Below are 57,100 nucleotides of genomic sequence, written 5' to 3'. Positions count from 1 at the left end.
TGTGTACCTCCACTACCATCCCCCCGCACCCCTCCCCGCACCCTCCCCCCCCTCCCCGCCCCAACCAGCATACTAGCCCAGCCCTTAATCAACAGCACTCAAGATGCTAGGCAGGAGGAAAAGCCTGGGCGAACTGGTGACATGCTATGTTCTGTTTTGTTTTGTTTGTAAGAAACAAAAAAAGATATGTACGGAAAGAATATTGCTCTTCTTGATTAACCTTAACGACCTGTTGACCTGTGTGCTAGCTGGAGTGGACAACAAGTCCTAGCAGAACTCTCCAGGCTGGACTACATTTCCCGTGAGTCTCTCTGCTTCTGCGAAGCGGCAGCTGTAAAAGGTTGAGCTAGTACGACACCAATCCAGCTCAGCACAACCTGAGCCAGCTACTGCCTCCCGCTGTAGCTGAGAGATTAGTTTACTGCCGCTTGTCCCCTTACTCAGGCTCTCGGCTCCGGGGTCCCAAGTCCGGAGTGGGCCGCGGTGGAGTCGCAGCAGGCCCGGAGGGAGGGGGTCTGTATGGCCTCCCCGAGCCAGGAAATGGAGCTTGGAGAGTCTGGGAAGGTAGGACAGGAAAGGCACCGAGCCACTCTCCCTTCTGTTAAGCATCCCGATCTGGGCTAGCGGATGAGCTAGCCTTTCATGGAAGTGCTCACTCACCTTGCCTTGTCTGTGAGGCACACCTCCAGGTCTGAGCATCCCGCCCTTCCCCCTTTCGGGTCATCCACCCCCTCCCTGCTTGTGGTCTCTCTGCCCGTGGTCCAAGCATAGTGATGCCAAAGTGCTTCTGGTTTCCCTTCTTGTTGTTCTTCTTCTTCTTCTTTTTTTCTTTTAGTTTTGAAGAAGCCTTGCTTATTGCTTAAGCTTAGAGTCTGGAGACAAGATACCAGTGGGTGCCAAAGGGTGGGCAACTGACAAATGAGTCGCCTGGTGCTGCTTAATTCCTCCTTCCCAGGATAGGACTGAGAAGGGGAAAAAAGGCTTCTAGCATTTTTTTTTTTGCATACTTCTATTTCTGGCTTATCTACTTCATGAAAACAGTGGACATGGTTTAGAAATATACTCCATAAACTTGCTTCAAGACTTTGGGCAAGAAGAGGTTTTGAGCAAGAAGAGGCTTTGAGATGGCAAATGATATAAAAAGTGGTCCCGAAAAGAGGAGCAAAGCAAGCCTTGCTTGACAGGGTTGATAGCTTCTGAGCACACTGGCAGAGGCAGACAACCAACCTCTTAGGATTAAGATCTTTGATGGTGCGTTTTTTTTTTTTTTTTTTTTTTTTTTTTTTTTGTTTTTGTTTTTTTGTTTTTTGTATAGAGCCAGGAGTGCTGAGGTTCAGCCTTTCTTGAGGGTTTTTTGGGGGGAGGGGCATGGAAGAAATATTTTCTCAACAAACTTTTTCAAGTGCTATGAGATTTTTTATTTTCTCTCTAGCCTTTTGTCCTTCTCCAGCCCCTCAGGGTCCATTTAATAACCATTTCTACTATGAGATTTGCACTGAATAAAATGTTGAAATTACAACAGAGAACTCTCCTGTTACTCTTCCCACTTGAGTAACTTGGATGAGCTTGGAAAAGTTGGCCTAAAAAGAGGAAAGATGAGGAGTATGTCTGGTGCTGCGTTTTTTTATCTGGAAAGGTTTCTACCGTAGGAGAAAACAATTGTGTTGTTTGTTTTGTTGAAGCATCTCTTCCACCCTCAGTTTTCAGATCTAGCCATCTACAGAATGTCTGGGTGAAGGCAAGCTCAAATGGACCCGTAAGGAATGAAAGCTGTTTGGCCAGCCTGTACACACACACACACACACACACACACACACACAGAGAGAGAGAGAGAGAGAGAGAGACAGAGAGAGACAGAGAGAGAGAGAGAGAGAGGCTTAGATTGAATCTGAATTAAGATGAGGAAAGAGGCAGGGAGATTGAAATGAGTGATTTAAGGTTAATTTCCGACCTCTTCTGCTCAGTAGTAGTCTTCCTGAACCTTTAACGAGAAAAGAGAGGAATCAAAGGAATATCTTGGAGGAATCAAAGGAATTCAAAGGTCCAACCACTAATCAAAAAAAAAAAAATCTCAAATCTCAGAAATTTTCCCCTTGATTCTAGTCTGGGCTTGAGCATCTGAAACCTCAAAGCCCACCCCCAGTGACGCACTTCCTCTAACAAGGCCACGCCTTCTAACAGTGCTACTTTGTATGTTCCTCTAACAAGGCCACGCCTTCTAACAGTGCTACTTTATATGAATCTATGGGGATCATTCTGATTCAAACCACTGGAGAAAGGAACCTTGTGAAAGCTCCTGTCAGTAAAGATACAGCAAACCAGCACGAAGACAAAGGCCTGGGTGGAATATGAGTTCAGGCTGCGGCAAGGTAGGAAGAGGGATGGGTGGAGTAAGTAGAGAGAGAGAAGAGGGCTGAGAGGGTTTCGATGCTGACTAGAGGACCCTGTTAAAATAGAATATCCAGACATACTTTGCATCCTACATAGGTAAGGAATTTCTTTTCTTCAAGCAGATTTGAGGTTCTATACCACAGAAGCAGAAGGTGTTTGTCATACGTAGCTTAAATGAGGGTTGCCAGGTATTTGTGGATAACTCTGGCTGAAAGACACTTTGTTTCACATTCTGTCTCCTACTGGTTGAGCTGCTAAGGAGATAGGACCTTAGCCTTCATTATGGCACCTTCTAAACCCGGGGAAGCAGCAAGAAAAGGGAACCTTGTGTCCCTGGTCACAAGAGTTGAGTTTTTCATTTGCTGGGTGGTTTTGAGAGCTAGGGTCACTATGCATACTGGCTGACCTTGGTCTGGTCCTGCTGGTCAGGCCTGTTCTACTGTAACTTCTGGTCTCAGACTTTTTTTCTAAACTTACACCCACAGGAACAGACTGTGCTCTGGCCCCGCTGTGCAGCAGTCATGTGATCAGATTCATCCTTACACTTCTCCACACTAAACCCCTTGGCTGACTGCATGAGCCTCATTTCACTCTGGTGGCTTCCTTTCAGTAGCCTTTGGAAGACTCAATGCTCAAAGACACAGGTGCTTATTTTAAGTGACTGTTTTGCAGAGTCATCCCACGACTCTGTATTATTATGTTGTGTGCATGTATGTGGGTACATCAGAGAATAGCTTGCAGGAGTCAGTACTGTGTGGTTTCTGGAGACCTAATTTAGGTCATCAAGTTTTGCTGCAAGTGTCTTTACTGGCTGAGCCATTTTGCTGGCCCCTACGACTGCCTTTAAAACTGTTCAGTTTTTACATATTTGTAGACAAAACTTTGGTAAGTCATATATCCAATAATAGTAATTCTACTTCAGTGATGAGAATGATATAAAATATTTCCCTTCCTGGGGCTTGGAGAGTTGGTTCTGCAGTTAACGACACTTGTTGCTCCTGAGGATTCAAGTTCAGTTCCCGGCATCTATATGTGGTGGATCACAGCCATCTGTAACTCTAGTTCCAGGGGATCTGACACCCTCCTCTGGCTTTCCTAGGCACTAGGCATGCATGTTGTACACGTACATCTATGCAGGCAAAATACTCACACACAAATATTGTAAACAAAAATTTATTTATTTAATTTTTAGGATTCATTTGTTTAATGTATGGGAGTACACTGTAGCTGTCTTCAGACACACCAGAAGAGGGCATCGGATCCCATTACAGATGGTTGTGAGCCATTATGTGGTTGCTGGGAATTAAACTCAAGACTTCTGGAAGAGCAGTCAGTGCTCTCAACTGCTGAGCCATCTCTCCAGCCCACCAAAAATTATTTTTTAAAATGAAGAGCAATTGAGAAAGGCACCTGACATTGATTTCAGGACTACAAATTCACACACGCACAATGTAAAAATATAGATTTCCTAAGTCAGCTTCATAAAGAAGACACTGACTTAGTTTACTGGCTGGGACTTCCTCATGTTTTCCACTGTGATTTGCACCCATACAGCAAGAGAGATTGGTTGCAGGTTATATATCTATATATATATATATAGATATATAGATATATATAATGCTTCCTACCCCAACCCACACATTGCCTAATCCATACATACAGTAGGAGCTCTGACTGCCAGTGTGGAAGATATGTCTCATAGGAACGTGACACTTAGCAGGGCTTTTTTCCTTTCAGGTTCCTGAGACCTTTGATGGCATCACTGTACTTGCTGCAGGAAGAATGGATGCTTCTGAGTAAGCCACAGGACTTCCCTACTTCTGACAAGATGACAGCACCTCTAGGTATGGGTTCCAGTGTCTCTACTACCACTGCCGGTCCAGATCAGTGTCCCCTGCCTCATCTGAGCCAGGACATTCTGGAGAGGTTTTTGCAGTTCTTTGGCTTCTCTAGGTAACTTGGCCATCTGCTCAATCCCAGTTCTTTTCTTCTCTTTTTAAGTTGGCCAGGACAAAGAAGGAATGCCTGGCTGCCTAGTGCTTTGAGCTGTTTCCCTGTGCAGGGTGGGAAGCAGACTGTGGATCTGGGGAGCCCCAGGACCCTGGAGGGGTACAGTGATGGCTAGAGCATTGGCTTTGCAAACCTCATCTCTCTCCAGCTCTACACACTGACACTCAGATGCTTTCAACCTCTTAGGCCTTGATTTTCTTCCTGATTAATGAGATTAAACGAACCCAGAAACTTTGTGCAAATGTAGGTGTTTTCCATCTCTTCTGTTTTAATTTTTAGATATATTTTGCTCTGCTTTTGTGCTGCCTTTTGTGCCAAGGACATAAGTAATTGAGTTTAAAATGTATCCAATTCTGAAACAGCACTCATGGGTTTTGATTTTTAGAGCCTTTTCCATTAGGGTGCTCTACTAGTAAAGTGCAAATATTTAAAAATCTGAAAACTTCCAAAACCTAATAGTCCTATATAGCTCAGGTTGGCCTCAAATTCCCTAGATAGCCAAGAATGACCTTGAATTTCTGATTTTCTTGCATCTACCTCCTCAAGTACTGAGATTGAGCTCAAAGCCCTGTACTTTCTAGCCAAGCACTCTATCAGCTGAACTAGTCCCTAGTCCCCATGGCCCTGAACCTTTTGGATGAGGGTAATTACCTTGTGCTAGTTGAGTGCAGCTTAATGACTGTTGCTCATGCCTTTTTCATGAGTTGTAGATGGTTAGAAACTGCCAAGTGAGTGCTAGGAGCTGGATCAGGGTCCTTTGACTCAGCCAGTGATCTTAACTATCAAGCCCTCTCTCCAGCCCTGTGAACTGATTTAATGTCATTTTAGCTTTGCCTGTGCCCCTCCTTGGCTTTGCCTGCTCCTCATTCTCCTAGGGGTCTCACAGCAGAATTTCTAAACTACTAAGCTAGACCACTTGGTTCTCACTTTCCTACACCACCCACAGTCTCAACACTGAGGATGTCCCAGGCTGAACCCTTCCCTCTCAGTGTTGGGACTTGGAGCCAAGCCTTCATGGCATTTCTTGTGTTCCCAAGTCAGGACCAACTGCTGCCAGTCCTCAGCTACTCCGTGGTTTTGGGCAAGGGACCAAGCCGTGGCTAGGCAGCATCCAGGGCCAGAGGAGTCTTCTGAACCACCATCCTGGTGAGTGTGGTGTGTGCATAGAGACCACAGATACCTACTGACGGGGAGCAGGCAGGGAACACTAAAGGCCACGTTCCTGTCTGCCTGTTCTCCACCAAGCACAGGAGGGACACTGTCCTTCTCTCAGACGAGATGTTACCTTATCTGGATGATACTCTTGTCTGCCATTTTACTCTGCCCTCCCAAACCCTTCCTGTGGTTTTTGTCTTTTCGCATATGTTTTTTCTTCTACTGGAAATTCCAAGGAGGTGTCTTACCTCCTGCTTTATTTTCTGTACCCACAACAGTGCCTGGCACACAGTAGTAGTCAAACTGTCACTAAGTGAATGAAGAAATGGATGGTCAGTCGTTTGCTAAGGCCTAGGGTTGGCATCTGTGTTTTAGGAGATGACAGAGTTAACACAGTGCCTATTATGGGAACATAGGGAGTAGGGCCCATGCCCTGTGTTAGTCAGATCCACAGAGTTTGCTCTCTCTTTGTGGTTTCTTCAGATAGACCACAGGCATCTTTGGACTGCTGTGATTGCAAAGAAACACAGAAGCCCATTTGTCTTCCCTTGCCTGTCTCTTCATTTTGGTCGTAATGACTGTAAATAGCTTTGAGTTCAGTTTTGTAGACTGAACAAAAATACCGAGCCCTTGGCACTGACCACTGAAATTTAGGTTGGCGCTTAAGAAGTGGCATCAGGGAGTTACAATTGTGTATTCCATTTCCTGTGTAGAAGGAAAGTTCCTTTTTAGTTTGAAGAAGAAAAGTCTTCATGAGGGTGTGAAAGTTTTGAACTTTAAAGGTTAGAGTGTAATCGAGGCTAAGTCCTGAGCATCATTTGCATCACCAGATAGAACTGCAGTTGCCCCATTCATTTGCAGTGTGTAACCCCCTTTATCTATGATATCTCTCCATAGTTTCAGATAACTTTCACCTACGGTTAATATAATGCAGTAAGGCATTTTGAAGAATAAAAACTATTTCCATAACTTTAATTACAATATTGTTATGTTTTGCTATTGTTATTTGCTTACTATGTCTAATTTATACATGGAATGTTATCACTTTTATGTATAGATGGGGAAAATCCTCCATGACAGGCATCTGCCAGGGTCCTGGAACAGTCCCTGAAGACGAGGGAGACTGTTGTACTACAGTTTACCAAATGCTTTCCACCCAGGGTGTATGTAGGTGGCTGTCTTCCTTACAGTCCCTGAGCAGAATGCCGGGGCCTCTATGCCAGACCCAGCCCAGAGGGAAGTTTCTACAGAGTGACAGTGTGGTCCGGTTCTGCCGCTCTCTCTAACCCCTATGTTTCTGTGCCCTCAGAATTTTATTCTAAGTACGCTCTGAACCTAGGACAGGGCTACTGTCTGAGCTGGCCTTGAGCTCAGTGATGGCCTTTGAGCCAATGTATCTACCCTTTAATTTTTTTTTTGAAAGGAAACATTTTCCTAAAATGCACCTGTTTGATTTCTTTCTGGGTTAGGCAAGATGTGTATGAGGAGTCTGAGACAAGTGCAAGTTGAGGATTTGATTATAATATTATTATATTATATTAGAGTAATAGAGAGGAAGTGGTGTTATTTTAGACTGAGTGTGTCCTACCTTCTGTATACTTGATGGCTCTCAGACCATAGGATTTCTAATTTCATTTTTCCTCTTTCCTCAAAAGGAGAAACGCATGTGAACTATATGGAACAGACAGACATGCAGGGTCCCACCAGAGAGAAAGGACAGTACCTGCCACCTCAAAAGAAAGCTTGTGAGGTTCACTTCAGTACAGAGAGCAGCACAGCGGAGGAAGACTGGGCAGGAGGAAACAAGAAACCCCCAAAGCCCCGCTCTATCCAGAAGTCGTGGTTTACAAAGTTTCCATGGTTGATCATGAATGAGGAACAGACAGCTCTGTTTTGTGCTATCTGCCGAAAATACTCACCTGTCAGGGACAGAAGATCACGATTAATAGAAGGCTACATGGGACCATTCAAGGTGGAAACTCTCAAGTACCATTCTGTGTCAATGCCCTGGCCACCAAGGACCCCATCTGGGCAGCGCACCTTCAGAGTCTCAAGGAGAGGCCCGCAGATATCCTGGCCAGCTCTGAACACCTCCTCACTGTAGACAATCCCACATTCTACCTGCCAGGGCCTCTGGGAGATTTTGATGGCATAGATGAGCTCCTGTTTAGCCCAAGAGCTGAATCAGAGGACACTTCAGGGAATGGAGCCATCCCTGCACTGAATTTAGACTGCAAGTCAGATCTGAGGCAAAAAGAATCCGGCAATGACATCCTCAGTCCCTCACAGAGCAGTGTGTTATTTAAGGACAGTATTGATTTCTGCAGCCAGGTAACACGTCTATTGATTGTTGTGCGGTAGAGAGGGCACCATACTGAAAGTGACACAAAATGCAAGAGGGTGATGGAAAGGAGTGTAGTAGCAGTACTCAGCACTGACAGCCAGGGCCACCGAGCGCTCCTGCTATTACATAGTTTGATTGTTTATTTTATGTATATGAGTGTCTGCTTATGTCTGCCTCTGCATCACATGTGTGCAGTACCTGTAGAAGCCAGAAGAGGGTATCAGATGCCCTGGAACTAGAGTCATAAACATTAGGATCTGCCGTGTGTGTGTGTGTGTGTGTGTGTGTGTGTGTGTGTGTGTGTGTGTGTGTGTGTGTGTGTGCTGGGAACTGAACCAGGCAACATTAGGATCTGCCGTGTGTGTGTGTGTGTGTGTGTGTGTGTGTGTGTGTGTGTGTGTGTGCGTGCTGGGAACTGAACCAGGCTCCTCTGGAGGAGCAAGTGCTCCCAAGCAGGGAGTGTGTCTCCAGCCTCTGCTCACACTACTTTCACGCACTAGGTGTTGCTTTAAATGCTTTACAGGTATTAAGTCATTTAACTGGGACAACTGGATTTTTTGTTTTACAGACAGAAAAGCCCAATCCTAACTTTTCATAGAAGGAAAGGTGATCTTTATCCAAGACCTCAAAAAGCAGTCCACCATCATAAACTGAGCTTAGGCCATGCTTTGATATTCCATATCTTTAACTTTTCGTTTTTTCTTTTTTTTAAGACAGGATTTCTCAGTATAACTGCCTTGGCTCTCCAGGAACTTTCTCTGTAGACCAGGCTAGTCTCTAACTCACAGAGATCTACCTGCCTCTGCCTCCTGCATGTGGGGATTAAAGGTAGGCATCATCCACCTGGCTTATCGTTAACTTTTTAATATCACAGAGTTTTCACATTTGGTAATCTGGTAAATTCACCATGTTTGGAGAAAACTAGCTCAGGAAGAAGTGACTTCCTGGGGTCCAAAATCCACAAGCCCTTGTGGCCCCAGTGCGGGCCTCTGCTCAGAGCCCTGGCTCCAGCCCTGTACTTTCCTTCCATCTGGTGCAGGTCTGCTGGACCCCAGTGGATGATAATACTCCCTTTGCATTTATTTCACATTTACCTAATTTCCTGGAGAGTCGGTAGCTAAGGAAACTATTCTCTGGAATCTTAGAGTGACTCGAATTTTCTCCAGCTCTCAACTATTGCAAACAAGTAGGATTTAACAGTAAACCATTGATGCTTGGGGTGAATGGGTAGCTCAGCTGTTCCTCACAGATAGCATTGTAGGGAGCCTTCTATTGTGGTCGAGTTTTCCCAGAATCCAGTGGAAGAGCAAAGCTTCTCTTTATGTTCTTCTTGGTTTTCAGTGTCAGGAGGTAACAATGACAGGTCTGATCTTCAGAGCCTCAGGACTCTGGGAGTGTGGTGTGGGTAAAGCAGTTATAAGCATCTCTGGTTCCTTTATCTAATTGGGGTATCATGGAAACAGGCAGTCCCCTCTATGAGTGTAAGGTGACCTTGGGACTCTGGGTGGCAATGTACAATCAGATGCTGTTCTTCTGTGAGTTTTTCTCTTTCTTGATGATTCTTAGTCTGACTGAGCCAGTTTGGTTTAACTGCCATCTGGAGCTTGTAGATTTGATGACTTTCAGTAGGGAATTCGTTCCTGAGTCTCTTGGTGGGCTTTCCAGGAGAAAGTTGTCTTCAGCAGGCTGCAGACATGCCACGTGTCTCACTCTGACAGTGGGCTGAGTAATGCTTCTCTTTGTGACAGGAACCTCCTGACAAGGAGTGGCCGAAGGGTTCCCGGGTGTCCAGGGAGCTCCCTGCAACGTTTGAGGACTTGGCCGTGTATTTCACTTGGGAGGAGTGGAGCCTGCTAGACAAGCAGCAGAAGGAGCTCTACAGAGATGTGATGCAGATGAACTATGAGCTGCTGGCTTCCCTGGGTAAAGCTTTCCATGGGTTTTTGTACTCTACTGTCACTGGCTCAGGGACCTCGGGGCAGCTGTGGTCTTCTCCCATTTTTGCCTTTTCCTTTTGGGTAGAGAATGAGCTGCCTTTTGTTTCTCAGAACAGCGCCTGCTTTGGGTCACTATACTGTGTCACCTCTTCATTCATCTTACTCTCAGTGTGTCCCCTAGGCTTCTACTCCTACTTATTGACTATCAGCCATAGGCTGGGTGTTCAGGGCCTTTTAGGGCCCAATGGACTAGTGGCATCAGCAGGCCTTTGAGTGAGTTTCTTAAGAGCTCTGGAAGCGCCCTGGGGCAACTGGCTACTGACGTAGGACAAGTCTGGGTGTGGGAGAGAGGAGTCAGAGAAGTGTTACAAGGGACATAAATCCAGGTCCCCTGGGCGGAGGAAGGGCACCATGACAGGATGTGAATGGCATAAGCAGAGCCTGAAGACAAATGGGCCTCTCAGGGTTCCCACTCCGTCTCAATAGCCGGAGGCTCTTCTTCCATGCTTTCTTGCCAGCACCATGGCCTGGGCCTTGGAGAGTCATGAGGGTAGCAAAGCTATGCGGGCTTCTCCTGCATCTGTTTCTCCTTCTTCATGTTGCATCACTGTGGCAGACACCCCAGCTTGCCATGCAACATCAGGGGAGAGAGCTGTTATGTTCTAGAACTGGTGTTTCCTAATTTCACTGGTGTGCACTGCAGCAGGAGTTGCAGGCCAGGCCTCTGTGTACTCTCGGGATCTGCAACAGCACCTCTTATAACTTCTGCTGTGGAGTGACTTCCTGATTGACATGTCCCTTTGTCCGCAGCTATAATCTGGATTATTTTCTAACATTTTTCCCTTTTTTCTTTTTCTTTTTGTTAGTGTGTATGAGTGTTTTGTCTGCATGTGTATCTATGTATCATGTGTTTGCAGTGCTGGCGGAGACCAGAAGAGGGCGTCACATCCCCCGGAACTGGAGTTACAGATGGTTGTGAGTTGCCCTGTGAGTGCTGGGAATTAAACCTGGGTCCTCTGAAAGAACAGGCAGTGCTCTCAACCACTGAGCCATCTCTTTAGCTCTACTTTCTTCTTCCATATACTTGTTTTTATCATTATTCATAATTCCATAATTATTCTTATGTGTGTGTGTGGTACTGAAGTTTGAATCCAGGGTTTGTGTGTGCTAGGTTAATCCTCTACCATTGCTGCACACCCATCCGGTTGTTTGCAGTGCTTAGATGGCTCCCTGGACATTTCAGAGGTTACTTAAGTAATCATTCTCTCATGGTGACAGAGGACTTGTATTTGTCCCCTAGGTCTGGGTACCTGTGAATGTGACTTACTTTCAGAACATTAGTACCAGAACTATACAGCTAGGCAGCAAGATATTTTTGTTCCTTGTATTTTATCTCAAAGTGGTATGATCTATGTACATAGGAATGCTTCATAGTTCTCTTTTGGTAGTTTTTTTTTTTTTTTTTTTTTTCCCCTCAATTCTTATGTCTGGAAGTGGAGGCAGTGGCTTTTCTAAGGCCTGAATGTCTGCCAAGGACTGGTCCCATGTTGGAAACTTTGTGTATGTTTGATGTGATACTGAAACCAATTCTGCAAATAGGCAGTAATGTTTTCCATATGAGAACAGCCCCCAGATTGTAGGCATTTGTATGGTAAATGTCCAAGGTGAATCCTACTGTTCTGAACTGAGTGTATATTGGACTTGGGTAAGATCCTTACTTTGTATGTTTGTTACTATTTGGACTCCCTGTCTTTGAATGGACATGTTTGTGTTCATCATGTTAGTGTTAAAATGGTGGTGCCGTATAACATAAAGTCATTTAAAAGTTCAAGCAGTGTGATGTTCAGGTCTTTAAGTCTCCCCCCCCCCCCCCGCCCGCCCCCGCTTCAGCTAATGGATGGTCTGTCTCTTTCTCACTTTCCCTGTGAGTTACTGTTGATTCTGTCATCTTAGTAAGAAGTGTACAGACATTTGGGCCACACACTTCCTTTGTTCTCACTTTAGTTTATCCCCCCACCCCCACCCCCTGCTGTTTCTCAGCGTTTATAGTGGAAAAGACAATTACAGAGTTAACATGGGGAAATGTTATTTCAGAGTTTGTCATTCTTGAATGTGGCTTTTATCTTGGTTTATTGTATTAAGGATGGAACTGAAGTCCACACTCATTCTAGGTAGTTTCTTTACCACTGTGGTAGTTTGACTGAAAATGGCCCCCATGGGCTCATAGGGAGTAGAACTATTTATTAGGAGGTATGGCTTTGTTGGAGTGGGTGTGGCCTTGTTGGAGGAAGTGTGTCACTAGGTGTGGGCTTTGAGGTTTCAGATGCTCAAGCCAGGACCATCAACATTCTCTTCCTGCTGCCTGTGTGTTTGGGTGTAGAACTCTCAGCCACCTTTCTAGCACCATGTCTGTCTGTGTGCCACCGTGCTTCCCAACATGACAATATCTGAACTGTAAGCCAGCCCAAATTATAAGAGTTGCAGTGATATGATTCTCTTCACAGCTAGAAACCCTAACTTAGACAATCACTGTGTTAGGGTTACTATTGCTGTGAGTTGTCATAGTGAGGGTTACTGTGACAAAACACCATGACCAAAGCAACTTGGGGTTTATTTGGCTAACAGTTCCATATTACACTCCATCAAAGGAAGTCAGGACAGGAACCCAAACAGGGCAGGAACCTGAAGGAAAGAGCTAACGCAGAGGCAATGGAGAGGTGTTACTGGCTTGCTTTGCCTGTTTTCTTATAGAATCCTGGCTCATCAGCCCTGGGGTGGCGCCACCCACTGTAGGCTGGGCCCTCCCATCAAACATTAAGAAAAAGTGCCGATAGCTCAAGCTTTTGGAGGCCTCCTCTCAACTGAGGCTCCCTCTTCTCTGATGACTAGCTTGTATCAAGCTGACATAAGACTTTCCAGCACAACCACTGAGCTACATCTCCAGCCCTGGGCCTGTTTTCACACAGACATTTCAGGTTGGTGCGATCAGTTTAATATTGATTTCCATCTGTTTAGGTGTTGCATGACTCAGAGATTTTCAGCAGATACAGACTTCTAGTTATAACCACTCACTTGTCAGTCACGAGCACCTGGTGTTCTAACAGTGCTGAGCCTACACAGGATAGTCATTTCCTCATAGCGAGGGCTTGGTTCTGTCTGATCTTTCATGGCATTGGGATGGCACCCAGAGTCCGGCACACGCTGGGCAAGTGCTCTCCCTGAGTTGCACCACCACCGCTCAGTGTTAACTGTGCCTGTCCTGCTCTCAGTGTTTCTTGTCAGCCTTTCATGTTTTTGGATTCACTCACTTAGAACTGTCTGTTTCTCGCTTCACAAAATACCCGGCTGCTCCTTTATTTCCACGTTTTACATTCTGTTTTCACATTTTGATTGTGTTTGATGAGGTCTCTTGCTTCCTGCCAGAAAACATCTAGAAACCTAATTTACATTTAACTGGTAAAAAGCTAAAAGCTGTCACTGGGCGTGGTGGTGCATGCCTGTAATCCTGATCCCAGGATTCAGGAGGCCAAGGCAGAAGGATCAAGGGTTTGAGAAGCCAGCCTGAGAGTCTGTGAAAAAAGAAAGAAAAGGAAGAGAGGGAGAAGGAGGAGCAGAATAAAGTCAGTAACAGAAACATCCAGGCTGACCTAGGTTTTATTGGAGGGGGGGTCTGGTTCAGTTGTTTGAGACAGGGTCTCATGTATATTAGGCTGGCCTCAAACTTACTGTGTACTTGAAGATGGCTCTGGACTTCAATCCTCCTGCCTCATCTCCTAGGTGCTAAGTCCGTAGGCACGAACCACTGCAGCAGGCTTATTCTGTGCTAGGCATTTGTGATGGTTTGTATATGCTGGGCACAGGGAGTGGCACATTAGGAGGTGTAGTCTTGTTGGAATAGGTGTGTCACTTTGATGTGGGCTTTAATACCCTTGTCCTAGCTGCCTGGAAGCCATTCTTCTGCTAGCTTCCTTCAGAACAAGAGGTGGGACTCTCAGCTCCCCAGCTCCACATATACCTGGACACTGCCATGCTCCTGCTCTGATGATAGTGGACTGAATCTCAGAACCTCTAAGCCAGCCCCAATTAAATGTCATCCTTATAAGAGTCGCCTTGGTCATGGTTTCTGTTCACAGCAGTAAAACACTAAGACAGAATTGAACTCAGCATATTGTCCATTCTGACAAGCACTCCACCAGCTCCCCAACCCCTTAACCTGGGGTTTGCTAGTAAAGAAGGTATCATGGGCTAAGCAGTCAGGTCATTTACTTCAGGTTAGCAGTGCCTGCCTCTGAAAGAGTGTCTGTCTGTCTGTCTGTTTTGAGACAGGGTTTCTTTGTATACGCCTGGCTATCCTAGAATGTACTCTGTAGACAGGCTGACCTTGAACTCAAGAGATTTGCCTACTTCTGCCTCTTGAGTGCTGGGATTAAAAGTGTGGGCCACCACTACCCAACCCTAAACGATAGTCCTCTTTCTTTCTTTCTTTCTTTCTTTCTTTCTTTCTTTCTTTCTTTCTTCCTTCCTTCCTTCCTTCCTTCCTTCCTCTTTCCTTCCTTCCTTCCCTTCCTTCCTTTCCTTCCTTCCTTCCCTTCCTTCCTTCCTTCCCTTCCTTCCTTCCTTCCTTCCTTCCTTCTTTCTTTCTTTCTTTCTTCCTTCCTTCCTTCCTTTATTCCTTCTTTCTTTCTTTCTTTCTTATTTTGAGACATGTTTGTGTGTATGTGTGTGTGTGTGTGTGTGTGTGTGTGTGTGTGTGTGTGTGTGTAATTCCGGCTGTCCTGAACTAACTCTGTAGGCTGTAGACCAGGATGACCTTGGTCTTACAGAGATCCACTGGCCTCTGCCTCTGGAGTGTGGGGATTAAATGCCAGCCAGCCCTGTGTAGCGGGAAAGAAGTTATTTCACTGAATAGAAACCAAAACTTAGATGTAAGCTCTCTGTGGAGATGAGTAGGAAAGTTAGAATCATTAAGGGGAAGCCAGAGGATTTCTCCAAAGCTGGTCACAGGAGCCTTTGGGTTAGGGCATCCTGGAACTAGAGGGTGGAGAACAAACTAGGGTCATAGTGATTCTTTACATCTGATTTTTGGGGTGAACCCTGTCACCCTGGGGAGGGGGATGAGAGTAGTTTTTATTGTCTTAAAGTTCTCCAGATCAGACCAAGTGAGCTCAGCCGTGCTCCCAACTGTGGTTCTCATAGACCCAGAATCAAGTTAGACTCAGAATCAGGAGGCTCTGCCTGAGGGGACCTGTGGAGGGAGGGCCGCAAGCTCATGTCCAATAGTTATAGAGTCCTCTGTGTGGTTGAGGAACTGAAGGCTTGGTTTTCTTAGTAGCCATTAACCAAGCACCACCTCAGCTTTTCTTGTGACCAGCCCTACAGCCACAGGGAGAAGGTCAGAGGTCCAGTCCCCACCTTCTCTAAGGCAGAGGGAGATGCTCACAGTCCATTTGGCAGCTTTCCCCAAGACATCCCCAGTACCTCGCTTCCTGAGCTCTTGAGTGTCAGCTCTTCGGCTCCCTCTCTGCAGGAGAGAGAAGCACTGTGCTTTCTGTGTTGGTGCCATGACCCTCAGAATGGTAGGTGGCAGGTGCCTTATTTTTTAAAAATTGAGCTATTTGGTCATTTTTGTACAAAATGTTTTGATTGTATTCGCCCTCTCCCCCAACTCTTCCCAGATCCACATCTCTCCTTACCCACCTAATTTTGTATCATTTAAAAAACCCATGGGGTCCAACTTGTGCTTTGGGTGTATGGCCTTTCATCTGAGCATGCTCAGCTTACCAGGGGCTACACCCACCAAATGCCAAAGGGGTGAGGCTGTGTGCCTACCTCCCCTCCCAGTGATTGCATTTTTGTCTAGCTTGAGCTTGCTCAGTCTTGAGCATGCTGTCGCAGCTGCCTTGTTCATATATACAGCTCCACGATTGTGTCCCGGAAACCACTGGCTCCTACGATCTCTCTGTCCCCTCTTCTGCAGTGATCCCTGGGCCTTGGGAAGGGGATATGAGATATAGCTGTGTGAAGCTGAGCACTCCACAGTCTTTATGCACACATTGACCGCTTGTGGGTCGCCGTTAATTGCCATCTACTGAGTGAAGAGAAAAGCTTTTCTGATGAGGGTTGAGAGTTGCACTAATCTATAGGTATTTTGATAAGCCATTAGTAGGTTGTTAAGTACTATGTTCATTTAGTAGAGTGATGGTAATTGTTCTGCCCTATGACCTATCTAGCCACAGGTTCTTGGCCTCCGTAAGGGTGTCAGGTGTAGAGTCTATCTTAAGGAACTACTATTAAAAGTAATCAGAAAGTGATTGGTTACTCTCATGACATCTACCTTATTATTGCGCCAGTGGGCATGTCTTGCCAGCCCAGTCGTTATTGTAGCATGCAGGGATCATAAGTGAGTGGTTACTTCCCCCCACCCCCAGTAGCATGTGTAGCGCCTTCTCGTATTATGAGTGTTAGCCAATAGGGACAATGCTTCTAGGTCATTACCAGCTTAATTTCTCCATATTCTACGACTCAAGTGTGCACTGTCTACTAGGGTCTCACTGTCAAGTTCTGGAAGATAATCACTGTCCTTGATTGCCTAAAAGAAGAAACCCATTTTTGGCTCTGGCTTTTTATTTGTTAGCCTGAAGTTTCCAGTAGGAGCATTGTTAGAGGCAACAAATCCATTTCGACTCTTTTAGAATATTTTATTTATTTAGATTTTATTGTATAGGTGTGCGTGTATGTGGGTGCATGCCTGCCAGTCAGAGGACAACTTGTGGGAATTTGGTTCTCTCATTCCACTGTACAGGTCCCGGAAATTGGACCCAGGTTGCTTGGTGGCGGAACTTTTACCCGCTGAGCTGAGCCATCTTCCTGGCCCTGGTGTCTTGTATTTGATGTCTTCAGCCCAAATAGGCAGACAGAGTCATTTGTAAGCACCCTGTTGCAGGTTTTCATTGCTATTCCTGGTTTAATTGTAGATGTTACCTAGTGATTCCTACTGTGGAGGATGAAGACATGGCCTCTTACACCGCCCAGGTCCACTTCTCACTCCTCCATCCTCTCAGAACAGGAACATCAAACTTTTATGGTTACATCAATGTAAGTTATCCGAGTTTGTGTTACTTGCTGTCGAGTGCTACATTGTGCTTTGTCCTCCATTGTAAAGTTTTTTCATATTTTTTATTTAGATAATTTTTTTTTGTACTCGCTCCAATTCTTCTCAAACTCTCTGCAGTGGGTTAAGACACTCCCTTGCTGTCTTTCCCTGTGGCCACACATTCTCAGGCCTGTTGGCTTTTTTGGTTATCTGGGCATTTTCCTCTTGGACCTTCTAAATGAGTTACCAAACTAGTTACTTGGCCTTCCACACAGCTGTGGCTTAGGGTCACCTTTGTCACTTTGTTGTTTTATGTATCTGAGCCTCCCGTGGACATTTCAGTGACACTCTTCAAGTAGCTTCCTAACAGCTTCTTTTTAAGACACTGCAGATTTGCAGGTGCCCCCATGGTACCCACAGGACTGAGGGATGATTTGATGGGTGTGGGATTCACATGGAAACATCTAGCATGATTTGAAAGCCCTGCTCTGCTTTTACTGACACTGCTGAGAAACTGAATAGTCTTCTTACTCCTCAGTCTTTGAGCACACATATTATTCTCCTCTGCGAGCCTTTAACGTCTATCCCAGCGGCTCCGCAGTCAGAGCGTGATCTGCTCTATTCATGTCTTACCCGGGGATGACTCCCTGGCACTCCAGCCTAGGGGCACCTTACACCTCCAGTCACTCGTGTGCACATACCCACCACAGACGTGCAGAATCAAAAGTAATGATTACTGCTGAAAACCTAATCCATTGTACTAAGGTATTTCATGACATGCCTGGTATTGTTACGGTTTACGTCCTTCGCTCATATCCAGGAATTTCCTTGTGCGATTCCTCCATTTTCTTTTCTCTTTTAGACTTTCTTCTGTTTTTCCTTTTTTTCTGAAAACTCTTCTGTTAGTCAGACACTTCTTAGACAAGACTGTGTTTTTGGTTTTTTTCTCTATTTTCTGCTTTTTTTCTTAATTCAGTTTTTTAAATTTTTTGGTTTTTTGCTTTCAGATATGCTAACAGCTCTTCTGTAGATCTTTAATTTTTTACAAAAATGTTCTTTTTTATTAAGTTATTTATCTTATATCCCAATCAGAGCTTCCCCTCCCTCTTCCTCCTAGTTTCTCCCACTCCTCACTTCTTCTCTTCCCATCCCCCTCCTTCCCTTTCTCTTGGGGGAAGAGGAGGCTTCCCATGGGTATCAACCAGCCATGGCATATCAGTAAGACTAGGTGCATCTTCTTCTATTGAGGCTATACAGGCTGTTTTGTTTCTTTTTCTCTATTTTTTTTTCCTTTTTTATTTCCCAATAATTCTGTGTTTTGGAATTTTCTGTTTCTGCTATTGTTTCTGAGCCTCCTTTCTTCTTTCCTGAAGCACCGTCATGGCTTTGTTACCATCAGCATTAATTAATTTTCTTGAAATCCTTTATTGTAAAAATATTAATTTGGGGGCTAAAGGAGGGCTCAGGGTTAAGAACATTGGCTACTCTTGCAGAAGACTTGGGTTTGATTCCTGGTACCCACATGGTGGCCCGCACTTCTGTAACTCTAATGCTAAGGCCTCTGAGGACACCAGGTACATACATAGTGCACAGGCATACATGCAGACAGAACCCCATACGCATAAATAAATGCTTTTAAAAAAGATTTATTTTTATATATGTGTATATCTGCCACGTGTGTGTGATGATTAGAAGTGTGTCATATCTCCTAGAGCTGAACTTATGAGTGGTTGTGAGCCACCAGTATGGGTGCTGGAAACTGAACTTGGTCTTCTAGAAGAGCAGAAAGTGATCTTAACTGCTGAGCCCAATTACAACCCTCAGTATTAATTCTTAGCTCCTGTTTTAAGGTTTCATGTTGGTCCCTGTAGTATCTCTAGATCTTCTAGTACTTTCCCCTGCTTGTTTTCACATAGGAGATTTTTTTCTTAAGCTATTATTTTCTAAGTTCATTCCTATTTAAAAACAAAACCTTGTTGGGTGTGGTAGCTCACTCCGTTAATATGAGCACTCTGAGAGGCAGAGGCAGGCCGATTTCTGTGAGTTCCAGAACAGCCTGGTCTACATAGTAAATTCCAGGACATCCAGGACTGCATAGAAACCATATTTCAAAATAATAATAACAACAACAACAACAATAGTTACTAATTTAAAAAAAGCCTTAGAAGCCAACAGGAAGCTCTGTACATGGCTGGAACATTTGAGGGTAGATGGCACTGTAAGGACCAGCTTTAACTTGAGTGTGTCATAGAAGATACTAAAAAAGTCAGTATACATTGGTGTTTGCAAGGAAAGGAAGTACAGTTCTAGCATACACACATGCAAACTCACACGCACACATGCTGTTACTGGTGCAGAAGATACAGGCCCAGCCAGGGCTTCATGCCTAGCAGTGCACCCCTGAGCCTGTGAACTAAACAATGCTGTTTTCAACAATACTGTCCTTCCCTCCTCAGTGTCTGGAATTTCTCTGGGAAGATCTTCCCGGATACTCCATCTTCACTCTCCTTCCCATAAGGTGGTGCAGTTTCCTGGGGCCTCCCAGGTGACCGAGCAAATGTCTGCCTTGTGTCTGCTCTGTTCATTCCTTACCCACTAATGACTCCCTGACAGCCCGCCCAATCCTGCCCTCCAGGGCTTGTTTCTGAATTGGTGTGCGCTTCTGTGCTACAGATCACCTCAGCTCCCCGTGTGACACAGCTCTCCTGTGTCTTTTGTCTCTTGGTCCGTCTAGCATGGTGTTTCCCTGGGTTTGTGCTTTTCGTTGTTCCTTCATCTTCTTTTGAAGCCATTTTAGGAAGGATGCCAGTTCAGTCTGCCATGCTGTAATCATTCGCCTACTTAGTTTTTATTAAAAGTAAACATGTAAACACTCAAATACCCATGTTGTGTATATGAATATCAAGTGATCCAATGGATAAACACTCCTTCAGTTCTTCCTAGAAGCATTCAAAACTACTAGGTACTTCTTTGTACTTCTATGTGTTCTAAACAGTATTTGCATGTGTGCACATGTGTGTCTTTGTGTATGGCAGGGCACATGCATGCCATGGCACGTGAGTGAGTGTATATGTGTGTGTGTATGTGTGTGTGGGGGAGAGGGAACACAATAACTTTGGGAGTGAGTTCTTTCCTATCACCATATGGTTCCAGGGGAATTTAACTCAGGCTATCAAGCTCAGTGTCAAGCACCTTTCCCCACTGAGCCACCTTACTTATCCTTGTTTGCACACCTACAAATCAGGAAAGGAATGGATTTTCACACTAAATAAGGTAGCAGTTTACTGAGCTAAGTAAGAGTGGTACATAACTCTCCATTGCAGATGGTAGATATCTTGAAAGGCCTTCCATTCAAAGACAGGCTGCTAGCCACCAAAACAAAAGTCAGCTGAGGCTGGTTATATGGTCAATCGTTCAGTTGTTGAAGGAAATTTCAGCCTTTTTTATAGGGATTTGCGTTGTATTTGTGTATCTTTCTCCTTCTGTTTTATCTTCCTTCTGCCCCTCACTCCCACCCCAGGCACATTTCTGGAAGCATCTCACTGGCTTTTGCTTTCCATTGTTGGTCATAGATGTAGTCCATCCTGACTAGGAATTCATCCTCCTTGGCCCCTACTTTGGCATTCAGATGAGTATGTTCTAAGTCTGCCCCACTAACTGGCCTTTGCCAAGGACAGAACCCAGTAATCTCTGCACATTACAGGGCCAGGTCTAGCTTGTGGTGGGCTATGTGCTCTGCCAGCCCAGTGATGTGACTCTATTTCTGCAACAGAGTCTCCTGCCACCAAACCAGACTTGATCACAAAACTGGAACAGAGAGCTGCACCCTGGATCAAGGACCCTAATGTGTTAAAGCCAGGGAAAAGTCGCTCCTTAGGTGAGTCTGGTTCCATCAAGTTCTAATAGGCACAAGACTCCACACATGTAGCTATGGGAAGCCACACAACCTGAGTTCAGCCATGCTTATCCTGGACCTCTTGTCACAGACAGACAAAGATGAATAAAGAACTAACCCTACCTGAGATTTTAGAACAGTAGAGACCACGGGGACAGTGCAGAAAAAATAAGGTCCTCTGTCAAGCAGAGTGCTGATGGAGTTGTGCCAGACTGAGTGGGAAGAGGCAAATGGAAGACACTGGACAAGAGCAGTGGGCTGGCCCTGCCTCTGAGCGGTCCCCTCTCCTTTCTTCCTTGAGAACAGTGACAGCTCTGTGGCCTGTGTGAGTTACATGTTTTACACCCTAGGCCATCTTTTACTGGCCAGCAACCACTTTCTGTGAGTCTTAACATGTTTTCACAAGAAGATGAAGGTGCTTGAATTTAACCTCGCTGGTTTGTGAAGCATCACAAGGAGATTAAAGTCACCTGCTTAATCAAATGCTGTCTGTGGCCAAGGGTGGTTGATTAAGTTCATTAGCGTCTGGTGGCTCGTAGTCCTGTGATATCAGGGTGAGTAGGTGGGGAAGCCGGTGGAAGAACAAACAAGGGTCTGCCCCTTCTGTTGGGGGGCCAGGTTGGCCTTCACTGGTAATGCTGGGGAGGGCTCTTAGAGGCTAGCAGCCATCTCTAGAAAGGGGGATGGTGTTCATACAAGGGACACTTACTCAATGCAGGTGTCTTAGCCAGTAGACCATAGGGCCCAGAACAACAAATCCAAGCATAATTTAATTTCTTCAAAGGGAGAAAGAAGATGGTGGCAGCGAGAGAAGCCAGCAGCCAGACCCAGGTCTCAGCGGTAGAGCCCCTCTTACATGCAGCCTCTGTGGAGACGTGTAGCGCGCACTGCCCTCCCAGCATGTGTGAAGGAGAAGTGGACAGACTGAGGAATGTCAAGAGCACATACAGGCCCCGTTCCATTCAGAGGTCATGGTTTGGGCAGTTTCCCTGGTTAGTAATGGACTCCAAAGAGACTAAGCTGTTCTGCTCTGTCTGCATAGAGAAACCAACTCTCCATGACAAGTCGTCCCGCTTGGTCCAAGGTTACACTGGGCCTTTTAAAGTGGAAACTTTAAAATACCATGAGGTCAGTAAGGCGCACAAACTGTGCGTTAACACCGTGGAGACCAGAGATGACAGCCTTCAGTCTACTCTCATCCCGGCGATCTCCAGTGACCTCATGGCCAGCATGGAACACTTCTTCAAGGCTGCCTATTCCATTGCCTACCACTCCAGGCCTCTGAATGACTTCGAGAAGGTCTTACGACAGCTCCAGAACACCGGCACCACACTATTAGGTAAGTATCGGAACCGCACCGCATGTACCCAGTTCATCAAGTATATCTCTGAGACTCTGAAGAAGGAAATCCTAAGAGACATCCGGAACTCTCCGTGTGTGAGCCTACTATTGGACAACTGCCTGGACTTCTCCAACCAGGCCTGCGTAGGGATATACATGCGCTACGTGAAGCAGATGGAGGTGAAGGAGTCATACGTCACCCTGGCCCCTCTCTCCAGTGAGTCAGTAGATGGATACTTCGAGACCATCATTGCTGCTCTGGATGAGCTGGATATCCCTTTTCGGAAGCCTGGCTGGGTGGTGGGTCTGGGGACTGATGGGTCTGCCATGCTTAGCTGCAAGGGAAGCCTCATGAAAAAGTTCCGGGAGATCATCCCTCAGCTGCTGCCTGTGCACAGTGTGGCCCATCAGCTGCACATGGCTGTGGTGGATGCCTGTGGTAACATTGATCTGGTGAGGAAATGTGACCGGCACATCCGGACTGTCTTCAAATTTTATCAGTCCTCAAACAAGAGGCTCCTCGAGCTGCAGGGTGTTGCAGCCCCGCTGGAGCAGGAAATCATTCGTCTGAAGGACTTGAACGCTGTCAGGTGGGTGGCCAGCAAAAGGCGCACTCTGAATGCGTTCGTCCTGAACTGGCCTGCCCTGGCTAGGCACCTTCAGAGCGTGGTGGAGACTGGGGGCCAGATTGGTCAGAGGGCCAAAGGCATGCTAAAGCTGATGAAGGACTTCCATTTCATCAAGTTCTGCCACTTCGTTTTGGACTTCCTGAGTATCTATAAGCCTCTGTCTGAGGTATGCCAGAAGGATCTAGTGCTGGTCACAGAGGTGAATTCGACCCTGGCGCGTGCCTTTGTGGTACTGGAGAGTCTCCGCCAACAGGCAGGGCCCAAAGAGGAAGAGTTCAATGCCGGCTTCCGGGATGGGCAGCTCCATGGCATCTTCCTGAACAGAGTAGAGATGGCTGAGCAGCGATTCCAGGCAGACAGGGAGAGAATGATCCTGACTGGGACCGAGTACCTCCAGCAGAGGTTTGGTACAGACCGACCCACACAGCTCAGGAACATGGAGGTGTTAGACACCATGGCCTGGCCTGGCGGGACCGAACTGGCCTGCTTTGGGAATGATGACATTCTCAGCCTCGCCAGATATTTTGCACTTTCTCTCCCAGTGGGATACAGCGAGGCAGCGCTGCTGAAGGAGTGGCTGAGCTTGAAAGCAGCTACCCAGAACCTTCCGTTCTCCATGCTGTGTCAGAGCGCCCTGACTCAGCACTGCCAGTTCCCTCTCCTGAGCAGACTTGTGTCCGTGGTAGTCAGTGTGCCCATCTCCACTTCCTGCTGTGAACGGGGGTTCAAGGCCATGAGCAGGATCAGGACCGATGAGAGGATCAAACTCTCCAATGAGGTGCTCAACACACTCATGATGACAGCAGTGAATGGTGTGGCAGTTACCGAGTATGACCCTCAGCCAGCCATCCAGCACTGGTATCTGACCTCTTCAGGACGCCGCTTCAGCCACATCTATGCCTGTGCCCGGGTGCCGGCCCGCTCCCATGCCAGTAAGTACTCAAAATCGTTAGAATGGGAAACGAAGAGAAGCCCCTTGTGCTCCTAATCCCACACTGAGCCAGTCTGAGCAGGTCAGCCCACAAAGGAAGGGCCCTGCAGTACTGCAGAGTGCTTGGGAGAGACTCTCATCTCCTACTTCCTGTCCATTTGTGGTGCCAGGGCCGCCATGCTTCCTGCAGAGCCTCGGTCACCCTGATACTCAAGCCCACTGCTAAGGACCACAGGCTCAGAGGTAAAATAAAGTGGGAACAGTCGGAAGGTGACTGGCTAGAAAAGGGCCAGGAAACAAACCCTGTGTTCCTGCTGAGCAATGTGAAGAGCCCTCACAGCAGTGCGGGCTTGGTCTCTATGAGAACTGGAGGAGACAGGAAGGAAGTTTGTCATCTGGGCTCTTCCCTGCAGGAAGGAGCTGGAGACAGAAGAACTATCCCGGAGGAGTATGCAACCCAGCTAGAGAGTCCTACCTGGTGTACAGCCTCAGGACAGTGTAAAGAATATGTGTTTTGGGGTCACCTGCCCAGTTGTAGGTCTAGCTCCCCAGCAGGCCAGTGTCCTGGCACTGTGATTTTCGTCTAGGAGCAAGTTACCCAGGGCAGTCTGGCCAGTAGATCATCATATGCTGCTAGACAGAACCCATTGCTGGAAATTAAATTCAGGGGCTGGAGAAGTCAGGCAGGGATGGTGTCATGTTCTGAGGCAGGCGACAGATTTTAGGGAGAGAAGAGAGTGATACGGGTCAGGGTGGTTATGAAGGAAGTGGTGTATATCTATCAGAGGGCTGAGTACTAACAGCTGAATGGGAAATTACCCTCTCCCCCAGTCCTCATGGAGACACTCATTGAGCGTTTGTGATATTGATGTGATGTTGCCACCACCTAGCAGGCCTTGTGGACATTTGTAGCCCAATAGCTTCTTACAGTGGGTCCCTGTGCACTGGATGCTTGCAGGTCCCTGACCTCTAATTCATTAATTCCTCTCTGGAATACCAATACCTGCATCCCAGTTATGACAACCGAAAGGACCTCCAGATATTTCCAGATGTCCCCTGAGGACTAATCCCCCCAAACCCAATCCTTTGCCCTCGGGGGAAGGACCAAGCAGAGCATGCAGGTGAACAGTGTGGGATGCAGGGCTGGCCCGTCTGGTTGGTTTCAGTGTTACCTTTACTACATTCAGACATGGGCTGGGGAAGGCGCTCATCTGTTCTCAGTATACTTCTCATTGTCTCCTCCACAGATACAGGGCTCAGGAAGGAGGGGATGGCAGCACTCCGTAAGGAGGACTCCATGACCCAGAAGATATCCATCACACCATGTGGGGAGCCATGAGGCTTAGAAAAATCACATGGTGAAAGTTCCTGTACCATCTCAAAGGCCCCATGGACTTGAAGAATAGTGGCCTAGTCAAGGCTTTGGGGCCCCCTTGATTATGGAGAGAGGCTTTCTGAAGATTCTAGGCTGTCCTGGTGTGATACTTATGGGCCCAGAATGTGGGCAGTGACAAAGGGTTGAAGCAGGCATCCCAGGGGGAAAGGCCCTCAAGGTGCAGCAGTGCCTCCCAGTGCAAAAGCATGCCAGACAAGCACTTACCTCAAGTCCCTTTTGCCCAAAAAATCCTGCCATGAGAGAGATCATCCGACATATTCTGTTGGCAGAGGACTTTCCTGCAGTGGGAGAGTAGGGGTGATGGGTGAAAGGAGCACCCTAGTTCTCTATATCCATGACACAAATGGGAAGTGACCTATGAGGAAGGCCATTTGACAGTGGACGTGATTGTGCTCCAGAACCCTGGCCTGCTGCAGAAGTTCCCAGGATTGGCCATTCTGGACCACTGCCGAGGCTCATGCAGCGGAATCAAGGAAACCCTCCCCCTCAAACCTGCCTTTAGCATGACACAGACCAACATCCTTTGCCCAGAGCATGAGAAAGGTGGTCTTACCACATCGCCTACACAGTAAAGCATGCTTCCTCTGAAGGGAGCCCGGTGTTCCCTCCCCACCTCTGAACCCTTGAGTTGACTGCTGTGGTTCCAGGCCAGCTCTTATGCAGTGTGCCTATGATTAATCCCTTCCTCTTTCCTGTGCCTCATTTTCACTCCTTTTGTGAAAGTGCCTATTGGCTCCCTATAGCTATAGCAGGAATCAGTGGGAGCCTCAAAGTCCTGGAGAGAAGGACTTGTCTGGAGCACTTAGCCGCTCCTACCCTGCACTTGTCGTTAGCAGTAAAGGTATAAGCTTTGTGACAAGAGTTGTACTGTAGGCAGAGCTGCTGTCCTCACCTGCTGTCTACAGGACAAATGCATCCGTCCTGCAGAATGCCCTGTAGACTGCTCAGAACCACCAGAGCTTGGTAAATGCTCCCCATCCTGGATGTGTAGACTCATACTCCCCAAACCAGCTCAGCAGCTGTAGTTTCTCACAAGCTTCCCCAGGATCGTTGTGGGTGTCATCTAGCTTAATAGCCATTTTCACTCTCACAGAAGAGCCTTCCGTAACCTCGCTCTTTGAGCCCTCCCCCATTTCCCCCTTTATGGTTAATCAAAGTGTGTTCCTTCCAGGGCAGCCTGTCTTTGCAAGATCAGTGGTTGCCTATTTGGTTAGGATGAACTTTCTAGGCTCTGCCTTCTTTGGCTTCAGGTGGGAGAATTGCCCAACGGAAGGGCTCCTTGCCTCTGTCTCCTGCTCATTTTAAATGTGCAGGAACCTTGCTTAGTGCCTGACTGCTGTAGATCATTGGTCTATGTATGCTTTAAGCACATGGTCTCCTACTAAGCTACTTACCCACTTCATCAGATGCTGAAAACCCCAGAGATTCTGCACCCTGGTGCCTCAGCATTATTCAGACCTTATGGCTCTCTGCCTAGCACTAGCCTTGGTATGCAGTGCACAGTTTTCCTGCTCACCTCCAGCCTAGGAGTTTGCAGGAAAGGGGCAGACAGGCCTTTGGCTCCAAATCGAGGAGGTGACCCAGGCAAAATCTCAAGAGTTCAGGGATTTTCTAGGTCAAGGTTGAGCCGTCTGCATGGCTCCAGAAGTGCCTCACCCACATCTTTCCTTTAAAAATACCCCAGCAAGACACCAGTCCTGTGTAATGTCTTTGTAGCCAGAAAGAGATGGCTGTGCTCTGGGCTTCTGGTTTCAAGGATGTACAAATTAGGTTTAAAAAACATGTTCATAGTCACTGATAGTGGGATGCTAACCCCAGAGGCTTGCACTCCCCCAGAAACAACTCACAGACTGTATGAAGTCCAAGAAATAAAGAAAAAAAAATCTTTACACAACAAGAAAACTTTGACTATTTCCATGTTACATTTTGTTTTACATGTACTTTATGCTCATTGTAACTATTAAGTTTTCAATACATACTATCAAACCTTTAAAAAAATCAAGTACTGACTAAAAATATATATTCATATAGTTTCATGTAAAAATTATCTTAAAATCTGGAAAAAAAGTACTGACAAATGTATAATTTTATGCAAAATGCTTAAAATCTGTACATTTATCTTTGTTTTGTAAAATAAAGTTGTAAAATAAAAAAATACTTAAAATTCAAAAAAAAAAAAAAAAAAGAAAAGCTAAAAAAAAAAAAAGTTCAAGTCTTAACTTTTGGTATTTGAATAAAGCCGAATCTGACTCTATTGTTGCCTTCATACTTTCTCTGAATCCCGAGTGAGCCAATTTCACCAGTGAGTGTGAGAAGATGGAGAACACACCCTGAGAGTTAGAACCAAGTGTTCCATGCTCACTGCTGTTCAGCACGTGTAGCTGTCAAGAGGACTTCAACCTAAAAGCCAGGCTTTCAAGGGCAAGCCGCCCATTTTCCCCAGCTTCAGGATGTCCTCTGCAGCTCTGCTCAGGGGTCAGGTGTGCTTGGGGACTACCAAGCCTCTGGCCATATCATATCAGCATGTGTGTGGTTTTCAGTGGTACTAGAGCACCACTGGAGGCCACAGTATGTGTGGCTGTTTCTGGGCTACAGCTTCGCAGCTGCTTAGTTAGAGGGGCAGCCCACAGTAGTGCTGGAGAATCCTACCTGTAGTGCAGAAATAGGTAGCCATAGTCTCCCCTGGATTAGGCCTTGCATTTTCTTAGGAAAGCCCTCAGGGAAGGCAGCACCAGCCACGAAGCAAGGTAGCCTCTTGAAGGAACATGCTGGAAGTGAAATGAGTGTAGTGAGCTGGGACCTGGGTGCCTGCTGTGCCTCTCCCTTCAAGTGTAAGAGGAACCCAGGGTGTAGCTACTGGTGCATCGTACCTTCCCGGTGTCAGTGTCTGTTGCTGGGGACTCGAGTCTAACCACAGGTAAACACAATCCTCAGACCCGAGAAGGCTTTCCTGTGCTAGTCCCACCACTGGCTCTTAGAGCACTGCCTTTGTCCGGAACTAGTGCCACCCTCAACACCCAAGGGTACAGTTGCCTCTGCACCCAAGCGTGGATCCCTGAAAATGGCACGTCATTTGGCCCTTTTTTCATAGACAACTGCCAGGTGTCCCTGTGCAGGTGTGCTGTCTGGAGCCCATTATCTGCCCCTGTTACAGCAGAAAGACAAGATGACACAAACCTGTGACCACAGACGTGGAAGGCTGAGGCAGGAGGAAACCCTATCTCACAAACACAAAAATCATTACAGTAGAGGTGCTTTGTGGCCTATGGCTCTGCAGGGGACTAGGTATCTGCCATAGATAGAGTGCTGGCCATATTTGGGGACAAAGACCTCCCAGCAGCAGTTTGCTGATGTTTCCGGCTCCATAGAGCTGGCTGGAGAGAAGATACTGCCTGTGTTTTTGGTATATACACCCTAATTAGTAGCGTCCTCCTGTGCTTTCAAAGGTCCCCTTGGATTAGATGGAAGACCTCTGGCACATAGATTCACAGGAAATCCCCTCTCCCAGGACATGCCACAGTGGCCATGTCTGTGTGGCTCTGGAAGTTCTTATCACATTGGCTCAGGCTGGCCAGCTTTACCAGTGACCTAAAGGACTGAGGGTCAAGTTTAGCCTTGGGATTTTTGACCCTCGGAATCATTAGGGGATGTCCGCTGCCTGTATGCTTATCTAGACTCTTGTCCTATGTGGCCTTCTAGCTCTGAGAAGACAATGTAGCAAAGCAGTAACACTCCTTCAGCATCTTCCCCAGTAGTCCCAGCGAAACCTTGTTGGGCAGTAGCAGCAAGATGTCACAGCTGGGGCTAAGTGTGAGTCAGCATCCTGACTCATACAAGTGACCCCATGTAGGGCTAAGAACACTGAAGTCCTGCGGCTCTGGTCAGGGCTGTGGGATAACGCTGCCTGCTGAGTGTGATGCAACTGTTAGCTTGATCTTGAACCACCTAGGAAACAAATCTCTGGGCATGCCTATATTGGGTTAATTGAGGTGGAAGACACAACCTAATATGGGTAGCTGATTCTATAAATTGGAATTCTACTGAATAAAAGAGAAAGCAAGATGAACTCTAGTGTTCTTCTCTTTTTGCTTCCTGACTATGGATACAATGTGACCAGCTGCCCCAGTGTCTTCCCCACCATGGCGAAATTCGAACCAAAATAAACCCTTCCTTAGTTTATTTTGTCAGAACAATGAGAGGACTAATCCATAGAGGAGGTCCCAGGGAGTCTGTGTTCCTGTTACCCCTTTAATGCCCCTGCAGCAGCAACTTCTAGACTACAACTTGGGGGACTTGCTACAGAAAATCCAGGAAGCATACGTGGGGAAAAGTGTCAGAGTCCATTATAAAGACGGCTGGACAGAGTACCAGTGCTGGCTCTTGGCTGTTAAGTTTTCCTGAGAGGCCTTTCACGATGTCGTTCCAATCTGGACTTAGTGTAAGACAAGCCTTTATCTTTCTTCTTCATACAGATAACCAGAAATGCAGCGTCTAAGTTTGCCCAGGTAGGCTAAGGGGCTTGGAGATGGTTCTTAGTGAAGATCTGTCCCCAGCTGCTGCACACCTTTCAAGAATAACTGCTGTGCTGACTTGGTTTCCCCACCCAGCTCCCACCTGGCCCCCACCCGGACTGTAGCCCTTTTAGGAATGGCTGGCCTCAAGTGTCCCAAGTCTTGCTGTGTTTCACACAGATCGCCTGAACCCCTACCATAGAGGAAGAATAGTTTATCAGTGGCCTGATCCAGAGGCTGGACATCCCCAAGGTTCAGTGAAGCAATGAGTTCTGCACAGGACTGCTAGGGGGTGCAAGGTTCACTTCTCTGGCTGAGGGAAGGTTTTAGCTCAGGCCAAGTTTGTGGCCTCTCAGCTCCACGAAGTCCCCTGGTCGAAACTCCTGTGGTCCCCACGCAGACCTTCATTCTGGCTAGGATCTTCCCCAACCCTGTCTCCAGCCACCTTGGGCTGCCCCAAGCACTAAGAGTGACCTGCCACTTCCTAGTGGGAATAAGAAAGGAAAGCGCAAACCCAACCCTGGAACCACCTGCGACGGAGCAAACCCTACTCAGCCAATCAAGGAAAAGGTTCCTCGGAAGTCCCGCCCTTCGTTCTGAGTGACAGCTGGTGAGTAGGCTGCGTTCCCGGCGGACGGGAATCAGAGATGCGCGAGCGCAGCGGATTCGCTTGGTCCAGGGCTCCTTGACTGGGATCCCGTTGCGCATGCTCACCTCCCTCCGCCGGGACTTGCACCTGCTTAGAGTCCTCCGTTCGTGATACCTCACCTGAGCATCGCGCACCCAGTCATGACAGCCCATTCCTTTGCCCTCCCTGTCATCATCTTCACCACATTCTGGGGCCTCATCGGCATCGCTGGGCCCTGGTTCGTGCCCAAAGGACCCAACCGCGGGTAAGAAAGGCGAGCAGGCCTCGATTCCCTGCAGACGCTTCCCTGTCCCCTAGTTGGGCTCGCCCATTCACCCTTCGCGCCCCTGCCCCCGGACCACCACGACCTGCCCGCTGGCTACCCTGCAATTCATGCCCGCACAGAAACGTCCCTCCTTGGCTTCTTCCAGATCTCTTCACCTGGGCTGGGGCAGCCAGGAAACAGGTTAGAGGACTAGGTGAACGGATAGATTCAGAAATCAGGGCAAGCAGGTGGCTAAAGGTCACCCACACCCGTGCAGTTGGTAAAGGCTGCATATGGGCACCAATGTGCCATTCTTGCCATTCTTGTGTGACGTTGGGCAAATGCCAGGTCTCAGTTTTTTTTTCCACTGAGGAAAATAGAAGCGATGTCAACCTGCTTTGTAAGGCTAGTGTGAGGATTGCCCTAAGCAATGTCCTGGGCGTGTTGTGTATACTGGATGATTTTAACCTTCAGTTTTGGAAGGTTCCTAGCAGATTTCTGCATCATCTACCTGTCCTTCTCCTGTTACCCTCTCAAGTCGTGAAGCCCTCACACCTTGCCCTTTGTCCCCCGCACAGCCTTGGAGTGTTAAAGGGGGGCAGGGGAGGGGAGGACTCGGGCACTAATCTGTTCAGCACCACTCTGGAGTGCTTAGGCTCTGCCATGGATTAGATTTAGCCTACACTGGAGGCATAGACGGATGGGCATTGCCTTTATTTCTACAAATCTGAAGGTGGCTGGCGAGACTGCTGGACAGAGCATGCTCTGCTTCTAGAGACCAGAATCTGGCGCCCACACTGAAAGACTCACAACTGTTTTAACTACGGCTCCAGGAGATCTGAGGCCCTTTCTGGTCTTTGGGAGCCAGCCAACACACACACACACACACACACACACACACACACACACACACACACACACACAGGATTTAAACTGGACTCTACAGCTTTCCTTTGAAATCACCCCCTATCATCTCTCCTGAAAGTCTTGGTAAGCTCCTTGTCTCTTCAGTTGTGTTTTTCCTTCAGCTGTGTTGTAAGCCTCTCTCTGCGATCTCCTGGGTGGGTTCAAAGCCCCTGCTTTTTCTATAACAGCCCAGCCTCTGTCAGTGGTACTGTGGTCTGTTGTTTTCTTCAATGTTGCCGGATGAATTTTGAGGCCATCCTCTGGTGGGCTGCCACGAATGGAGCGTGGACAGAGCCTTCTCCGGCGTACAGATGGAGAGGTGTTTGCTGATACAGAAGGGAGAGAGTTACAACAGTTTGGATGTGGACGACCTTGTAATGCTTACTTGGAATGGACCTCAGCATCATGTCCAGGTAGCACAGGGAACTGTTTCTCTGGCCCCGTGGTCCAAGCTGATTTCCCTTTTCTGCTTTTCCAGGGTGATTATCACCATGCTGGTAGCTACTGCTGTCTGCTGTTACCTCTTGTGAGTATTGCCTTTCCCAGGAGCCGGGGGGCTGATTCTACCTCCCAGTTGACAGTTACAGTTTTGTGTTGTCCCCAGTTGAGCTGTGCAGCTCAGTAGTATCTGCTCCTAACTGGGCACCAGAATCGTCCAGATTGCTTGATCAAACGCAGCTTTCATGCTCCACTCTAGACTCAGTCACACAGAAAGAAATCAGGGCTTCATAGTGCTAACAAATGCTGGGTGTTTGTAATAGAGCCAGTGTAACCACTAGGGGGCAGCAGAGGAAGGGGGAGAGGGAAGGGGGTTGTGTGTGTGTGTGTGTGTGTGTGTGTGTGTGTGTGTGACAGAGCTGGGGAGGCTTCTTAAAGCCCAGGGACAGCCTCACCCTGGGTCCAGCCCCAGATCAGGGACATTATATGCTTAGAGAAAATCAAATAAGCTCACATCAAAATCCACAGATCCTGAACCCGTTCCCTGTGCCAACCAGGACGCAGCCCCTGCCATACTCTTTGAAAGACAGTAGCCAAGTCCTCCCGGGGTGTGTTGGGTATGACGGGTTCCTTCTGTGTCCAGTACCCCCTCACTCTGCTCTCCCTGGTAGTTGGCTCATCGCCATCTTGGCCCAGCTGAACCCCCTGTTTGGGCCACAACTGAAGAATGAGACCATCTGGTACGTGCGTTTCCTGTGGGAGTGACCACTGGGAGAGACCAGCTGGCGTCTGGCCCCAGGTACTGAAGGGAAGGACTGACTTGAGGGCAAGCTGAGGAGCCTGTGGTGGGAGAAAGAGGATCAGGGCCATCACAGGGGCTTCCTCTGGACTCAGGGATTAGTTTATTCAGCTAGGAGAATGAAAGGCAATGCTGGCTCCTAAGAGGGATGGAGACTGGGGTCTGTAGTTCTCGTCCTCAGTAAGCTTCCTGAGTCCCAAGCACACAGCTCAGCTGCAGGGCTGCAGGACCACAGGTGGGGATAAGGTATGTGTGAGACGCATCTGTAAGTTGAGGCTGGCCATGTAAGTAAGAGGCCAAATTGGACAGCTGACAGGTAGGGACTGGTGTAGGCTGAGGGAGCTTTCCAAGGAATGGGGAGGGAAGGGGGTGGGGGGAAGGTGAAGGGACGTCTCCGTGGTAACTCTTAATGCCTTGTGCTTTTCAGATGCCCTGCTGTGAATGGCGCTGGAGACCCTGCCTTCCCACCGGCCCCACCCATCAGTATGATCCTTCTGTGCTCTCCCGCCAGCGTGCTGTGGGATCCATACCCCCAGAGCCAACCCAGCTTCCGTTTCCCCTGTGTTCTCAGCCATTGGGGGCCTCCCTTTAGGGAAAGCCCCATGCTCAGTCAGGCCAGTGGGAGCTGACCTGAACTCAAATTCTCACACTTGGCACTTCCCTCTCTCTTCCAAGTAGATCCTGGCTGAGAAGCTGGACCTGCTGGGATCTGTTTTCATCCAGGGAGCAGAAGGCAGGACTCAGCCCAGTCCCAGAAGGGACACAAGTCTTTGTGGAGAAGGGACATGTGGCCCAGAACACTCCAAGCTTTTCAACTCTGTCTCCACTGTGTTGAAATATTGGATCAGCATCACAGGCCTCCTCCAGCTCTGACGTGCACTATCCGTTTAGTGCCTGACACTTCTAGATGTGACATTCCCGGAGATGCTGATGACCTAAAGAAGCAGTCACACCAAAACCCTGTCACAGTCCGGATCGAAGCCTCCATGTTTAGTCTTTAGTAGCAGGGAAGTCACTTAGCATGGGAGAGAGGTAGTGTGTCTTTGGAATGTTCTAGTCACTTTTCTCTCCCTCTGTAGATAAGCTCACGCACACCCTGGTACCTGTCAGTTGGGGTACAACCATTTTTGCCACTCTTCATTGGGTTGTGGTGGGGCAGATCCCAGATTTGCTCCCAATACCATTGAAGAGAATTAGAGTTGAGGTTGGGGGACAAAGGTGATGTTTATGGGTTACTACGAGCACTCTGCCTCCCTGGTTTTCAAGACCCTCTGTCCCCAAGCTCACATGGCTCTGTGCCAGGCACAGTGAGACAGAAAATGTAGAACACAGAGGGTCAGCCCAGGGCACTCCTCCAGCCCAATGCCCTCAGCCCTCTGAGAGGGTGAGTAGGACATTCTTGCCTGAGTTGTCAGGGTTAGCCAGGACAGAGCCCTACACAATGTGTTTCCTAGTCAGTGGCTGTCCGAGTTCCCAGGGGAAGAAAAGCCCAGCCTTGATTATCTATTGACTATTTATTTGGTCTTCCTCCCCTTGTAGGGGTTTGGGAACTACAGAGTACACTGTAGCTCAGATTCCTGGGCATTAGTGTGCTGGTTGCACGGATCTTCGGTTGGGGCCACTATGGACAACCCAGCCCTTCCTACCCTGACTCCTGAAGCCTTCCTGTGGGGTGGGGCATTGTGAGCATGCCTTGTGTTGAAAGCTGATTCCTGTCTAATAAATCACAGTGATGCAAGATTGATTTAGTAGCCAAACTCTGGCCGCTGCTTGGTTTGTTAGCTGCCACGTGTTTTTGGTTTGTCTGTCCCCCCTGCTTAGATGTTTTCTGTTTACTAGAGGCTCTGGGGACAGGAAAAGGGGCTGCTCTTCTGGGACTTGGCACAGAGAACCCTCAGACTTTCTTGAGATCTGGAGGAGAGTCTGACTCTACTGACTGTCCTGCGCATGGCCCAGCACCTGCCCAGTAGGAGGAAGACCAAGGCTTATTCAAGTGGTACCTCAGCCACTGACCTTTGCTCCCTGACCTTCCCTGATCCTGGGTATAGGGAACCATTTTTTTTAGCTCTTCCTCCTGGAACCCAGCCAGGCCCAGCCTGCTGCATGCTTGTTGTCAGAGCTTCAGGTCTGGGGTGCCTGAGATCCTCTTTGGCCTGGAGGGGGCTAGAGGTGGCTTCTCTGCAAATAGCTGCTTTCTCCTTCCAGTTGTTGTTCTGGACTTGGAACTTCTTGGCGCTGGTTTGAGAGCAGCCCTTTGGGTGCTACCATATGTATGTGTCTGTGACCAGAAGTCCCTAAGCTCCCTGGTAGCAGCCTCTGTTCTTGGAGGGTGGAGAAATACTCCCTGGGTAGCCTCCTCGGGCCTGGCAGCAGCTCACTTTCTGTGGCTTTCTCCTGTCTAGTTTCCTTTCTGCTGTACATCCATTGCTTCCATTTAGAGCTGCAGAGACAGAGAACGTCCTGCCATGATTAGGATACAGCCATAGAGACAATGATTCTGCTACCATTGGTCCCCACGGTGTACAGCACGCTCAAGCCATTCACAGAGATCAGCGAGCTGTGGAGATAGAGGAAGGCTTTGACCTAGGCACTTGCTTTTACTGGAGTCCAGGATGGAGAACACATGTGTCAGGCACAAGACAAATTGTTTAATGCCATTACATATGAAAAGACCCCCACAGAGCCTAAAGCAAAAGCTTTCATGGCTCCAGGTTTGTTCAGAAAAGCAGGCCCCATGTCCCCCAAAACAGCCTTCCTCATAGCTAAAGATCTGGGGCTGAGATCTGCCTACCCAGCTTCCTGCATGAGGGGAGGAGGGGAACAGAAGGAACCAGGTCATTCCAGGCCTGAGGACAGGACATTTCAAAGGAGTGGTCCACAGGTCTTGGCCTTGAGCTTCCAAGGGGCTGTGCTCCTGTTTCTGTTCCCTATGGGGGAGGCAGAGGTCATCAGAGGCTCACAGAATGTCCATAAATTAAAGATAGTCACAAAGAGGCCGTGGTGTAGGATACAGTAGTTCTGAGCCATGGCAGGGCCAAAATGGGAAGCTGGAGTAGAGACCATCAGTCATGCCTATTGGAAAGTTCATTGAGAAATACAGAGGTGGCCTGATCAAATTTAAGCCTAACATGGCCAGCAGAGGGCAGTGTGTGCAGGCCACACATCTCCAGAAAGTCCAATATGTGAAATACTTGGTGGGGCTGCTGATATTCAGGATCAGGGCTTTGAGCAGGAGCAGTGATAGTTCTTCAGCCCGTACCACTCCTGCACGAAACATCCTTGTTTAACAACGATGGCTGATGATTACCGAGCAGTCCCTACAGATCAGATTCTGCTTGGGAGACCAAGAGCCAGAAAGGTAAGACGCTGCAGCATCGCTGCCCTTGTTCGAGGTCTCCTTACAACCTCCCGTGACATTGTTGTGTTTCAGCATCAAAGAACCGGTTCAGTCCAACTGTTGGTAGGGATACCCATGGACCCGGGTTCTCACTAGGGAGAGTAGGGGCTGTTTTTGTCCCCCCAGAAGCTGGACATGTAGCTTGCAGGTGATTTTGTTTGCTTCATGCTCCTCTCTCCACCAACTGTTGAAGAATCTGGAACTGTGAGAGGATGAATGTGAGTCCTTGTGGGTGTGGCTGCCTCTGAAGGCTCCCTGCCTGAGTGACTTCACTGTTTATGAAACTCTGGGTTTCTGGGAACATGGTCAGTTGGCAGAGGCTCCTGTTCTGTAACATCAGTAAAGTGGGAGCAAATGACCACAGTCCTGTGTGAATTCAGGACACACTCCCATTAACAAGTCTTGCCCTGAGGAGTAGTTGGGGATAAAGGCAGCATTCCAGTAAGACAAAAAGAACATAATCAAGAGGTCTTGTATAAACATGGTGACTAGTAATTAACAATGTATGTATATTCCAAAGAAAGGCACTCTGTGATAACATGGTTTTCATATCACATTTTATAATTTTATATCACATTTTATCATGTGTGTGTCTGTGTGTGCATGCATGTGTTTGCTTGTGTGTGTGTGTGTGTGTGTGTGTGTGCCCATGTATACCATGGTATGCATGTGGAGGTCAGAGGTTACATTTCAGGAGTTGGCTATCTTATACTTGATCAAGCTCAGGTAATCAAGTTTGGCAGTAAGTGCCTTTCCCCACTAAATCATCTGCTGGCCCAGATTCTACATTTTAAACCAGATCCAGAGACCCTGAGAGTTCTGGTGCCAAATGAGACCCTCAGGAATCTCAGCTGGGTTTTCTGGCGTTGAAGGAATGAAGTTTGCCCTAGGTAATTAGATGGATTTTATGGCTTTGGGGAGTAAGTGGCCTGTGAGTTCCTGGATACTTAGCAGCACCCCTGACTCTACCCACAAGGCAACATTGAGCTACCTTTTCCTGCTTCTAGTTATGACAGTCTAGTTATTTTGAAATGTTCTCTGGGGAAGTCTTCTCCTGTTCCCATCACCCCCTCTCTCTCACACAGTAGGAAGCAAAACTTTAGGATATTGGTTCATCAGAAAAGTGGGAAATTTTTAAAATTTGGCCTTTGCCCTAATGTTCTCTGGAAGAAGATTGTGAAACCCAAGGAAAGTAGACACCCTGGGGGGTTTGTCACTTTTTGTCTGGTCATTCTGGGGGAAAGGAAGCACCAATGCAGGCTCTGGGGTACCTCTGTGTTGACCCCACATTCAAGATAAAAGGCCATAGAAGCAGCTCAGGTCTTTTCTCTCTGGGAAGCTCAAACTCTGCTCCCAACAAAGGTATGGCACATTTTGGAGTGCAAACTCCTCACTCCCCCCGCATTCATGTCTTCTCAGCCAGGAGAGCCTGGCTACTGTGCATTCTCAGCTGTCACCAGTTGTGACCCAAGGCATCAACTTTGCCCTTTGTCTGTACAACCAATTCAGCAAATAGACTTTGTCTCCCCAAGCTCTGCCACAATCCACCAAGTCTCCCAAGAGAACACCATGGGCAGATGCCAGCATCAGCGCTGGCTCCAGAATGTGTTCTGTGTTCCAGCACCAAAGCTGAATCAGTGCAGTAAGAGAAGCTCATGTGTCACAGAGGCTGTGACCCAGAACTGAGAAAGTGCACTCAAAGGGCCTGGTCAGTCAAACACTGGCAGCTGCCCATCACATTATTTTATCATATTGGTGATTTAAACTCTCTGCCACATCAGATTCTGCCAGGATCTCAGCCCACTGCTCCTGCTGACCCACCTGACAAGGAAATAGTAACAACTCAAGTGCTTTAGAAAGAACCACCCAAGAGTTCAGTGCTGAAACACTCGCAACCTGTTCAAAGTCTGTATTTCTGTGTCTGTAATTTCTAAATGTGTGGTTATATTACTTTTCTGTTGCTGTGATAAAATACTAATACCAAAAAGCAACTTACTGGGAGAAAAGAGTATGTTTTGCTTATGATTCAGTAGGGATAGTCCATCATGGTGGAGAAGACCTAGAGGCAGAAGCAGAAAACTAGCTGATCACATTCTTCATCCACACACAGGAAGCAGGAAGGGAAGAGGGGGCAGACAGGAAGTGGAACCAAGCTGCTATAAAATCTTCAACCCCACCTCTAATGATGTACTTACTTCCTTCGGCAAGTCTCAACCGCCTAAAAATTTTTAACCTCTCTAAGCAGTGACACCAACTGGGGACAAATGTTCAATACATGAGCCTCTGGGGGACATTTTTTATTCAAACCACAACAATGATCTTCTCAAGTGATTTGGAAGGGCAGAGGGCAGGGAATGGGCACTGATTGGTGCTGATTGTGTAGTTCTTTGGGAAAAAGTATGTAAAAAAATAACCCAGGATAGTCCTAGCTATATGTGAGGGGGCTGCTGAGGGAGATGCTGATGCTTTCAGTTATAGAAGTATGATGAATTTAAAGTAGATGTGTTCCTGTAGTTAGCTCTTGCATGTAGGAAGCAGAGGCAGGAGGATGATAAGTTTCAAGCCAGCCTTGGCTACATCTTGGAGTACAAGACATGCATCTTGTCTACATCTTTAAAAAAAGGTCTAGTCCTGGTACACACTTGCAACCCTGGCATTCAGGAAACAAAGGCGGGAGGATGGTTGCAAGTTGAAGGCTAGCCTGGTTTGTAGAAAGTTCCAAAAAAGTCAGGGCAATGAAATAAGAATAAAACTCTGTTTCAAAACACACACACACACACACACACACACACACACACACACACAGCATGCACATATGCACACACGGGCACATGCACTATGATAAATTTATACTTTTCAAGATGACTGTTAGAGAACTCAATGGGATTTAGTGCAATGGGAGAAAATAAGCGTCCAGAAATGATACAACCTAGAGTTAGGTATGTATGAGCATGTCTTAATGAAATCCACAAGGAAAAGGAGAGTGAGGCTATCAGCAGTGTCTGAACCCCAGAGTGAGTGCCAGTGGGTCATGAGATTCAACAAGCTACATGAACTTACAGATGCACTAAAAGGAAACAAGAGAATTTTTAAAAAATTATCATGTAGTTGAGGAGATATCTAAGGGAAGGTGGAGATGGGAAGATTCCAGAAGGCATGGAAATTACATTGAAATATTAACATTAATTAGAATGTATAATGTCATGGCGATTCTGTCCCATTCCTCTCTGTGTCCCTGTAAAACTCTAAGTGTCCTGCCCTGTGTCCAACCATTGGCTGTTGGCATCTTTATTGATCGACCGAAAACCAACTGGGGACAATGGCCTTTAGCATCCGGACGTGGAGATTGTCGATTGAATCAAAGCCTTAGAACCAATCTCCAACATACTATGGGCTGGTGGCTTATAAACAAAAGACATTTATTTCTCACAGTTTTAGTGTCTAGAAAGTACAAGATCAAAGTGCTAGATTTGGTGTCCAGTGAGGGTCTGAATTTCTCCTTTATAAACAGTGACTTCTAACTTTCTGTGGTGAAGAACAAGCTAAGTTCTCCAGGTCACTTGATGGAGGGCATTAAACGCCCTCAAAAACTGTATTTTCAAGACAATCACCTCCCAAAGGCCTCCTCATCTAATAGAAACAATTTTGAAATAAGAATGGTTTCTGGGGAGAGACACAAACATCCATCTGATAGCAATACCATATAGTTCCGGCTAAAGAGACCGGAATCTGGGCATCGTGGTGCATGCTTTTAATCCCAGCACTTTGGGTGCCAGAGGCAGAAGGATATCTATGAGTTCCAGTCTAGTCTGGTCTATACAATGTGAGTTCCAAGACATCCAGAGCTACACAGTAAGACCCTGTCTCAAAACAAACAAACAAACAAACAAAACCAAAAAGAAAAAGAGGAGGGAGACTAAAAAATTTAATCTAATCCTTAATAATGAGATTATATCAGCTACTTGGGGGATATTGTGGGGAGTTAGCTGGAAAATATCGTGGCCCATATCTTGACTGTAGTGGTTATACACATACATTTGGATAAATTTGTCAAACCTTGCTGAAGTGCACACCTGGGAAATTAGAGAATCTTTTTTTTTTTTTTTAGTTTAATGTATTTTAATAGCAAACTTACAGGAACAGCACAGAAGACAGACAACATTAAAAACATGTACTTGCATGTAGGACAACTCAGTTAGAAAAGTATAGTGGATGGATGGAATCTACTGGATGATAAAAACACTACAAACACCATTTAGTTGCCGTCAATAAGAAATTTACTTATTTTTAAAAAATCCAAATGCTGGCGTTGTTCAGAAAATTTTACAGGTTTATTTATAATTGTTATAAAGTTGAACTGTTGAAATGTGTTCACTGAAACATTTTGCTTGCATTAATGCTTTACATCTTGCGTTTATATTAAAAATTCACACACAAATGAACGTGGAGAAACTGCCAATACCTGATTCTGTCCCCTATGTTTCCACTCGCAATCATATACTTAGGTACCTTTGACCCCATGGAAAAAATATCTAACATTCAGAACTACTGATAACAGGAAGAGAAAAAACAATTTTTGAGAATGAAATGTTTCCCCTCATAGTGGACTCTTAAGCACGTTCCCCGCGTATGCGGCGTGCTAGCTGGATATCTTTTGGCATAATTGTTACACGTTTGGCATGGATAGCACACAGGTTGGTATCTTCAAAAAGGCCAACCAGATAGGCCTCACTTGCCTCTTGCAAAGCACCAATAGCTGCACTTTGGAAGCGCAGATATGTTTTGAAGTACTGAGCAATTTCTCGCACCAAATGCTGAAAGGGGAGCTTGCGAATCAGAAGTTCAGTGGACTTCTGATAGCGTCTGATTTCACGGAGTGCCACAGTGCCAGGCCTGTAACGATGAGGTTTCTTCACCCCTCCAGTAGAGGGCGCACTCTTGCGAGCGACTTTTGTAGCCAGTTGTTTCCTGGGTGCTTTACCACCGGTGGATTTGCGGGCAGTCTACTTTGTACGAGCCATGGTATGGGCACCTCCTTACTTATCCCCCTTCTCCTTCGACTGGAGTTCAGCAAGGGAGAGGCGGCGCTGGCGTTAGAGAGCGACAGCGGCGCGGCGAAGGCTGCGAACACCGAAATTAGAGAATCTTATCAGATCTAGATTTCACTTTAGCAAGAACAGTGCTGGTGGTGTGGGTGCGGGATAGCTCTCCTGCCTGCCTGCTCTGTCCCTCACTTGGGCAAGTCAGGAGAACTGGCCCTGGCAGTGCAGGTGCAGGAGAGCTGGTGGGCTGGTCAACTCAGCTGCCACCCAGGCCTAGATCCAGGGCTTTGAGTTGGCCCACCCCAACATTCACCTCATCTATGAAGAGGCTGGTCTTACAGAACCGAAGCAACAGGATCTCCATGACAAAGGACAACAACAGGACATCTGAGGAGATCGGGTGAGGATCCAGTATTGTCAGTGTAGCAGAAGTCAGAGGCCTTGAACCTGAGCAACATTTGCAAGTAAAGATGTGTGGACAAAAGGGTACACAGTGTGACAGACCGTGACATAGTACAGCTTCCACGGTGAGATTCTTTTTCTCTTTTTTTCCCCTGTTACAACGACTTTATTGTTTTAGACAAGATGATTCATCTAGTCAGTGGGATGAAGAGCTGTGTTCAGGAACCCCATCCGTAGTGCTGAAAAGAACTGTGGTTTCTCCACATCTACTCATACATCCAGTCATGGGCACAAGGCTTGTAGTAAACCAATTCTTGGGGCTTAAATCACAGAATGATCTCTTTCTCAGCACTCTCCACTGAATCGCTGCCCTGAATGATGTTCCTGCCAACATGAACGCAGAAGAAATCCCTACAACCGTGCCTGGTTTCAAAGCATCTGGATTGGTATCCCCCAATATCACTTGGCTTGTTTTTACCACATTGAGCCCCTCCCAGATCATGACCACCACAGGCCCTGAGTCCATGTACTTCACCAGCCCTAAGAAGAAAGAACGGTCTTCCAGGTCAATGTAATGCTGCTTCAGGTGTTCTTCAGAAGCCTGAAGAAACTCAGTGGCCACCAGGCAGAACCCCATCTGCTCAAATTGCTTGATGACCTCATCTACCAGGCCACTGCATTCCATCTGACTTGGTGGCAATGAAGGTGCACTCAAAGTTGGCCATGGTCCGAAAGCCAGTGGGTTGGTTGGTGTCTGTGATGAGCAATGGAAGCAAAAAGATGAGACTTTTTATTTTTTTATTTTCATTTTTTTTGTTTTCTTTTGAGGGAGAGTTTGCTAGGGCAGAGGGCAGATATGGAGATCTGTGGGACTGGAGTGCATGCTGTGAAAATAACAAATCAATAGAGTTTACAAAAACAAGAGGAGGAGAAGGGGGGGCAGTACAGATAGGTATTCTGTAGGGACAGACAAGGACAGCAGAAAGCTGTAAGTGCAGATATTGGGACTAGGAGTAGATCAGGTACACCGCCCAGAGGGAGCCAGAACAAACCAGCAGGGAAACAGCAGACTGTGGGAGAATTGGGCTTCTCAATAGAAAAAAAGGCAAACTATCTACCTCAAACCACACACAAAATTAAAGTTTTTTGTTTGTTTTTTTTTTTTTTTTTTTTTTTTTTTTTTTTTTTTTTTTTTAGGGGCAGAGCTAAAGAACTAACTCCCAAAAGCAAAATATCAAAAAGTCTAAAGGAAAGCATGAAAGAATGGGTTGATTACAACAGGAAAAACATGTTAAATATGTTTCAGAGTGTATTTTTGCAGTCTAAATCATTTACTTGGTTGTTTTCTAAGCATGGACTCCATTCCTGCTTCTGGGCCATACGCCCCCCTCCCCCCAGCTTTGTCAGGATTTGAGTACACCCTTTTTCTCCTACTGCAACACCCACTGTCACGGTGGTGTGAGAATGGAACCCAGGATCTCACACGTAGTAAGAGCTCTACCATGAAAATCTTTAGCTATTGCCAGTGGGTAGTTCTTCTTGAATAGTTTTTTTTCTGTCTTAAAAGGTCTCTTGACAATTTTTCTTGAGCACTCTTAACTTTTCTTACTGTTACATGCTCTGTGCCTTCCCTGTATAATGGAGAAATGAACACTCCATTTCTGAAATGTGTGTTAATCCCACCCAACGAAAGTAAAGACCACCAACTCAAAATTTCTGGTTGAATTAAGCAAGCTTTATTTTCTGTCAGACAGGGCTATCTCCCTAAAGTAGGGTTAGAGAGAACAGTTCTGAACATAGGAAAAATTATTTTTTTTTAATAGCCCCCAAACTGCAAATGGGGATTCCAAGGATTTTTGGTTACATAGGAACTTGGCAGAGCATCTCAAAATTATTTGGCAGAACATCTTATATTATCAGGGTGGAGGTCTGGGTATAGGGTGTGGAAAAATTTCAGAAGATGGTTCTAACACGATCAAACCCAAGTTTTACAGTAAACAGGAATGAACTTTCTTTGACCTTTTAACAAGATGGCTTCAGTAGTCCCTAAGTGATGTGCCTGAGGCAGTTATAGGAGCTGTCCACGGTGGTGACACTCCCTCCCTAACCTCCCCAAGCAGCTCAGCAGTGACGTTGCCTTAGCCATGGGCCCAATGCAGGGGAAAAGAGGCTGAAAAATGCCAGTAATCCCTGCGCAGAAAAACCCACCAATCCCCGAGCTTCCCACAAACCACCATCAATTCCTGAGTATGAAACCCCACCAACTCCAGAAAAGGAAAATTCACCAATCTCTGAGCTCCCCAAGCTCAGGACTTGAAATCCCACCAATCCTAACTCTGGAAAGCTCCGCCCCCTAAGAAGTCCTGTATAAGCCCTGCTCTTTGTTCAACACCTTGCTGTCTGCTCCTGGAAGCAGAGGCAGCCATTCTTGGGTTCGTTCCCCCTCTCCCTGGACCCTCCAATAAATCTCTTATATAAGATTTGAGGCTCCTGAGCTCTGCTGGGGATGTCCTTCCCTGGGAGCTGCAATGCCTCTTGCTGAGGAGCTTCCTCTCAGAGCCATGTGGTTCCTGGGCTCCTGTCTCAGGATGCCCTTCCATTGGGACACTATCCCACCTCTGAGCTGTGTGGTTCCTAGGCTCCCATGTCTACTCTTCCATTGGGATGCTCTCTCTGCTAAGAGCTGTGTGGTTCTTGGGATTCCACACCTTTCCATCTGAGAAGGAACACCTACAGCTTAAAATAGAATAAGGCTGGTCCATCACATAGAGAAGTTCAAGTGAGATCAAATGGGCAACAGGCACCATTTAATGGATTAGAAAATCTAGGTCACCACTGGCTGGCAGCCTGGCACACCGAATGTCGCCAAACATGTATTCGTTAAGGATTTGCACTGTGATGCAGTGCAGAGATGCGAACAACAACAAAACCGTGTCTACACGTAGCCAGCCTGGGGCTGGAAGGGTGTGGACTGAACTGGAATTGCTTTGTCTGAATGCAGGGGAAGCACGAGGAGACGGAGAACCCTTCCAACGTAGACATTTCCAAGTGGCCTGTGAAAGAAAGTGAGAGAAAAACATTCTCCCACGAGCACAGTTAAGGTGACTTCTTTATCTGCTGGACAATGTCTTATGCAAGGTGGCAGTTTGTGTTGGTGACGTCTCTGGGCAAAGCCTTTGAGAATATTACCAGGCAGTGGACATTTGTCTCAGGAAACATTCTGAGGTAGTTTTCTAAAAGATATGAGTAAGGATTCCACGAGGGCTCCTTCTTACCGTCATTTCGGCGCCTTTTGTCTGCAGTGCTAATTGGTGAGCGTGACCGGGCACCAAGTAACGGATTAGAACATCTAGGTCGCCACTGGCCTGCAGCCTGGCACACTGAACGTCACCAAACACATATTCGATAAGAACCTATAAATGCCTTTCCCAACGTCTCACCGTCAAATGTACTAATGATCAAACTAATAGGAACAAAACTCTCCTGTAGCACTGTCCGCGGGCTCTACCACAAAGAGCCACAAGTCTCTCTGGTAGTGTGATCTGCGTCACTAGCTTACCCTGCCAGCCGCAGCGCGTCCCTTAAAAACAACTTTTCGTGTCGCACCGTTCCCCGCCCCTTCCGGCCTTTCGCTGGTTCCGGATGGGCTGGGCCTGCGCCAGTAGCTGATTTTCGAGTCCTCCACGTGTTTGGGGATGCTGGATTCTTCCAGAACTGCCAGCGATTAGTGGCCACTCCCTCAGCTCCAGGAACTGCTGCTCTGCGTGCAGTTACAGACAGAACGCTTTAACCGGTAACAGTCACGTGAGGTGGGTGCTGCCATGGTCGCCAGGAGACAGGACGCGTTCTAGCCCACAATCACAGCCTCTGGAAATACGTAACAAAAAGGGTTCTGCTAGTGTGGTAAATTGTTTTAAAAGAGCAGCCGTAGAGATAAAGGCGGAAAGAAAGTCTTGGTCTTGTTTATTCACGGTGAGGGAGCATTTTGTCACCAAGGTATGCTGACGGCAAAAATGCCTACAAAGGAAAAAGGGATGCGGGCCCCTTATTGGGTCAGAAATGGGTGGAAATGACTTCGATAGTTCCCAGAGGAAGCTGGGAAATGTAGTCTTCCAGCATTAACTTATCCGTGTTTTTGGTCACTTTTGCTAGTGTGAGCACAAAAGATGGTCCGATGTTATTTAAAGCATCCCCCACCAAATGGCTTAATTTCTCAGGTGGGGTGGGAGACTACCTTTTCCCCCCAGTGTAGGAATGTGAGAGGAGAGGAAGCTGGCAAGCTTGTACATAGTGGAACTGTGGGATACCCTTGGATGTGCTGAGCAGAACACAGAATTAGGAAGCCAGGTCCCATCTGGGCATGTTCCTGGGAAGGATTAGCAAAATAGTCAAGAAAAGTCCCAATCTAATCAGACAACACTTGGTATGTGCTGAGGTATCTCCTAGTCTAGGTGAACAGATGCCAAAAGAGTATTCATCTGCAGGTTGCCAGTTTCACGATTATGTGGCTTCTGTGGGGGACTTTGGACTACGGACAGTTTTAGTTTCCCACCCAAGACCCCTTCATTGATTTGCTTACCTGCAAGACATTCTGCTTTCTCATCTGTCAGGAGAAATAAGATTCCTTCATGTTTTCTCGAATCCCAAGCCTTTCCCACGTGTCTTAACTTCCTTTTCCATGGCGTGTTTTACTCCTCTTTCCCCAGACACCTGTACTCCATCTGAGAAACACTGCCAAGTCTGTCCCCTCCTTTCCCCTCCAGCACTTCCGTATTCACAACACTCCAGTGGACCTGCCAATGGTTTTGCACCCACAAGTTCTATAACCATTAAGCATTGAATTTTCAGGAAGACAAACGACAAACTAGAAACAAGTACTGAACACAAACTTTTTTTCTTGTTTTGGGTCTTGAACCAATACAGTGTTCCCAATTCATTGTGATACAGAGCGGGGAGGTGTGTGGGTTCTGTATAGTGTCCTTTGATGTATGTCCTTTGGAATCTGAGGAGGTCCTGGAATAAGTCCCCTCTGAAACCAGCAGATGGCTGTGCCTACCTATGCCACGCTTCTCCCTATAGGGTCCAGAATTCTTTGTCATGACTGGAGCTATGGTTTTGTACATTCTCCCTTTGCTTTCCTGAGAATCCCTTTGTAAAGTTTTCCTGTGTTTCTCCCACTGTGTTTCAGTCATTGGGCTGTTCTGCCTCTGTCCTCTCCGTACCGTCAGCCTTATCCAGGCAGCCACCTCCACTGCTGAGCCCCTCATTTTCTGTGAAAATATGCCTGAAGATCTGTCCAAAAGGAACCTCAAACTCAGTGGATCTGCACAGACCTCTGAGAGTACAGACCTTCAGGATTATTAGGGTTCTCTTTGTCCCTTCTTCCTTTGCTTCCTAGCTCTGGATAATCTACCCCTGAATTGTTCCCACTTTTCACTTTCTCAGGCCTGCTGTGATGAATCTAAGTTTTTCTTTTCCCTTGTGTGTGCATATGTTGAGAATTGAATCCAGGGCCTTGTACATGCTAGCTCTTGTATTGGCTGTTTTTCTGTCAGCTTCAGTCAAGCTAGAGTCATCCCAGAGGGAGCATCATTTGAGAAAATTGTCTCCATAAAACCCAGTTGTAAGACATTTTCTTAATTAGTGATCAATGGAGAAGGGCCCAGTCCATCCTGGGTGGTGCACCCCTGGCCTGGTAGTCTTGGATTCTACCCGAAAGCAGGCTGAGCAAGCCATGAGAAGCAAGCCAGTTAATCGCACCCCTCCATGGCCTCTGCATCAGTTCCAGCCCTGCTTGAGTTCCTGTCCTGACTTCCTTCACTGACAAACAGTGAGGGTTTGGAAAATATAAGTGGCTGTTTGGTCATGGTGTTTCCTCACAGCAATTGAAACCTGACAGAGACACAAGGAGAGATGTTTGCTGCTACTGTCTTCAGGTCACCATTTCTACATTTCTTGAGCTGAACTTGCCAACCAGACAGTTACTCTTCTTCTTGTTTTTGGTACTGGAGATTGAGCCCAGGGCATTGCATGCACCAGCCAAGCAGTCTCTCACTGAGTTTCCCAGCAGCTCCTCCTTACACTACTTTGTTATTGTTGTTGTTATTGTTTTGTTTGTTTTGTTTTGAGACAGAGTTTCTCTGTGTAGCTCTGGCTGTCCTAGAACTTGCTTGTAGATCCAGCTGGCCTCAAACTCACAAAGATCGTCCTGCCTCTGCTTCCCAGTGCTAGAATTAAAGATGTGTGCCACCACCCCAAACTTTGTTTAATACTTAGTCCCAGCTAGCCTATGACTGAGCTCCTGCCTCTGCCTCCCAAGTGCTGCACACACAGTCATGCTATGATTTCTTGAATTAAGATCCTATAGGGCCTTTTTAAAGCCTATAATTCACAAGCATCTGTGCCAAGCTATTCCAGTAACCAGCATTTAGGGATGGGGGTTTCCCTAGAAACATGTCTTTGTTGTACACGTATCTTGTTCCCATTTGGTTGGGGTAATTCGACTGTGGTAGGGGACTTGCCTAATATGTCTTAACTTGCCAAACAGGATGTCGGTTACCCACATACATGTCTCTTTCTGCCAGAGAGGTCTTGGGAACTTAAACTTTACTTGATCACTACTCGAATTGATGTCTTATTCCAAATAGTTACTTATATCAGTGCAGGTGTTTCTCTTATGTTGAGGTCTATCCCAGGGGCAGCTTATAAAAGCAAAAGCCACAAAAGCTTATACATAGGCGCAGGAACTGCTTGCCTGGCCTTTGGTTTAGGCCCCCACTTATTATGGCTAACTACATAAAGCAGTTCTAACTGACTTCTGTTGTGATTGATTTCCATGGACACCAAAGTACTGAACATCCTAGTAACAGCAGTAACAACATGTCAGATAACAACATGCATAGAAGGGCAGGCTAGACAGATAACAGTTACCCAGGCCTTAACAGATAACATGCTTCCAGCATACAGTAGCACAGGATAGACCTTACCACTCCAAAAGAGAGGGAAGGGATCACAGTGAGGACACTCTGGACCAGAACAAGACCAAAAACCAGCTGGGCGATTTCCAAACTCTGCATCTCCATGTCTTCAGCCTCATCAGAGACGAGAAGGAGTGACTATTACCTGTGTGCATAGGAAGCACAGGAATGCAGCTTCCAAAGGTTAAGAAATGACAGAGACAGCTGACTGCCATGACAGCCCCCAGTATTCTCTGTAATGTTGGAGCATCCATCTCTGGCCTAGGATATCTGACAGACTTTATGTGAAGCGGGAATTATGAATGACTTCCTTACCCTGTTTTAGCAGAGGTTGGCAATCAACTTTCATGAGTCTGTTTGTCCTTTGTGGACACATTTGTCTGTAGGTGAAGCATGGGCATTTCCTTTGCCCAGTGGCTAGCTTGCCGTAATTGAAGCAACTCCTTATTGGAGGTTATTGATGCTCATCTTCTTTGAAGGGGAATGGGGTACTGTCTGCAGCAGACCTGTCTCATAGTCAACAGATCTTTTAATAATGAAATCGTTTTAAATGTCATTTTCTGTGAATCTCTGAGTCTTTAATGATCATTTATCTATAGCACACCTGGATTATTGAACATTGTTTATTCTTAGCTAATTATTATCTGAATAACCTTGAAAACATCTTATTGTCATTACCTGTAGGTATGGATTTTTTTTTTTTTTTTTTTTTTGCCACCTACTGTTAATAAGGGTTCAATTTCTCTTTTAGCCTACCACCTAGCAGAGGTAGCAAAAATGAAAAGTTATTGGGATATGGGGGAAGTGGACCTGTTCAGCAATAGTTCTTTGAGGGCAAGCTCAATCTTGTTCCATAGCTGTTCAGTCCGGTAGCAAACACTAAATACAATTCAGCAGCTGCAGACCAGCCCTCTAGACAGGCAGACACCACACACGAACCAGCAGCTACAGTCCAGTCCTTTTGGCAGCCAGACACCAGGTGTGAACCTGCATCTGTAAGTCAATCTGAAGAAACCACCAGGTTTGCACAGCAGCCTGAGGTGAGGCAGTGGAAACAACAAGCTGCCACAGGAACCTCACAAGTGTCTCTTAGGAGAGCTTCTTTCAATGGCAGCCTTACCATAAGTTGAGGTCAACAACACTATGTAAGGTGTGTCATTAGCAAAGAATGGCAAGGCAGAGCAAACCAAACCAAAGCTCAGTGCTCTTCTCCCACAGTCTGGGGAGGGGGTCACATTTATACTCCTTCATCAAGCATCCTTTCTCCTGTGTCTGCTTCAGGAAAACATTCTTTGCCATGTCTCCTCCAGTGAAACATCCTTTTGCTAAACCATCCACCCTAACTTAAGGGACTAGATGATGGTTGTTTTATAGTTGTTTTCTGAGGAATTAGGGAAAGAATTCCTGCTTGGGGACATTGGAAAAATGGCTAAGTTGAAAGAAAGGTAGCTAGCATCATTCGTCGTTCATTCTCTATGTGGTGAGAAAGTCTGGATTTTCAGTCCTTTTTGAAGCTGTTCCAGAAGCAAGCCTCTGGAAATATCAGTTTGAGGAAGGATCAGTCAGGGCGCTGGAACAGCAAGCAGGCCTCAGCATCTCAGCATTCCCGAGGGTGAATGTCATTAGGGCTGCGTTCTTGTTTTTTATTTTTTCTTTCTTGTCTTTTTCTTAACCATAAAGCTTTTAGAGGTAGTATATACTGCTATAGTAACATTGTGTGGAGTGTGCAATGTACACAGAGCAGTTGAAGATAATTGCCTTTGTTCTTGTCTACCAGTGCTGCTGGTCCTGCTGTATGGGGTTACCTAATACCCAGATGTTGCCCAGATGTCCTGCCCCTGGAGGGGACAGGAGATGCTGACACAGTTGGTACTGGGTAGACCTGAGCAGCTTACTCCTGGTTTCACCCCTACTTACTTCCCTCACAGCATTCAGGATAGCTAGGGTGTATATAAGCTTAGCCACACATGCTCCACACACAGTCACATGCAGGATCGCAGGGCTGCTGTGTAGCCCAGCTTTGCACTTTGTCTTCTTTAAGCTCTTCAGGAAGCTCATGGACCAGGGGACTGGAGTGTTGCAGGCCAATGAACTAACAGAGGAATGATTGTTATGAAGAAAGAGTACTCTCCTCAGTTGTGCTGTTGAGAGGATGTGTAAGATCCATTCCGGCCCCGTCAAAGCATTTGTGGGGAACTCTTTGAAGACACTGCCAGTTAGCAGGAATCACTGAGGGACGGTACTGCGAGCCTGGCGTTCTTGGAGGAGGGATTCTTAGTAACATTGATCATGTAAACTTAGTCTTGGGAGTCACCAGTACCTCACAGCTACAGCATTGGCATTGGCAGTGTCCTAATGGTTTTTGCAGGTGTAACTGTCTGCCTGGCCCAGGCTCCCTAGTCTGTGCCCCCAGCCAGAGTCTGCAGTTTGGAATGAGGCCTGCTTTTGTTTTTCTGACCCCAGCGTGGGTGTTGACCCTCCCACAGGCAGCCTTCTCACACCGATGTCACCGAAGACATGCTTCACATGTCTCTCTCATGCTCCAGAGCTATGCTAGTCACTCCTTTTTTTGCTCCAAAATGGCTTTTGGATTTCTTCGCCTCCCCCAGCTTGCCTTTGGTATCATGATACCATACCTTCAGTAGCGCTACGCTGTTCAGCACACAGTAACCATTGCCTGTCAATCACCATCTTGCTGATCTCTGAGAAGTGATGTCAAAAAGCAAAAGAGCTGGTTGGGAGACTGGGGAGATTTGGATAGGGGTTGCCTGGAGTCGGAGCAACAGTGTATAGTGAGCTCATCCAGCTTCTCTGTTAACTCCCACCCCGCCCTACCTCCCTTAACTCCAGTTTCCTCAGGGTACTTAGCCCCAGCCAGAGCTGCAGGCTGGTCTGTATCCTCAGAACACCATGCTAACTGGTGATAATATTGGGGAAATGTAAATAACATTCTTGAGTGAATGAAAAAAGTTACAGCTCTTATTTGGGTCTGCCTGCCAGGAAGGTGGTAATTACCTGTCTTCTATTTTAAAACAAATTGAAGCCGGGAGTGGTAGTCTAAGCCTGTAATCCTAGTTCTCTGGGGTGGGATAGGGTGGAGGGGGGCAGGAGGAATGAGAATTCAAAGCCAGCTTGAATTCCCTATCTTAAAAAACAAAAGCAAAGAAACCAACCAATAAAAAAAATTAACTTTTCAAAAAGGAACCCTTTATGGTTAATAAAGATGAATCATGTTACTGGAAAGGTTACAGTATGCTGGAATAGTTAAGTAATGATATTTTTGTCCACAGTCCAGATTTGAGAGGTGGACCAAGCTGGCAATATGGGGCCTAAGCTTCATGTAACATGGTATGACAGTGGAGTCAGCCAGAGCCACTTCCCCTAGGCTGGGGCTGTGCCTGCCCTGTGGCTTAGATGGTCCCAGGTCTAGTCTGGCTATTGGCTCTTCACTCTGGGAATCAAGGCTGGCGGCTCTTGCACTTGGGAGTCTCTGTAAACACCATGGCAGCTGAGGGTCTCTCCATGTGAAACAAACTCTGTTTCAACGCAACTCAGTAGCCAGTGTTGGTTCAAACTTCCAGAGTTTGACACTGGGCAGTTTATTTTAGGCACATTTAAGTTCAGTACAATTTGGAAAACAGGTTGCTGGTATAGTACAACCCCATGTGCACAATAAAGCTAAGGGCAAACTCTTTTCAAAGTACATGCCCCTCTTCCATAAAGATGGACTCTCTCTCTCTCTGAGACAACCCTGCATATTTAACATTCCTGGATTCTGTGAGCACAAGACTTTGTACCATCTGCATGGCATCTGGCAGTCCCCTGCTGCACAGGACACATACCCAGGAGAGGCTGGTCTGACTGTCTGTCTCTCTTTAGGGCCCAAGCAGAACTGAGGGAGAGAGCAGCCAGCTGATCCTCAGAGGCACCAGCATTCCTGTGCTGCCAGGACCCAGCCGTCTGAACCATCTTCGATATCATGGAGTCTCCTGGAGAGAAGCCAGGAGAGGCTGAGGCACTGAGGATCACACCCCAGCTGTTGAAGTCCCACTCTGGAGAGTTCGCCCTGGATTCCATCCTGTTGCTGAAACTTCGGGGTTTAGGGGTGGGGGACCTGGGTTGCTTGGGGGAGTGCCTGAACCTTGAGTGGCTTGACCTGTCAGGCAATGCACTTACCCACCTGGGTCCACTGTCATCCCTGCACCAGCTGACTGTGCTTAACGTCTCCAACAATCGGCTGACCGGGCTGGAGCCACTAGCAGCCTGTGAGAACCTGCAGAGCCTCAATGCCGCTGGGAACCTGTTGACCACTCCCAGCCAGCTCCAGTGTCTGGCTGGCCTGCAGGGCCTGGAGCACCTGAGGCTCCGGGACCCTTTGGCCCGGCTCAGCAACCCTCTCTGTGCAAATCCCTCCTACTGGGCTGTGGTCCGAGAGCTGCTGCCTGGCCTCAAAGTCATAGATGGGGAACGTGTCAGCGGGAGGGGCAGTGAGTTGTACCAGTTATGCCGAGACCTGGACAATTCCTTGCGCTCCAGCTCCGGCCCGGGCCCCAGAGCCATTGAGGCCCAGCCATGGGTGGAGCCCGGCTACTGGGAGGCCTGGCCCATCCAGAGCAGCTCCATTCTGGAGGAGGCCTGCCGGCAGTTCCAGGACACACTTCAGGAATGCCTTGACCTGGATCGGCAGGCCGGTGATAGCTTGGCCCGGGCCCAGCAGGCCCTCAGCCCTGCAGAAGCCACCTCTTCCTTTGTCTTCTGAACGCCACTCATAGCCAAGGTAGTCTGATCGTGCACAGTCCTTCCCTGCCCCATGCCCTTGCCTCTTGGTTTGTTTATTTATTTTTCCTGGTCACTGACCCTGCAGACTAGGTTGTTCATTCATCCCATTCTTGAGAGCTTTCTAGCTCCTGCCCCACCCACAGGGGCATGCTTTGCAGGTAGCCTCTAAAAGGTAGAGGAGATCTCCTCATTATCTGGCAAATACACTATGCAGCCGGGCTCCTGGGGCTCCAGGGGCTCCGGGCATGCTGAGCCTGGGCTCCCTCAGATACCCAACCTAAGGCTTTGTGGGTAAGGTGACTTGCCACCTGCTAACTCTTATTAAATAGTTCTGTGCTCGTATGATCACTTCTTGTCTCTTCTTCAGCAAATATGCGGGCTTTTGTGCTTCTGCTTTGGTCCTGTGGGAGGCTCCTACACTTATTCTACCTGCTTCTTCCTGGTACTAGGTAGGAAGTATGGACACACACACACACACACACACACACACACACACACTGACTTTGAGCTTCTCTCATATGTATGGTCTGAGCTAAGGGAAGAACAACACAAGGTTGGAAAGGAGCAGACTCGGCCATTTTATTAGTCTAGAGTTGAAAGTCTTCCGGAGGCCATATGCTTCTGCTGGGTACTGCCACAGCTGTACAGGAAGTAAGATGAAGTCCTAGAGGAGAAGGGAAAACCAGATTGTGTGTGTGTGAGGTTGCTTTGGTATGATCCTAGCTTTTTTTTTTTTTCTTCACGTTTCACATGTCCCTTAGCCCAATGTTCATGCCAAGTGGCTGGCTCTCCCCATTAACCACTTACCTGTCCAGGGCTTATTTGCTTCGCATGGCCCTGGAGAAGGCAAACTGTCCAGGGAAGAAGTAGCTGCGGGAGTCCTCACCAGCCTGTGCTACCTTATTGCACTGGGACTCCTGAGGCTCCTGCCAGAACCAGTGTTTGTTGCAGCAATGCCTAGGCAGGGAGGCACTGCCACAACCCCCAGGGGAATGTCCCAGCTGTCCCCCTACCCGACTCTTCTTTCCAGGTTTCCTGTATTTCTCCCACAGAGTCAGATTTGATCTGTCCCCCAGGCCTCTCCCTAACCTCTTTTTCTTCTTACCTGAGACCCTTGCTTCAGAATTGGGCAGTGGACCATCCGGCCTAGAGCTTTACCCTTGGGGTCCAGTTTGATGCAGGCCAGGCATTTCCGCTTTTTCTGAGGAGGAGAATGTGAGTGTCAGGGTAGAGACTAGCCTTCTGGCATGCTCTAGAGTGGAGGAATATAGTGACTTAAATAAGAATGTCCCCCATAGGCTGAGATATTTGAATACTTGGTCTCCAATTGGTGATGCTGTTTGGGGAGGCTTAGAAGGTTTGACCTTGATGGAGGAAGTGCATCACTGGGACAAGCTTTATGATTTTAAAACCTTGGACCACTCCCAGTTCATTCTGCTTCCAGTTTACTTGGAAGGCTGTGAGCTCTCAGCTTCCTGCTCTGGTGGCTATGCCTGGTAGCATCCACACCTCCCTGTTTCCCACCATGATGAACTTTTATTCCTCTGGAACCCTAAGCCAAAATAAACCTTTCCTATTATTAGTCAGTTTTGGTCATGGCATTTTATCACAGCAACAGGAAAATAACTAAATCCAAGGGCAAGGTGACATGCAAGCCAGATGGGCATACAGCTTACCCTGGGATAGGAGAGTTTAGAGGTTCTCTCCTTTGGACACAATCTCAAGAAGTTGCCTAGACTGGCCTAGAACTTGCAGTTCACCTGCTTTAACTTCTCCAATGCTGGCATTTCAAGTGTATGCTACCCTTGGCTTGCCTGCAGACTGTAGTCTGTGCAGGGATCATTCCTGTGTGAGCATACATATGTGTATTGCTCATAGGCAGTATATAGCATGCATAGGTGTATTCACAAGCGCCTATGCTAATGTGAAAACATGTTTGAAGGCAAAAATCTTCCCCAGATGGTGTCTGTCTATCTCTGTTTTTCTCTGCTGTATGTGTGTGTGTGTGTGTGTGTGTGTGTGTGTGTGTATTTGTGCCTATGCATGTATGTGTCAGACAAGGACATCGGCTGTCTCACTTCACCACTCTGCTTTATTCCACTGAAATAAATCTCTCACTGAACCTGCAGTTAGACTGGCAGCCAGCCAGCCTTGGGTATAGCCATGCCCAGCGGTTTTCAGACGGGTGCTGGGATTCAAACTCAGGCCCTTGCTTGCACAGCAAGGGCCCCGACTACCTTGGCCTCATATTTACATTTGTCCTTTAAGACTTAATTTGAACAAAAGGTCCTTGAAACCAAGAGTCTTGCTAAATCAGCAGTATGATTCAGTCCCTTCCCTTAACCCCAGGAGGGGACAAGGACCTTAAGTGAACCCACAAAACTGTAAGAGATCAAGAACCTTAACTCAAAAGTACTGCACCTCTAGCCCGAGGTCAGTTCATAGCAGCAATGTCACCCTCAGGGTGGCCAATTACTGTGAAACCCTTCGATGAAGCAGCTCTATATACCCTGCCCAGGATACAGGGTAAACTCCATAGAGAAGATTCTTTAGGAAGACCCACTCTAGTGGCAAAATTAGACAGCCCCCAGTGATGAGCACGGTGCTTCTCTGGGCTCCAGTTCCTACTCTGGCAAGCTGTCCCATCAACAAGAGACCCTTCACTCACCCCGTTCAGTTTGATTGTGCACTCCGGCTTTTTCCAGTCTTCCTTGCGGCAGCCAGTCTGCTGGAGCTTAAATTCCAACCTCACAAAGGTGCCAGCTGAGAAGGGCTACAGACAGACAGACAGACAGACAGGCAGACAAGAAGGCAGACAAGAGGGCCAGCAGGTAATGGATGTTACTCCCCCTCCCCCAACACCTTAACTGGCACAGCCTCAGAGAGTGGCTGGCTGGGGACCTTTCCCAGTAAAGCCTTCTGGGAGTTCACTGCAGCTCTCCATTCTCTGCCCAGTCACACCACTAACCATGTCGTCAGCGCTGTCCACGCCGATCTCTTGGAAGGACCACTTTACAGATGGGTGTTTGTGGAACTCCTCCAGAGCCACCTGCAGGCCCCTGCGCTGTGTCTCGCTGAGCTCAAGCTCTGTCCCTTGTGTCCCCACTATGCCCAGCCATAGCGTCAGGGAGATCAGCAGGCACTTCATGGCTTCCCCTCAGTCCTATGGTCCTGCAAAGATGATGTGTGGTCTTCAGCTGTTGGAGCTGTGATGGTGGTCTGACCTACTCCTGGGGACAGAAGTGTCCCTTTCCGACTCTCCATTGGTATCCCACTAGCCTTTCCCATTCTGCAAGGCCTTGTTTCCTGAGGCCAGCAAAGTCTTAGAGTTCCCTGCCAACAGCTCTGTGAAGTAGTCCTGCTGGATATAACCCTACAGCCTCTTTTCTGAGCCATTTTCTTCTCCTTCTGCGTCTTCCCTTCATGTCCCAGATCCCCAGCCCCTTTCTGGTACCTTGAAAAATATCAGGTTTGTTGCTTTAGGGAGGCTTTTTTCTGTGTGGTCCCTCGAACAGCTCCCTGGTAGCTGTCCCCTCTCACCTTCTCATCTCCCTTTTCTCCTCTCTCTGATCCCCAAAGCCCCGCCTTTTCCCACTAACCCTTCTCCCAGAGTCCAGAGTTTTGGAGTTTCCTGTTTCCCAAAGTTCCCTGACCGCCCTCTTGCACTGAGCCAAAAGAGGGGGAGGGCGAAGGCGAGGGCCTGGAGCACCAAATGAGACAGGCTGCAGGCTGAATATTTTTCAGAAGACGTAAATGTGGGAGGACAAGCAGGTCCAAGGCCGGTGGGAACTGCAAGATGCTTAACCCTCCTCGTACCAGGTTGCAGCTGCCATC

General features: G+C 47.3%; 4 protein-coding genes and 2 pseudogenes across 9 annotated transcripts; 3 read left to right on the top strand and 3 right to left on the bottom strand.

Moving 5' to 3' along the window:
• Positions 1-462: 462 nt before the first annotated feature.
• On the top strand, positions 463-27,184 carry ZNF862 (zinc finger protein 862). 3 transcript variants are annotated; one of them, XM_080932161.1, is made up of 10 exons: positions 463-564; positions 2,877-3,035; positions 4,129-4,235; positions 7,212-7,887; positions 9,649-9,823; positions 10,704-10,824; positions 16,812-16,932; positions 20,703-20,807; positions 21,610-23,727; positions 24,974-27,184. In XM_080932161.1, exons 9-10 carry the CDS (start codon positions 21,621-21,623, stop codon positions 25,063-25,065), a joined length of 2,199 nt encoding a protein of 732 aa, XP_080788287.1. In that variant the 5' UTR covers positions 463-564; positions 2,877-3,035; positions 4,129-4,235; positions 7,212-7,887; positions 9,649-9,823; positions 10,704-10,824; positions 16,812-16,932; positions 20,703-20,807; positions 21,610-21,620; the 3' UTR covers positions 25,066-27,184. The 3 variants fall into 3 exon arrangements, with proteins under 3 accessions (XP_080788287.1, XP_080788288.1, XP_080788289.1); XM_080932162.1 differs by lacking the exon at positions 16,812-16,932; XM_080932163.1 differs by lacking the exons at positions 463-564; positions 2,877-3,035; positions 4,129-4,235; ... (2 more) ...; positions 10,704-10,824; positions 16,812-16,932 and adding an exon at positions 19,346-19,475.
• Positions 27,185-30,287: 3,103 nt separating this feature from the next.
• ATP6V0E2 (ATPase H+ transporting V0 subunit e2) lies at positions 30,288-34,418 on the top strand. Its single transcript, XM_080932175.1, has 4 exons — positions 30,288-30,526; positions 31,911-31,958; positions 32,542-32,669; positions 33,097-34,418. The coding sequence occupies exons 1-3, from the start codon at positions 30,423-30,425 to the stop codon at positions 32,633-32,635; spliced, it is 246 nt and encodes an 81-aa protein (XP_080788301.1). The 5' UTR covers positions 30,288-30,422; the 3' UTR covers positions 32,636-32,669; positions 33,097-34,418.
• Positions 34,419-40,458: 6,040 nt separating this feature from the next.
• Positions 40,459-41,087, bottom strand: LOC308432437 (histone H3.3A-like; annotated as a pseudogene). Its single transcript has one exon. The product of its transcript is annotated as a histone H3.3A-like (transcript).
• A 689-nt stretch (positions 41,088-41,776) lies between these two features.
• On the bottom strand, positions 41,777-42,235 carry LOC308432436 (nucleoside diphosphate kinase B-like; annotated as a pseudogene). The gene has a single exon. The product of its transcript is annotated as a nucleoside diphosphate kinase B-like (transcript).
• A 2,839-nt stretch (positions 42,236-45,074) lies between these two features.
• LRRC61 (leucine rich repeat containing 61) lies at positions 45,075-53,523 on the top strand. Its single transcript, XM_080932171.1, has 2 exons — positions 45,075-45,319; positions 52,367-53,523. The coding sequence occupies exon 2, from the start codon at positions 52,467-52,469 to the stop codon at positions 53,244-53,246; it is 780 nt and encodes a 259-aa protein (XP_080788297.1). The 5' UTR covers positions 45,075-45,319; positions 52,367-52,466; the 3' UTR covers positions 53,247-53,523.
• Positions 53,524-53,820: 297 nt separating this feature from the next.
• RARRES2 (retinoic acid receptor responder 2) lies at positions 53,821-56,857 on the bottom strand. Of its 2 annotated transcripts, none has more exons than XM_080932172.1 (6): positions 56,721-56,857; positions 56,235-56,437; positions 55,935-56,039; positions 54,372-54,467; positions 54,074-54,192; positions 53,821-53,930 (listed from the first exon to the last, which is right to left on the bottom strand). In XM_080932172.1, exons 2-5 carry the CDS (start codon positions 56,412-56,414, stop codon positions 54,085-54,087), a joined length of 489 nt encoding a protein of 162 aa, XP_080788298.1. In that variant the 5' UTR covers positions 56,415-56,437; positions 56,721-56,857; the 3' UTR covers positions 53,821-53,930; positions 54,074-54,084. The 2 variants fall into 2 exon arrangements, with proteins under 2 accessions (XP_080788298.1, XP_080788299.1); XM_080932173.1 differs by having other exon boundaries at positions 56,807-56,841.
• Between the last annotated feature and the right edge of the window lie 243 nt (positions 56,858-57,100).

Source organism: Micromys minutus, assembly GCF_963924665.1.
Source record: "Micromys minutus genome assembly, chromosome: 18".
In the NCBI taxonomy this organism is placed as follows: Eukaryota; Metazoa; Chordata; class Mammalia; order Rodentia; family Muridae; genus Micromys; species Micromys minutus.
This window is presented reverse-complemented; position numbering and strand designations above follow the sequence as displayed.

Bases quoted from the DNA above. Each gene is read 5' to 3' on its own strand.
- ZNF862 (XM_080932162.1), top strand. From the start codon at position 21,621: ATGGTGGCAGCGAGAGAAGCCAGCAGCCAGACCCAGGTCTCAGCGGTA. The intron at 23,728-24,973 runs GTAAGTACTCAA...TCTCCTCCACAG, and splicing joins GCCGGCCCGCTCCCATGCCA to ATACAGGGCTCAGGAAGGAG.
- ATP6V0E2 (XM_080932175.1), top strand. From the start codon at position 30,423: ATGACAGCCCATTCCTTTGCCCTCCCTGTCATCATCTTCACCACATTC. The intron at 30,527-31,910 runs GTAAGAAAGGCG...CTGCTTTTCCAG, and splicing joins CCCAAAGGACCCAACCGCGG to GGTGATTATCACCATGCTGG. The intron at 31,959-32,541 runs GTGAGTATTGCC...TCTCCCTGGTAG, and splicing joins GCTGTCTGCTGTTACCTCTT to TTGGCTCATCGCCATCTTGG.
- LRRC61 (XM_080932171.1), top strand. From the start codon at position 52,467: ATGGAGTCTCCTGGAGAGAAGCCAGGAGAGGCTGAGGCACTGAGGATC.
- RARRES2 (XM_080932172.1), bottom strand. From the start codon at position 56,414: ATGAAGTGCCTGCTGATCTCCCTGACGCTATGGCTGGGCATAGTGGGG. The intron at 56,040-56,234 runs GTTAGTGGTGTG...GTCTGTCTGTAG, and splicing joins TGGACAGCGCTGACGACATG to CCCTTCTCAGCTGGCACCTT. The intron at 54,193-54,371 runs GTAAGAAGAAAA...TGGTTCTGGCAG, and splicing joins TTCTGAAGCAAGGGTCTCAG to GAGCCTCAGGAGTCCCAGTG.